This window comes from Nicotiana tabacum, chromosome 16, assembly GCF_000715075.1.
Source record: "Nicotiana tabacum cultivar K326 chromosome 16, ASM71507v2, whole genome shotgun sequence".
NCBI classification, from domain to species: domain Eukaryota; kingdom Viridiplantae; phylum Streptophyta; class Magnoliopsida; order Solanales; family Solanaceae; genus Nicotiana; species Nicotiana tabacum.
Genome location: NC_134095.1, coordinates 48588563 through 48660651, shown reverse-complemented (window position 1 = coordinate 48660651; position 72089 = coordinate 48588563).

Genomic DNA, 72089 nt, shown 5'->3' with positions numbered 1-72089 from the left:
GTTGTGGACACATTCGCGTGACATGATTACGGTTTCTAAAAGTAAATTGGGGTATGCGTTCGCGCAACTTTGAACAATTTCCTTTAACAATAGAAACAGTTGCTAATAGTCCACTAATAAATTTTAAGAGTTTTGAAGCTGCCATCTACAATTTAATTATTCATAGCCCTCATATTAATAACCTAGAGAAAAAAAATATATGACAAATGTTGGTAGTTCGCTCTAGGCACATTTAATAAACTATTGTGATCGCGTATACGTCCGCGTAACTTCGGCCAAACTTTTTGACAATAGAAAAGCGTTATTAATTGTGGACACGTTCGCGTGACATGATTTTTGATGCGCCAAACAAATGGGTACACGTACACGTGACCCATTTCAAGATAAATTTTTATTTAAAAGCGGTTAAGAGATGAAAGCACATAGGTTTCAAAATGAGTAGGTAAACAATTTAGTAATCCAAGTATAATTAAAAGCGACCGTACTAGAACCACGGAACTCGGGAGTGCCTAACACCTTCTCCCAGGTTAACAGAATTCCTTACCCGGATTTCTGTGTTCACAGGCTGTAGAACAGAGTCAACTTCCTCGATTCGGGATTTTAAACCGGTGACTTGGGACACCCTAAATTATCCCAAGTGGCGACTCTGATTTTTAATAAATAAACGATCCCGTTTCGATTGTCCTTTAATTGGAAAAACTCCCTTATATTTATGCCCTTTACGGGGTGTAAGTAAAAAAGGAGGTATGACAGCTCTGGCGACCCTGCTGGAGATCGAACCCAGAATCTCTGGTTCAGGGTTCAAGAATTTGAGCTTGTTAAACATGATTTTTACTGGGCTTTAATTATTGTTAATATTACTTTATTCTGTGAATCTTTTGTGCTAAATGATATCTATTTACCGCTTTAATATTATCTGAATTGTATATAATTGTCTTCTTACACCACCCATCTGAGTCTTCTGGAAATGGTGCATACGTTCGCGTAGCCCGCTTTTTCTGTAGAAATTATGCCAAATAGAACGAGGCTAGGCAAGCGACAAGGCTGGGTAGACTTCAGTGCTCTCGGTACGTCGCCCCCTCCTCGGCCCCAGTTATCCGCTCGGGTACCCCAAGTCTAGACCAAAACCCCAGGATTCAAACCTAAAAAAATACAGCCTCATGCCAGATCCCTAGTAGGAACGTTTATTTGCATCATGTGCATTTGACTTAGGGGACTCAACACAGGAGTTGGGTTCGTCTAGGACAGGTATGCCCGAAATAACAGACCATCCTGATGCATTCTACGTGTTATGTGAACATTTATTCTGGTTTGCATGCTGACCGGCCAGGGAAAATAAAGCAAACAAAGGGGAAAACCAAGAGTGATATAGGGAAGGAAATAAAACCCGGTTCTAAACATCCCGGTATTTGAAAAGTGTCTTGAAACTCTGCCCAAAATTTTTCAAAAGAGTTATTTCAAAAGAATCAAACATTGCGTTCTTTTATATGTGTCAAAACTGACCGAACTATGCAGGTCTGATTCTTACCGAATGTGGGATACATAGGCAACCAACATAAGGTTCGGCCTTATTTTTTGAAAAAAAAAGAAGAAGAAAGAAAAACAAGAAAAGAGAGTCGGTGGTCGAATGAATGCAATCTTGATTTTTGGTCAAAATAAGCCGATCCAGCGTCGACAATGTCTTAAACCGTTCATGTCAAGATGGCCTCAGAGTATTTTTCAGTTGTCGAAAGGCTATTTTCATAAAAGAATGGACAAGTTTGTGATGGGTCATAAAATAATTCCCCCCGGCCTCAAAATTCGCGTGAAATTGGGATGGGGCCGCATTTGCAAAAATAACCATTTGGCTAAGGTTGGCATATAGGGGAAGAAATTGTGGTTCTTTTCTTTTTTTTTCTTTTCTTTTTCATTTTTCTTTTCTTCTTCAAAAGCTGTTTACAAAAGGGTTAACTCGAGTCAACCCTAACCTTAATCTTCCACAGGAACAAATGAATACCATCCAAGAACCGCCATAAATGGTCAGAGAACAAGCTCGGTTACACTTGCATATGTGGTGGAATGATCTAGACGAAGATGGTCAGAAATGGGTGAAAAAGCACTTGGGTGCTCTTATAGACATCTTTGAGATCAAACCACGGGAAGATTTGATCAACGCTTTGGTAACGTTCTGGGATCTTATCCACAATGTCTTTCGTTTCTCGGATTTCGAGATCACCCCTACTTTGGAGGAGATAGCCGGGTACATTGAATTCGGACGGGATTTGAGGAAGCACCAACTTATATTTCCAAGGGCTCCATCGGTGCACAAGTTCTTTGACCTCCTGAATATTAGTAAACAGACAAATAAGGAACGTGTGAGCAACAGGTATTGTACTTTCCATTTCTTATACTTCAGGTTCGGGCATTCTGCTAGTTTTGAAACGCATGAAAAAGGTCTAAGCAATAAACAAAACAAGGTCCTTTGGCAAGTTCATCGCCGGTTCACATTTATTGTGGCATTCTTGGGGATCATGGTTTTTCCAAATGAGAAAGGGACGGTGGATATTCGTATGGCTGGAATCGCACAAATTCTCACTACCAAGGAAGATCATACACTTGCTTTGTTGGTACTAGCAAATATCTATAGAGCATTGACTTTATGCAAAGCAGGGGCTCAATTTTTTGAAGGTTGCAGCATCATTCTGCAAATGTGGTTGATCGAGCACCTTCGCCATCATCCCAGATTCATGAGTTACGGTTCGAGACCAAATAACTTCATCATTAGTTATGAGGAGAGGATAGAAGATTACAACACACCAGAAGGATTTGAAACATGGGTTTCTCATTTGAAAGTTCTTAACGCAGATCAGGTCGAGTGGACTATAGGATGGCTCCCAAGGACAGAAGCCATCTATATGACTGCTACCAAAGGCTACCTGAGGTTAATGGGCGTAAGGAGTATTCATCCATATGCACCGCAGAGGGTCTTGAGGCAATTGGGAAGGTATCAGATTGTGCCTGAAGATGAAGATCTAAGCACCCAGGTCATAGAGTTACATCCAGAAGCTGCACTGCCTGAGGCTGTAGTTCAGCAGGATTGGAATAGCTGTCGGTATCTAAAAAATGGCACCCAGGTACCAGACATCGCCAATGGGGAAGTAGATCCAAATTATATTGCTTGGTTTGAGAAAATGTCTTATGTAAACAACGAGCCAGAGCCCAAGAGGCCCGCCAAAAGGCCTCATGTTCAAGCCTTTGATGATAAAATTCAAGAAAGGTTAGCTTGGGGGGAGAAGGAAAAGTAATATAAGGCCATCATCCATGGTCTACGAGAAGAATTGAGAAATGTCACCTTCAACAATTATTTGTAGGCACAAGAGGCCAAAGGTGAAAGGAGAAGATTGGTGCGAGAAAATGAAGCCCTCAGAGCTCAGGTTCGACAGTTGAGAATTGAAGCCGAAAACCTAGGCCGAAGTAGGAAAGATGAAAGGCTCATTTACAACCTCACTCAAAAGGTACGTGACTATGAAGATGACTTGCAGAAAGCTGAGTCTGAGCTAGCAAAAGCATGGGCGAGGTTGTCTAAAAGTGTCGAAGGGCGTGCAACTTTCGTTCAACAGATGAAAGAAAGATATGAACAAAGGGTCATAGGTTGGGAAAAGGCAATTGGCAACCTCGAGGGTGAAATGGCTAAACAAGCCAAAAATTTTAAGGCTGAAAGAGAACATTGTTACGCCTTAATGGCACGGCTAGAAAGGGACTTGCAACAACTCCAAGAGCAGAACCAGGTAGCCGAAGAACCAAACAAATTGAGCGTTTGTTGCAAGAGAAGGGCATCATAAGAGAGCGAGTCAAAAGGGTCGCCAACTATATCGCAATGAAATGCAGTAGCTGTGAGGATATGACAAGATCTATGTTCTTCGCTACTGTGATGATTTTTGTTCGCTGAGTAATGGAAGATCTCTACCACCTTCAGGGGTATTTAGCGAGTCGGCCCGCAACAAGGCCGAATGACTCCACGCGAGTCCCGGGGACAATCGAGGCATTAATGTATTCGTGATTTCTTGAGTCTGTATTTTCTTTCCGTTAAAGTCTGCTAGTTGTTTTGAAGTCTGTATTTCTGTTATCAGAGTATGTGGGTTGTTTGTTTTTGAGTCTGTATCTCGTTCTTTCATTATAGTCTGTTAGTTTCTTTTGAGTCTGTTAGTTTCAATCCTTGTAATAGTGTTTTTTATATATGAAAACTGAAAATCCCAAAATGTTTTTACTTTATTTCACACTTATTCCCAAGAACTACGCTTGGTCTGATTCACGCGGGTTCATGATACATAGGCAATCTCCATTGGATTCGACCATAACCAAATAAAAGAGAGAAAGAAAGAGCGGAAAAATAAGAAAGAAAAGAGAGAAAATAAAAATCAAGAGAGAATAAAAACAAAGATAGAACGAAAGGAAGGAAAAGGAAAAGAAAGAAAAGGGGGAGGTTTGCAATCGAAAGTAAGAAAATGCCGGAATGACGCATGCAACCGATCAAATACATAATAGGGACGGTTAACTGTTTAGGTGCATTCATGCCCAATGTGCGGTTACCAATCTGTTAAAGCCGAATCGCTAACAAGGTTGTTGTTTGATGTATTAAGCCCAGGCAGGTGGTTAGTTGACTGGCATTCTGGTAACTCACTCCTACAACACCCGATCGAAAGACAGACTGAATATGGTCGACCAAGAATCGGAAACAAGTGATGTCGACCCATCGAAAGAGGTGGAAGAAGTGGACGTTAATGAGATGAGGGAAGAAATGTATAAGCTGAAGCAGCAGATGGCTGAAATGTACCAAGCCTGGGCGAAGGGGCATCCACCACCAGTTTATCCCGCCAACCCTACTTATATCCCACCATCAGCCCAACCTCTGGATCCTCCCACTGTGAACTCATCTCCAGCCTTTCCTCTCTACCAACAATGCCATGGCGCCACTTCTCATACTTCTCAAGCTCCACCACCCAAACAAGTCCCATACCCTCCCCCACCAATTACACATGTTTTTGTGGCACCTCCATTTACTACATTACACCGATCTTCCAGTGAACCCCTGTTCCAAACTCACGACAACCAATACTATCCCTCTGAACCCACCTTCAAAGTTCCAGAACCATATCCTTACACCCCTCATCTTGATATCCCGGCAGAGACCGAGAAACCACCCAAAAATCCCGAGCATGAAGAGATGATTAGAAAGGTCAAAAGCTTAGAGAAATCGTTCCGAGATATGAGGGGGCTGGGAGGTCAAGTGAGTGTGGCCTATAAAGATTTATGTCTGTTCCCAGATATTCAGTTGCCAGCAGGGTTCAAAATACCCATGTTTGATCTGTACGATGGGCATGGTGACCCGGTAGCACACTTAAGAGAATTCTGTAGCAAGATGAGAGGAGCAGGTGGAAGAGATGAATTGCTGATGGCATATTTCAGCCAAAGTTTGAGTGGATCGTCTTTAGAATGCTATACCAGACAAGATCACAACAGGTGGTACACATGGGACGATTTGTCCTAAGCCTTCGCTTGCCATTTTCAGTGCAACCTTGAAATTATCCCAGATCGTCTGTCGCTGGCAAAGCTGGAAAAGAAGCCAATGAGAGCTTCAGGGAATATGGATTCTGTTGGAGAGAGCAAGCAGCGAGGGTTGACCCTCCGATGAAAGAAAGCGAGATGGTTGATTATTTCTTGCAGGCTTTGGAACCCACTTATTTCGGTCACTAGGTGTCAGCAGTAGGTAAGTCCTTTAATGAAGTCGTGAAAATGGGAGGCATGGTTGAAGAGGGACTCAAGTCTAACAAGATCATGAGTTATTCAGCAATCAAGGCGACCACTCAGGCCATTCAAAATGGTACTGGGGGTGCGCTCGGGAAGAAGAAGAAGGAGGATGTTGCAACAATTATGTCGGGAGCTTGGGTTGGATCCAGGAACCTTCCCCGTTACTACAACCAGCCACGACCCTATCTCCAAACTTACCCCCACACTCCATATAACCTACCACAACACTATTACCTATCGCCATATCCCCATTTTTCTGTCCATCACGCACAAACCTATACCCAGCCTCCCGCGCCACTCAAAATGGCGTGCGCCAGCTCCATAAAATCTATACCAAGCTCCACAAAATAACTACCCACCCCCAAAAGCCCAAAGAAATCCTCCTAGAATGGGTTTTTGACCCAACCAAGCCTTTAAGAATGAGAGGTTGCAAAAGCAAAAGACTTTCACTCCATTGGGAGAATCATATGCTAGCATATTCCATAGACTAAGACAGTTGGGTATGTTGAATCCGATCGAGGCTAAATTGCCGAATCCCCCTCCCAGAAATCTTGACCACTCGGTGAGTTGTGAGTATTGTTCAGGGGCCCCGGGACATGACACAGAGAAATGCTGGAAATTGAAAACAGCCATTCAAGAACTCATTAACACCAATCGGATTGAGGTCCAAGCTCTGGAGGCGCCCAATATCAATCAGAATCCCTTGCCAGCCCATTATGAAACGAATATAATTAAGATAGTGCATAGGGGAGGGGAGCCTAAGAAGCCTTCGTAGACCGTCATGATGATTCGGGCTAGTGAAGCCAGGCCATTTGAGAAGTCAACCAGTGAGTAGTCTGTGATCAAGTTGAACAGGGCAAATAATGAACCATCTGTGGAGGTCAAGAGGGGTTCCTCAAGTGACGTTGCAGGAAAACATGAAAAAGCAAAAGTGGTTGTGCCAGGAGTGATGAACAAGCCCGTGGTAATTGTGAAGGGTGCCCCCACAGATCCTGTCGTTATCAAACCGGTAACTCAATTACCGATAGTTGACAGCAAGGCAGTCCCATGGAATTATGAATGAGTAACTGTGACTTACAAAGGGAAAGAGGTTAAAGAAGAAGTGTGTGAGACTCATGGTTTTACTCGACCGGGGAGATGCTTTTCCCCCGAAGAGTTGAGAAAAGCTAAGACCTCAAAAGATAATCCAGTGTTGGTGAAGAAAGCGGTGACTGAGGAAGAAGTAGAGGAGTTCTTGAGAAAAATAAAAGTGCAGGACTATTCCATTGTGGAGCAGTTGAGGAAAGCACAGGCTCAGATTTCATTATTGTCATTATTGATCCATTCCGACGAGCACCGTCGAGCTTTGATGAAGATCTTGAACGAGGCTCACGTTCCTGACAAAATCTCAGTAAACCACTTGGAAAAGATAGCTATCAAGATATTTGAGGTAAACAGAGTCACCTTTCCTGATGATGAGTTGCCCGTGGAGGGTACCGAGCACAATAGAGCCCTCTATCTGACGGTGAAATGCGAAGATTCTGTGGTTACTCGGGTACTGGTTGACAATGGGTCTAGCGCGAACATTTGTCCTCTCTACACATTGAGCAAGATGCAAGTGGAGGATGAGATAATTCACAAGAACAATATTTGCGTTCAGGGATTCGACGGTGGAGGGAAAGATTCAGTCGGGGACATAGTGCTTGAGCTCACAATTGGGCCAGTTGAATTTACTATGGAATTCCAGGTGCTCGATGTGGCTGTTTCGTACAATCTGTTGTTGGGACGACCCTGGATCCATGCTGCCAAAGTAGTCCCGTCTACTCTGCATCAAAAGGTCAAGTTTGAATGGAATCGGCAGGAAATTGTTGTACACGGCGAAGATAATTTGTGTGTGCCCAATGGCGCCATTGTTCCGTTCATAGAGGTTGATGATGGCAAGGGACCATGGGTTTATCAGGTTTTCGACAAAGTATCGGTAGAGAAAATTCTGGAAGGAAAGTGCGCTCCAACTCCAAAGATGGCTGCTGCATCAGTTATGGTAGCTGTTGAAATATTGAAAAATGGTTTCGTACCGGGCAAGGGTTTGGGTGCATCTCTGCAAGGTATTGTGCAGCCAGTTTCTCTTCCAAAGAATCTAGATACTTTTGGTCTGGGGTTCAAGCCTACCGCTGCAGACGTGAGAAGAGCTAGAAAAATGAAACAGAAAGCATGGGCATTGCCAAAGTCAATCCCACGTCTGTCTAGATCATTCGTCAGGCCGGGTATCAGAAAGCAACTGCTGTCAAAGGTTCCTGGACCATTGATTGGTGCTGATGGAGACTTGGAGAAGGGGTTCAAAAGGTTATTCGCCGAGGTTAACATGGTTCAGGCTGGGGAAGGGTCCAGCAAGGCAGATGTTCAATTCGTGGGACCACGTGCAAAAGTCAACAATTGGGAAGCTACTCCTCTTCCTACCCGGAGGGAGTCTTGGTAGTGGGTTTTGATTTTCTTTTTGTTGTCTGGATTATTCCAGGGTCTGTAATTCAGATATTATGTTCCGTCCAGTCGGATGTGTTAAAACCCTGTTATCTTTAAATTCAATGAAATGCAATTGTTCCTTTTCCTTCATTTCTTCAAATTTTAAATTTTTGTTTTCTTCTTTTTTACAGTTCTATTTATGCTGATATCAATAACATGACATGCATGAGGAATCTTCGGCCCAGTTTTAAAAGCCAATCTAACTCTGAAATAATAATACAAGAAATTGAGTGTGATGACGAGTTGGAATTTGATGATGATGAGGCCTATGAAGAAATTAGTAAGGAACTAAGTCATTTTGAGGAAAAGCCCAAACCTAATTTGAACTATACAGAAACAGTTAATCTAGGGGACCAAGAAATGTCCGTGAAACTATAATAAGTGTCCATCTGGAACCTCAACTCAGGGAGGAGATAATTAAAGCACTGTTCGAATACAAAGTTGTTTTTGCATGGTCCTATGACGACATGCCAGGTCTAAGCACTGATTTAGTGGTTCACAAGTTGCCCACTGACCCGGCATTCCCTCCTATCAAACAGAAGCTGAGAAAGTTCAAAACAGATATGAGTGTAAAGATCAAGGAAGAGGTCACCAAGCAGTTCGACGCCAAAGTCATTCAGGTCACCCGGTATCCCACCTGGTTAGCCAATGTTGTGCCTGTACCAAAGAAGGATGGCAAGACCAGGGTGTGTGTTGACTATCGGGATCTCAACAAGGCGAGTCCAAAAGACAATTTCCCATTGCTGAACATCCATATCTTGATCAATAATTGTGCCAAACATGAGATTGGTTCTTTTGTGGATTGTTACGCGGGTTATCATCAGATCTTAATGGACGAGGAAGATTCAGAAAAGATGGCATTTATAACGCCATGGGGAACGTACTGCTATCAGGTCATGACATTTGGCTTGAAGAATGCTGGGGCAACCTACATGAGGGCAATGACAACAATATTCCATGATATGATACACCAGGAAATCGAGGTGTACGTGGATGATGTGATCGTGAAGTCTAAAAAGCAGTCTGACCATGTCAGGGATCTGGAGAAGCTCTTCCGAAGGCTTCGCAGGTACAATCTCAAACTTAATCCTACGAAGTGTGCTTTTGGGGTGCCGTCTGGAAAGTTGTTGGGGTTCGTAGTCAGCCGCCGGGGCATTGAACTGGATCCATCGAAAGTCAAGGCCATCCAGGAATTGCCACCTCCGAGGAGCAAGACCGAGGTGATGAGTTTGTTGGGGAGATTGAATTATATCAGCAGGTTCATCGCTCAGCTCACGACAACTTGTGAGCCTATCTTCAAACTGTTAAAGAAAGACGCTGCGGTCAAATGGACAGAGGAATGTCAGGAGGCGTTTGATAAGATAAAGGTGTATGTGTCAAATCCACCTGTGCCGGTCCCGCCAGAACCAGGGCGACCTTTTATTCTATATTTGATGATTTTGGACAATTCATTCGGCTGTGTATTGGGTCAACATGACATCACCGGCAGGAAGGAGCAGGCCATATATTATCTCAGCAAGAAGTTCACATCTTACGAGGTTAAGTACACTCAGCTTGAGAGGACGTGTTGCGCCTTAACTTGGGTAGCCTAGAAGTTGAAACATTATTTGTCCTCTTATACTACTTACCTCATCTCTTGCTTGGATCCGTTGAAGTATATCTTTCAGAAGCCTATGCCCACAGGGAGGCTTGCCAAGTGGCAGATCCTGCTCATAGAGTTTGACATTGTCTACGTGACTCGAACTGCAATGAAAGCACTAATCTCAACAGTCATCTGATGACAGAGATATGTCAGCAGTTTAAGATTATACATCGCAATTCCACCCCATACTACCCTAAGGAAAATGGAGCAGTCAAGGCAGCCAACAAGAATATAAAGAACATACTTCGAAAAATGGTGGAAGGTTCTAAACAGTGGCATGAGAAGTTACCTTTCGCATTGTTGGGTTATTGCACTACTGTTCGTACTTCAGTAGGGCCCACTCCTTATTTGTTGGTGTATGGTACAGAGGCAGTAATACCCGCAGAAATTGAAATTCCATCCCTTCGGATTATCGTTGAGGCAGAAATTGATGACGTTGAATGGGTCAAAACCCGCTTGGAGCAATTAAGTCTGATTGATGAATATGTCACGGCCAATTGTACCAACAGAGAATGTCGAGAGCATATAACAAGAAGGTACGTCCACGGAAGTACGAAGTGGTCAGTTAGTGTTGAGACGTATCTTGCCTCATCAGGCTGAAGCAAAAGGAAAGTTCGCCCCAAATTGGCAGGGGCCATTTGTCGTAACTAGAGTGTTGTCCAATGGCGCGTTATATTTGACAGATGTAGAAGGGAAATATGTGGAAATGGCTATCAATTCCGATGCAGTCAAGAGATACTATGTATGATTTCTTTGTTTGATTGTACTTGTTTGTATTTGGCATATTTTGAAGATTGAAATGACGAAGGCGTTTTGTTCTGCTACCTAAACACTTTATCCCTCGTCACCACATTTGAGCCTTATTTATTTTCTCTCTTACCCCTCTTTCGAAATCAGTAATGAATATCAGAAACACAAGCGTGAAAGATAAGAAAAGGAAGAAAAGAGAAAGAGAAAGAAAGGAAAGAGAAAGAAAAGAAAAAAGAAGGAAAAGAAAGAGGAAAAGAGAAAAGAAGAAGAGAAACGATAAAAAGAAAAAGAAGAGAAAAGCAAAAGAGAAAAAAGAAAAGAAGAAGAAAGAGAAAAGAAAAATCACAACAAACAAAGTAAGTTCTATGACATGAACTACGTTCGACCAGATTCCTTTTAAGGATACGTAGGCAGCCTCATCGTTCGGTCTCATCAAAACAAAAATCCAAAAGTCCCCAAGCAAGAAAACTGGGGCAGAAGTCGTGGTCGTTGTGAGAAATCTGATTCCGCAAGTTGTAATTTTAACCCATTTGAATTGTTTTAAGCCTTTTGTGCCCTTTCTTTCTAACCATGTCAAAAAGCCCACATTACGGTCCAAAAAATGACCTTTTGATCAGTCTTTGAGAAATGTCAAGTCGAGCAGGTAAAGGTAATTCATGTCAGGGGCAACACTCTGGTTTAAGCAGGAAAAATAAAAATGAGAGAGTCTTATTGGTGAAAACCTTCACAGGCACCGTAAGGCGACGGGAGTTGAGAGAAATAAAATGAGAGAGTCTTATTGGAGAAAATCCTCACGGGCACCTTGAGGCGAAAGTGAGTTGAAAAGTTAACAAGCAAGAAAGGTCTGTTGGTGGAAAACTGTTTTAAGGCACCACAGGATGAACAAGGTCAAGGTTTGGGTAAAGTACTCAGGTTATGGAAATATTGAGGCGACGAAGTACGACTACTGAAAGTGGATCGGTTGGACAGATTGGGCCGATTAATCCGAAATGCATGCCATGATCATTGGTACCAGCTGTTCCACTCAGATAAGTTTCTTTTCTTTTTCTCTTTGTAGCAGTCATCCGGTTTTGGATTCTTCTTATCCTTAACCCGCAAAGTCATTGCATTTCATTTTCTTTTGGGTTTATTTGTCTAAGATGTTTTAATGTCAGTCTTGTCCCAAGTAAGTGGAAAAGAATTTCAAAACTCACTACCAACTTCGAAAATTGCAAATCACAACGTGGTCAGAGCATACTAAAGGCAGCATGATGTAAGGTGGGATACGGGGGATCACCAGAAGTTTCACCTGTGGAATGATTTGGTATATCATGGGAGATGCAAAGGTTCAGATAAAGGGGTCAAAGGTGTGAAACAACAACATGGGTATAGAACACTCGGTTCGTCAAAGGCCATGGGATTTGAAAGTCAGTCAGAAAGTCAAAGCGGTTCAGGGCCAGTTCGGGGAAGCCATTCAGAACAAAACAATGCAGCAGAAAGATCCCCAGCAAGAATGACATTAGCTAACCACCACTTTAAACTGACAAAATTTTCTTTGATTAAAACAGGGGCAGAAAATTCATTTGTTTCGGAGAAACTCTCTGCAGGAGAAAGAGCAAGCATCAAACAGGTTTGACCGTAAGCTTTCAGGACCCTCCTGGAAAATGGGACCTAGTTTGAAGTTCATAAATAGCACAATCTAGCATAAATGTATCCCAAAAGAATATAAGTTAGCTTAGAAGTTTGCATGTCCGAGATAGGATTCAATTAGGAGTTTCCAGGACGCTCCTGAATAATGGGACTTAGTTTTAAGATTTCAATTGGGTAACAACATTTAGCGTAAGTTCTGCTGTAGGGTAGTATATTTCAGCCGCAAAAGTTGTCACTCTAAAGATAGGACTTGATGTTTGATTTTCAGGACCCTCCTGGATAATGGGATGTAGTTTTAAGACCTTCTTAGACAACAAGATTCAGCGGGAGTCACACCTTCAGAAGATATAATTTAGATTTTTAAGCAACTATTTAACTAGAAGTTTTCAGGACCTTCCTGGATAATGGGATTTAGCTTTCAAATTCATAGAAATATTTGGTAACATGATTCAATTAACACTCACAGATGCGCCCAGCACCAAACTGGGGCAGAAGTTTTCTTTATTTTTGTCTATTTTGTGGAAATCAGGCGCCCACCTGGAGAGCAGGGAATACATTTCAAGTTAAAGTCAGGAGCCCGTCTGGAGAGCAGGGAATACTTTCAAGCGTAGCAATCAGGAGCCCGCCTGGAGAACAAGAGAGTACAATTTAAATTTTAGCTGTCGAATTCTTTGTTGAAGTCAGGAGCCCGCCTGGAGAGCAGGGAGTACTTTCAAATTAGCAGTCAGGAGCCCGCCTGGAGAGCAGGCAATACTTTTAAATGCATGCAGTCAGGAGCCCGCCTAGAGAGCAGGGAATACATTTCAAGTTGAAGTCAGGAGCCCACCTGGAGAGCAGGGAATACTTTCAAGCGTAGCAATCAGGAGCCCTCCTGGAGAACAAGGGAGTACAATTTAAATTTTAGCTGTCGAATTCTCTGTTGAAGTCAGGAGCCCGCCTGGAGAGCAGGGGTACTTTCAAATTAGCAGTTAGGAGCCCTCCTCGAAAGCAGGGAATACTTTCAAGCATAGCAATCAGGAGCCAGCCTGGATAGCATGGGAATACATTCACGTTTTGAAGTCAGGAGCCCGCCTGGATAGCATGGAAATACATATCAAGTTCAGCAGTCAGGCATCCGCCTGGAGAAAGGGAAGCATCTCAGTTTATAATTCAAGACGGCAACAAAGGAATTTTACCAAGAGAATACAAGACAATAAGGCAACAAGAAACACAATATCAAGTTTGAAGATCAAGATAGGATTTTGTAAAGCATAGATCATAGTCTAGTCTAGCTTCTTTTATTTTTGACACGGTGTAATAAGGGGTTCAGTGAGCAGCAACAACAGTGAAATTCACAACTCCATGGTAGTCCCAGCTACCAAACATTCCTGAACTACACTGACCTGATTCCTTTTTAGCCAAGGATATGTAGGCAAACTCAGAAGCAGGGTGCTGTCAAATCTTTCAAAAATGCTTCCCACGGAGTATTCAAACAGACAAAAATCGCTCGTATCCGCTCACTTATCTTTGCACGAAAACTCTTCGTGTTTCCGGGCAAAGAGGGGCAGCTGTGAGCACGTGATTTTTGCCCTATATGAATTACTCCAACAAATTCAAAACAAAATAATTTCTTTCAGTGTTTGCAATTTTGTTGGATTTCGTGGCATTTTTTGTTAATTATTTGTATTTGTCTGTGCACACTTATTTTATTTAATTCATGAAAAATACAAAACATATGTTGCATTTGCATTTAGGATTTAATTTTATATTTTAGATTAATTAGTAAATTAGTTTGTTTATAAAAAATGAAAATCACAAATAAAATATAATTCATTTTATATTTTTACTTTTTAATTTTGAATTGTATAATTTTTCTTTAAATTTAGGATCTAATTAATTATTGTACATACCATGATGAGTGATTAATCTAATTGGGTAGGTTAATTTAGTTTAAATATTATTATTAATTAATTTAGGTTTTATTTTAATTTTGAAAAGAAAAGAATTTTGAAATTGAAAAAAAAAAGAAAAAGAAAGAAATGAAAGAAATCCAAATTTGGGCTGAAACCATCCAAATTTCCCCAGCCCCAACGAAAAGTACCCGAAACCCGGCCAAAACCCACATCTCGACCCGGTCTGGTCCCCTCCCCAATAAACCAAACGGCGCCATTTCATGGGCAACAGATCAGGACCGTCGAGGTTTCCTAATCGGACGGTCCTGAAACTCGGGTCATGTGATATTTAAGTGTCCAAACGTGCCCCCTACCCCCCTCTCGTCTCTTTCACCCCTCTCATCATCCCCGTCAGAACCGTCGGCCGGAAATCATCTCCGCCGGCGGCGGTGCTCCGATCGGCCCCAAACTTATACCAAATACCCTCATCCATCTCCACATCCCAGATCTGCACTCCTTTTCCCTCAAATCAAACCTCAACTGTTCGAATCTCAATTCGAAACCTCAAACCCTAACCGTCGCCCTAGAATTCCCAACCCCTGCCCGGCAACGCCGACTCCTTTTCCCACCAAATCAACTCTAAATAATCACCATAACCTCCTCATCCCAAATACCCAACCCACTACCCTCGAATCTCCCCGGAGCTGTTCGAATCTCAAATCAGAAAAAACCCCTAAGTTCCACAAATCCAAATCCAACAAGGTTTCTAACGGTTCTAGGATATAATGGCCTTTAATCATGTGTTTTCACATGAAGATACTCGATTAAAGACTGTTCTTGTCAAGAAAGTTGATGGAGGCTTCAAATTATTTCAAATCTATCCGTGCTTTTAGGTATTTCCTTGGTTTTCATTACGTTTCTTTTGCTTCTTTTCCTCTTTTATTGTCATCTGCTTCTTCCTCTTCTTCTGGACTTCTTAGTGTTTTAAAGTCGTCCTTTTGTCCATGCATGGGTGCTTAACAATCCACCTAGTTCATTTGGCTATTGTTTGAAATTAATTAAGTCACTGTTTTTCTTTTGGGTTTTGGGTTTTGTCTGGTGGGTTCCGGATTTTGCCTATGGCTCCTTAAATTGGAATGTTGAATTAGGGCTCAATTTGAGCCTGAAATCTACAAAGCCGGAAGTGGCTTTGGCCCAATGACCCATGCTGGACTAGTTTAATATTGGGTCAAGTTGACCCATGATTCATGGGAATTTTACTAGGGTAAATAACCATGGCTCGAGGGGTAGTTTGGGAAATTGGGGAAGGGAATCTATGAGTAACAGATTTGGGAAGCTTCTATGAAGCTGGGGAGGGGGACTGCCTAACAAATTGAAATTTGAACCAGGGGTAGCTAAACAAAAAGGAAGATTGGACAAGGGCACCTAAGCTAAAAGGATAATTTGAAAAGGACTAAAATAAAAAAAGTTGAACCCTTAAGGCTGCCTTGTTTCTTGCCTATAAAGGCATCATTTCTTGCCTTTTAAGGCAGACCCAAAAAGAGCTGAAAAGAAGAAAAGCTGAGAAAAATCACAAACAGTTAAATTTTTTGAAAAACACACTGTTCCATTGAACTTCCTGCTTTGAGGCTTTCAATTCCTGAGGCAATTTTGCTTTATTTAGGGTTGAAATGGATTGAGTTCGAGTCTTAAAGTTTGGGTTTGATTTCTCCTGGGTTGTTGTTCGACTGAAATTGGTTTTGGTGACTTTTGCACCTCATTTTGGGTTTGAAAGCTGGGTTTGAGTTTGTTCGTGTGGAGTACTATATAATTTGGGTTTCAGCTTGAATTCCCTGGGTTTAATTGGCTGACTCTATCACTGTTCCATTGCTTCTCTGCTGTTGCTGGCTACTGACTTCTTCTCTTTTGTTGTTTCTTTTTATTCCCAGGTATGTATCGACTCTCGATTAACATATGAAGTGCAAATGTGAGCCATGTGACCAAATTGAAAAGAAATGGCAAAAGCTAGCTTTCTACTGTCGAGTAATTGTTCGAATGTGTTGTATTTTATGTGTTAAGCTTTACTCTATATATTTCGCTCATGTGTTAGTATGGTATTTCGTTACAAGGCCTGTGGTTTTCTTTTGAATGATGTTTGGACTCAAGAATGTTCTTAGGCTTAGGATGATATGTATGAGTTGATGACTATGACTCATTTGGCCTGATTTAGCTGAAGTTTGTTAAACTTTGAAGATGTTTTCTTTAGTAGTGTTTAAGCATCCCTCAAAATAGTTCTTTTATTTGTTTTTCCTCAGCAAATCTGGTTGGTATTCTGTTGACCATCCATTAGCTTTTTGCATGAGCTCAGTACTTCAGTTTGTTACCTAGCCTTACTTCACTCATGAATGAATTCATAGAGGCTTTCAAATAGATATAGGGTCTAATTTAAACTTGATGATTCTCAGATTAGTTTAGTTCTTTGCGTCTTGTTGTTTTATCTTGTGAAAATGATTAAAGGCATATGATTCTGACCAACGCATTGGCTTGAGCCCGAGTTGGCATTAGGCTATGGCATTTGGCTCTCCTCTATCTATGGGCTTAGTCTGGAGCCCAGATCTCTCCACCAGTGTTGTGTCATTGACACATATAGCACAGTGCAACCCACTTGAGCCTGGACTCATAGCCCATTTCTGAGTGGGTGCGTGCAGTCCATTCCTTAGACCGGTTTGAGCTTAGTTCTCATTTGACCGCTACTGCCAATCTCGTTCGCAATAGGAACGGTCCAAAGGCCTGAAAGCCAATGAAAATGATACCCGCACAGGCAATAGGCACGGTCCTCACTCCATTAACTTGAATCCTTAGTAACCAGGCATGCCATTTAGCTGAATTCGTATGGCCTTCACAAAGTTGAATATTCGTAGAGGAACCTTTAGGGCCATTTAAAAATACTATTGTGGTTGTGGACACGTTCGCGTGACATGATTACGGTTTCTAAAAGTAAATTGGGGTATGCATTCGCAACTTCGAACAATTTCCTTTAATAATAGAAACAGTTGCTAATAGGCCACTAATCAATTTTAAGAGTTTTGAAGTTGCCATCTACAATTTAATTATTCATGGCCCTCATGTTAATAACCTAGATAAAAAAATATATGACAAATGTTAGTAGTTCGCTCTAGGCACATTTAATACACTATTGTGATCGCGTATACGTCCGCGTAACTTCAGCCAAACTTTTTGACAATAATAAAGCGTTATTAATTGTGGACATGTTCGCGTGATATGATTTTTGACGCGCCAAACAAATGGGTACACGTACGCGTGACCCGTTTCAAGATAATTTTTAATTTAAAAGCGGTTAAGAGATGAAAGCACATAGGTTTCAAAATGAGCAGGTAAACAATTTAGTAAGCCAGGTATAATCAAAAGCGACCGTGCTAGAACCACGGAACTCGGGAATGCCTAACACCTTCTCCCCGGTTAACAGAATTCCTTACCCGGATTTCTGTGTTCGCAGGCTGTAGAACAGAGTCAACTTCCTTGATTCGGGATTTTAAACCGGTGACTTGGGACACCCTAAATTATCCCAAGTGGAAACTCTGATTTTTAATAAATAAACGATCTCGTTTCGATTGTCCTTTAATTGGAAAAATTCCCTTATATTTATGCCCTTTACAGGGTGTAAGTAAAAAAGGAGGTGTGACAATTGGAATTTAGACCTCAAATTGAGGTTGAATTTCGAAACAAATTGCATAATCAGGCTCGAGGGTGATGGGTAATCGGGTTTTGGTCCGAATTTCGGGTTTGGACCAAGCGGGCCCAGAGTTGACTTTTGTTGACTTTTTCAATAATAACTTAAATTGAACCTTTTTCATTCATGGGTAGTTCCTAAGGCTTATTTTGAATAGTTTGGTTGATAATTTGCTAGATTTGGTTCGCTCGGAGGATTGTTCGAAAGGCGAATCCATGGTTGAGCTTTGAGTTGATTTTTGGAGCGAGGTAAGTGTCATGGTTAACCTTAACTTGAGGGATTAAGACTTATTTGACTATTTGCTATATGTTTAAATATTGGGTACAATGTATATGTGAGGTGATGAGTACTTATGCATTGTTGTTGGGTTAAAGCATGCGGGTGAGACTTGTTTGTTGTGATTTATTTCCTTCTTTGATTATGATATCCATGATTAGACTAGTTTATTACTTAATTGATTGTTTTTTCCGCATTTATGAACTAATTGTGATAATTGAGCATCATTGGAAGTTGAGGTTTGGCATTGTGGAACCGTTGTTGACATAAGGTTTATTCTTGCTTATTCTTTCTCCAAAATGTTATATATATTCATTGCTACATGGTAAGGGAGAGTGTAGAAGCACGAAGGTTGATGCCGTACCATTATTACTGTTTCAGGGTAAGGTTGAGAGTAAAAGCACGAAGGGTGATGTTGTGTAGTTTTTATCCATTATGTTTATCTGTTTCATTGACTAAAGGTTTATTGACTGTTACATATTATCATTTCCTATTGTAGTTACCATATTTTGTATCCCCCTTTCGCATGTCCCCTCCTAATAGTGCATATTTAATCTTTATTCGATGTTATGTTGTACGTATATTTTTGTCTATACAGGTTTAATTACGTGAGTATCCTATCATAGCCTCGTCACTACCTCGTCGAGGTTAGGCTTGACACTTATGGAGTACATTGGGTCAGTTGTACTCATACTATACTCTGCACTTCTTGTGCAGGTTTTGGTATTGGTCCTAGCTTTCTGTGAGGCGCACCAGCTCAGATTAGCTTATTTGGAGGCTCAAGGTAGATCTGCTGGAGTCCGCAGACCTTGAATTCCCTTTCATCTTTCTCTATTTATTGTTTATTTCACTCAAGACAGTTGTACTTATTTCAAACCCTATTTGTAAAAACTCCAGAAGCTCGTGTACTTGTGACTCAAGATCCGGTTTGTACTAGATATTGGATTATTATGTTATTTCATACTTCATTTTAGCTTCATTTATGTCTGATTGGTTAAATTTTTCCAAGTGTTTAAAATTTGTAAAAGAATTACTCTAACGTTGGCTTGCCTAGCAAGTGAAATATTATGCGATATCACGCTTCCGAAGATGGGAATTCCATATTGTGATAAGTTGGTATCCGAGCACTAGGTTGTCTAGGTCTCATGACTCACGAGTAGGCTTAGTAGAGTTTGGAGGATCAAGATGGAGACATCTGTACTTATCTTCCAGAGGCTATGGAGTTTAAGAACAATTTCACGTTTATTCTTCTCTGTCGTACGATTTTATTCTATCATTGATGATTGAACTCTGCTATTCTTGTTCTCTCACAGATGGCGAGAACATGTACTGCATCTTCAGCTAGACAGCAGTCAAAGCCCCTAGTGGCAGCTCCTACTAGGGGTAGAGACGAGGCCGAGGCAGAGCTTAGCCTAGAGCTCGAGCAACAACACCAACAGTGGAGCCTCAGGTGGATTTTGATGAGGAGGTTCTAGCTCAGACTATACCTGTTGGACTAGCTCAAGTCCCTGAGGGGTTCATCGCTACCTCAGTACTTCAGGACACTCTAGTCCGTTTGGTGGGCTTTATGGAGAGTGTGGCCCAGACTGGTATATTTCCTGTGGCAACAGCCAGGGAAGGAGCCCAGACTCCCGCCACTCACACACCAGAGCAGATGGCTCCCCAGTATCAAACACCAATAGCCTCGCCAGCTGGGGTAGTTCAGCCGTTTATTGCGGTACAGACTGGTGATAAGCCCGACATGTCTTATAAGGGCTTATTGAGATTGGACAAGTTTACAAAGCTCTTCCCAGTTCACTTTAATGGTGCACCTTCTGAGGACCCACAGGATTATCTTGACCACTACCATGAGGTGTTGCGGAACGTAGGGATAGTTGAGACCAATAGGGTCGATTTTGTTGTGTTTTAGATGATGGGTTCCGCCAAGAGGTAGTGGAAGGATTATGTATTGACTAGACTGCTTGGGTCGCATGCTCTTACTTGGGACCAGTTCTCTCAACTATTTCTAGAGAAGTTCCTCCCTATCATACTGAGAGAGGATTACCGCAGGCAGTTTGAGCGTCTCCAGCAGGGCAGTATGACTATTACTCAGTATGAGTCCCATTTTGTGGATCTAGCACGTCATGCTCTTCTTTTGCTTCCTACTGATAGAGAGAGGGGGTGAGGAGGTTTATTGATGGACTTACTCACCCTATCAGGCTATAGGTGGCCAAGAAGACCGGAGGTGAGATTTCCTTTCAGGCGGCTGATAATGTCACCAGGCAAATCGAGATGGTTCTTGCACAGGAGAGAGGGAAGGGTCTGATAAGAGGCCTCGTCATTTCGATGGGTTTAATTATGCCTAGTTTGGAGGATGGATACTTTTGGTAGAGGCCATCCTCCTAGGCCGTTTCACTCAGCGCTCCAGGCCTACAGTGCTTCAGGTGGTCACGACCCTCATATGTCTCATTCCGGCCAGTTAGCCTGTAGTGCATCACCATCTCCTATTAGTGCACCTCTGATCCAGAGTTTTCAAAGTGGTTACTCAAGTTGACAGGTTCAGTAGTCACAGTAGTCGAGGTCCTGTTATACTTATTGTGATCCGAGGCATATTGCTAGATTTTGCCCTTGGGCGCTGGGCAACTCACAATAGCAGGGTTCTCATGCCATGATCCTGGTACCGGTTACTTCACCGCCCGCTCAGCCAGCTAGAGGTAAGGGTTAGATAGCTAGAGGTGTAGGTCAGGCCATTAAAGGTAGAGGTCAGGCCGTTAGAGGTGGACGTCAGCTAGCTAGGGCCTATTCAAGGGACGTAGTTCAAAGTGGTGGTGCCCCACCCCGATTTTATGCTTTTCCATCGATTCATGAGGTCGAGTCATATGATGTTGTCATCACAGGTATTATTCAAGTTTGCCATAGAGATGCTTCAGTTCTATTTGATATGGGCTCTATTTATTCCTACGTGTCATCCTATTTTGCTTCATATATGGTTATTCGTGATTCGTTGAGTGTTTCTATGTATGTGTCCACACATGTGGGAGATTCTATTGTTGTAGATCGTGTCTATTATTCATGTGTGGTTACTATTAGGAGTCTCGAGACTAGTGTAGATCTCCTACTTCTCAATATGGTAGATTTTGATATCATCTTGGGTATGGATTGGTGGAGGGGGACTCCTGGACATTCTACCAGCAGGGTTATCTCTTATGTGAAGGCTCGGCATATGGTCCAAAAGGGGTGTCTAGCTTATTTGGCTTATGTTTGAAATTCTAGTGCGTAGGTTCCTTCCATGGATTCGATACCAGTTGTTTGTGAGTTTCCAGAGGTGTTTCCTGCAGATCTACCGGGGATGCCACCCGACAGAGATATTAACTTCTGTATTGATTCAGCTCCAGGCACTCAGCCTATTTCTATTCCGCCATACCGTATGGCCCCGCCAGAGTTGAAAGAATTGAAGGAGTAGTTACACGATTTACTTGATAAGGGCTTCATTAGATCTAGTGTCTTGCTTTGGGGTGCGCCTGTGTTGTTCGTGAAAAAGAAAGATGTATCGATGAGGATGTGCATAGATTACCGGCAGTTGAACAAAGTAACCATCAAGAACAAGTATCCCTTGCCGATGATTGATGACTTATTTGATTAGTTTCAGGGTGCCAAGGTATTTTTGAAGATTGATTTGAGGTTTGGCTACCATCAGTTGAATATTAAGGCATCTGATGTCCCTAAGACAATTTTTCGGACTCGTGTGGGCATTATGAGTTTTAGTGATGTCATTTGGGCTGATAAATGCCCCAGTAGCATTTATGGATTTGATGAATCGAGTGTTCAAGCCCTACTTGGATTCGTCTATGATTGTATTTATTGATGATATCTTGATCTACTCCCGCAGTCAAGAGGAGCACGAGCAGCATATTCGAGTCGTACTCTAGACTCTGAGAGACAGCCATGTTATATGCCAAGTTTTCAAAGTATGAGTTTTGGTTGGACTCGGTCACTTTTTGGGGGCACACCGTATCGGTAGAGGGCATACAGGTGGATCCTAAGAAGATTGAGTCAATTCACAATTGTCCTAGACCCACTTCAGCTACGGATATCCGGAGTTTCTTAGGTTTGACGGGTTATTACCGCCGGTTCATGGAGGGGTTTTCATCTATAGCAGCCCTATTGACCAGGTTGACCCATAAAGGTGCCCCGTTTAGATGGTCAGACGAGTTTGAGGTGAGCTTTGAGAAGCACAAGACTACCTTGACTACGATGCCAGTGTTGGTGTTACCCACAGGTTCGGGATCTTACACGGTGTATTGTGATGCATCTCATATTGGGCTCAATGCAGTATTGATGTAGGATGGCAGGGTGATTGCATATACGTCGCAGTAGTTAAAGGTTCATGAGAAGAATTATCCTATTCATGACTTAGAGTTGGCAGTCATTGTTCATGCGCTGGATATTTGGAGGCACTATCTTTACGACATGTCGTGCAAGGTATTCACGGATCATCGGAGTCTACAGTATTTGTTCAAACAAAAGAATCTCAATTTTACGCAGAGGAGGTGGTTGGAGCTATTGAAAGACTGTGATATCACCATCTTATATCATCCCAGGAATGCCAATGTTGTGGCCGATGCATTGAGTAGAAAGGCAGTGAGTATGGGTAACCTTGCGTACATTCCAGTTGGCGAGAGACCGCTTGCATCAGATGTTCAGGTTTGGACAATAAGTTTGTAAGATTAGATGTTTTAGAGCCCAGTCATGTTCTAGCTTGTACAGTCGCTCGATCTTCCTTGTATGAGTGTAGCAGAGAGCGACAATATGATGACCCTCATTTGCTTGTCCTTAGGGAAACAGTGCGGCACAGTGGTGCCAAGCAGGTTACTGTTGTATATGATGAATTTTTTAGGATGCAAGGTCATATTTGTATGCCTAATATAGATGGACTTCGTGAGTTGATTCTTGAGGAGGCCCACAATTCCTGGTATTCCATTCATCCGAGTGCCGCCAAGATGTATCAGGACTTGCGGCAGCACTATTGGTGGAGAAGGATGAAGAAGGATATAGTTGCATATGTATCTCGGTGTCTAAATTGTCAACAAGTAAAGTATGAGCATTAGAGACCTGGTGGCTTGATTCAGAAGTTAGAGATTCTTGAGTGGAAGTAGAAGCGTATCACGATGGATTTTGCTGTAGGACTCCTACGGACTTAGAGGAAGTTCGACATGGTATGGGTCATTGTGGACGGGCTGACCAAGTCAGCACATTTTATTCCTGTGGTGGTTACCTATTCTTCAGAGCAGTTGGCTGAGATCTACATTTGTGAGATCGTCCGTTTTCACGGTATGCCCGTGTCTATCATTTTTTATCAAGGTACGCAGTTCACCTTGCACTTTTAGGGGTTAGTACAACATGAGTTGGGCATGCAGGTTGAGTTGAGCACAATATTTCATCCTCAAACAGACGTAAGGATATGCTTCGTGCACTATTTAGATATTGGAGGATATGCTTCGCACTTGTGTTATAGATTTCGGGAGTCCTTGGGATCAGTTCTTGCCACTTACGGAGTTTGCCTACAACAACAGCTACCAATCGAGCATTCAGATGGCTCCCTATGAGGCATTATATGGGAGGTGGTGCCGATCGCCAGTTGGATAGTTCGAGCCGGAGGAGGCTCAGTTGTTGGGTACAGATTTTGTACAGGATGACTTGGATAAGGTCAAGATTATTCATGATCGACTTCACTCAGTTCAGGCAGAAGAGTTATGCCGACCGTAGAGTTTGTGATGTTACATTTATGGTCGGAGAGAGGGTGTTGCTTCGGGTTTCACCCATGAAGGGTGTGATAAGGTTCGGAAAGAAGGACAAGTTGAGCCTTAGGTATATCAGATCCTTTGAGATTCTTGAGAGTGGGTGAGGTGGCTTACAGGCTCGCATTGCCACCTAATTTATCAGCAGTCCATCCGGTGTTTCATTTGTCTATGCTCCGGAAGTATCACGGTGATCCGTCTCATGTGTTAGATTTCAGTTCAGTCCAGTTGAACAAGGATTTGACTTATGAGGAGGAGTCAGTAGCTATTTTAGCCCGGCATGTTCGACAGTTGAGGTCAAAGAGTTATCCTTCAGTTCGAGCGTAGAAGAGAGGTCAGCCGATCGAGGTAGCTACTTAGGAGTCCGAGTCAGACAGCCAGAGTATATATCCACACCTTTTCTCCAATCCAGGAATTTTTCTATGTCCGTTCGAGGACGAACGGTTGTTTTAAAGGTGAAGAATGTGATGACTTGATAGGTCAATTAGAGTTTTAAACCTTAATTATGTATTTTGAAAGCTCAAATACCTCATTTTAGCCTTTCTCGATTTGCGTACACAGTTCGTATCTTTTTCCGGAAGGTTTTGATGTTAAAAATTGATAAAATGTGAACTTATGCCTTAAAACCCATTTTAGTTGACTTCGATCAACGTTTTGAGAAAACGGACCTGAATCCATATTTTGATAGTCTCGGTGGGTCCGTATCGTGATTTAGGACCTGGGCGTATGCCCGAAATCGAATTCGAAAATCCTTAACTCGAGTTATCGCATATTGTCAGAAATTTGAAGTTGAAAGGTTTAATGAATTTAAAATTTTGGCCAAGGTTTGACTATAGTGCTACTGGGTTCGGATTTTGGTTTCGGAGCTTGGTATATCTTCATTACTATATTTATGACTTGTCTACTAAATTTGGTAAAAAAAACGGAGTTAGTTTGACGTGACTCAGACATCCGGTTGTTAAAATAGAAATTCACAAGTTTCATTAAAAATTTCATTTGATTTGGTGTCTGATTCGTAGTTCTAGGTGTTATTTTGGTATTTTGATCGTCCGAGCAAGTTCGTATAATATTTTTTGACTTGTGTGTATGTTTAGTTTGGAGCCCTGAGGGCTTGGGTGAGTTTCGGATAGCCTACGGACCCTTTGATCTTTGAAAAATCTGGTTTTTGAGCTTCAACTGTCATTTTGTGTGTTGTGCTTCGCGATCGCTAAGCCATTCTCATGATCATAAATGGGATCTGGTACTGGGCAGCATTTTGTTCTACGCTAACACGGAGCAGGGGGGGAGGAGTTTACTCTTCACGAATGCGACCAGTCAAACACAAACACATAGTGTTAGATAGGCTGGGCTGGGGAGTTGAGGTAACTCTACGCAAACACAAGCCCAGTCTCGCGAACACGGAGGTGAGGCGGGCTAGACCTTTGCAAATGTGTGGAGTTAATCGCGATCGCGTAAGCCAGTTAGTCCATGCTTTTTGCGAACACATCAGGTTTCACCCGAATGGATGAACAGCTGACGCCACTGATTTAAAACAGTCCTAAAACGGGATTCTCCCATTTTTTATAGACCTCCCATTAGAGCTCGGCCTAGAGGCGATTTTGAAGAGAAAACTCAACACCAATGCATAGGTTTGTACACTTTAACTCATTTTCTTCCATTTCTAACATCACCCATTAATTTCTAGCTCTAATCTTTGTTCTTCCATGGTAGAAATTGGGGATTTGGGTAGAATTAGAAATTTATGTAAAGTTATAATTTAGACCTCAAATTGAGGTCGGATTTCGAAATAAATTGCATAACCGGGCTCATGGGTAAATGGGCAATCGAGTTTTGGTCTGACTTTCGAGTTTGGGCCAAGCAAGCCCGAGAGTTTACTTTTTCAATAATGACCTAAATTGAACCTTTTCATACGTGGATAGTTCCTAAGGCTTATTTTGAATCATTTGGTTGATAATTTGCTAGATTGGTTGGCTCGGAGGCTTGTTCGAAAGGCAAAGTCGTGGTTGAGCTTTGAGTTAATTTTTAAAGTGAGGTAAGTGTTGTAGTTAACCTTGACTTGAGGTATTAGGACTTGTTTGCCTATTTGCTACATGTTTAAATGTTGGGTACAACGTATATGTGAGGTGATGAGTACTTATGTGTTGTTGTTGGGTTAAAGCATGCGGGTGAGACTTGTTTCTTGTGATTTATTTCCTTATTTAATTATGACATCCGTGCTTAGACTAGTTTATTACTTAATTGATTGTTCTTTCTGCATTTATGAACTAATTGTGATAGTTGAGCATCATTGGAAATTGAGGATTGGCATTGTGGGACCGTTGTTGACGTAAGGTTTATTCTTGCTTATTCTTTCTCCCAAATGTTATATATATTCATTGCTACATGGTAAGGGAGAGTGTAAAAGTACAAAGGGTGATGTTGTGCTATTATTACTGTTTCAGGGTGAGGTTGAGAGTAAAAGCACGAAGGGTGATGTCGTACAGTTTTTATCCATTATGTTTATCTTTTTCATTGGTTGAAGGTTTATTGACTGTTCATATTGACATTTCCTGTTGTAGTTATCGTATCTTGTACCCCACTTCGCATGTCCCCTTCCAATAGTGAATTTTTAATCTTTATTTGTTGTTATGTTGTATGTATATTTTTGTTTGTACAAGTTTAATTACGTGGGTGTCCTGTCATAGCCTCGTCACTACTTCGTCGAGGTTAGGTTCAATACTTACGGAGTACATTGAATTGATTGTACTCATACTACACTCTACACTTCTTGTTCAGATTTTGGTACTGGTCCTAGCTATCTGTGAGGCGCATCAACTCGGATTAGCCTTTTTGGAGACTCGAGGTAGATTTGTTGGCGTCCGCAGACCTTGAAGTCCCCTTTCCTCTTTCCCTATTTATTGTTTACTAGTTTCTCGAAACGTGCAACGCGTGTACGCTGAGTTGCATAGTACATGTTTTATAAAATAATATTAATATTATTAAAATAAATTTTTGAGTAAATAATTATACATGAAATAATAAAGTGCAAGTTTTAGAGAATGATCAATGTGGATCGTCTGTGATTTATTTATTTATTTTAAGATGATAGGATATCATCTAAACTTACAAAGATGAACTATTATAGTTTAATTAGAAACTTTTAATTTTTTTTTCATTTTATGAGGTACAAATATGTAATGAAGTGTATCTAATCTAATGGTGTATATTCCTTTTATCAATTATATTTACTCAATCATGATGTCTTGTTGTGGATATTGGCTCCCTCTAGAAAGAGCAACATAAAGTTGGCCATATGATAAAACAAGTTGTGGTAGATACAGTTCAATATTAAGGATTATTTGACCATGTGATTTATCTATCATCATGCAAAAACATAATGTACTTTTGGCCGAATTTGAAAGGATATGCTTCATTTCAGATGAAGAAATTATATGTTGATATTATTATCAAATCCTTTACAGACCGTTACATATGCCATTTGTACACCCATATATATATATATATATATATATATATATATATAAAGATACACTTTGGTTTTCTAAGACTATTACTATAGAGAGAATCTAATTGCGAATAGTCTTATAAGCCAGAGAAGCAATATCATGCATGCTTATACATGTGTTGCCAAGTTTCCCAATGCAGGAGTAGGACTTTTCTGTCCGAAACTTAAGAACACAAGTATTTTGTTACAATGTTATCTGTCCTGAAGCATCAAATCACCAAATTTAATAATGGAGTAGTATATATATGAAAAGAAAAATAAAGACAATGATGCAGTAAGTGGTGCACGAAAGCACCAAATGCTCCCGTGAGTTAAAGATGGAAAGAGGCAATTGTCTTCTCCCGCAAGGCAACAACGTAACTATGACCGATTATCATAACAATAAACAATGCAATGCAATGCAAATCAGGTATTTCAAACGTATATATTATTGTCGTTAACCTTTTAGCATGTTATCTCATTCATCTAACTAAATATCAAATCACAGATAAATCTTTCCTCAAATGGATCTTATTATAAGAACCATAACCTTATCATAAATGAATGAATCATGTAAATATGTAAATTTTATATTCATTGATACCTGTAATACTTTATTAAGAAAGCATGTCAATAAATATAAAACTAATAATTAATATTTAAGAATAGAAGATATATCACCATTATCAAATTTTACATGCTACTATTTTGGAGATTGAATAAATTCATAGAATGATATTCTTCTCTATATTTTATTTGACCAATTAATTTCTTTCTTCTCATTTCTGGGATGCATAATTAATCCTTGAAGCTATTTCTTCACTAAATGGCTTATGAGTCCTCATCTAGATTCAAGAAAATAAATATTTTAATTAGTAAGTACCTCTTCTCCACTTCCGTCAACCAAGAAAATTATTGCTAGAGAACCGCAAAATTAAGTATCTAGGTTCTTCTTCTTTCTAACTTATCTTTGACTCCTCGTAGACTCAATAGGAGATTTTATATTCTTTTATTGAAAGAATAACTACGATTTATACTACATATTGTCCAGAGTTATTATACTCTTGTTCAATTAATGTATTAAAATATGTCTACATTTAACATATTTTAATCTTGAATTATTATATTATTAATTCTCAATGTAGGATTATTTTAGATTACTTTTATTTTCTGTTCAAAATTTCCTTTTCTTTATGCATCTTTTATCCTTCGTCGAAAAGTATTCAACTCCTCTATTACTTTGTAGGATTTGATAATTTTCTTTTCCAATAAATTTTCAACTAATCCTTTGTAATCTGAAACATATTAAAATTCAATTGCTTATTCTGATTAAACGAATGACCGTACATTTTTATTGACTTAGAATAATATACATACTTAATATATCATTTTCATGATCTCAAATAATAGTGTAAATTTGTAACTCGTGTCTTACAACTTTGAAAATCACTTTCACACATTTGATACATGCAACCAAATTGTATACCAACAAACAATGTCATTTGGTAAAATGTTTGGCGAAACAAACCTTAAACATATATTACTCCCAATCACCACATGATGTAATTTTGTTTTTGATATCAACACATAATTAGTATCTACTTTAATTTTTGTAAAAACTGAATTATATAAATCACATAGGATAGAAATTAAATTTAAAATGAGTAAAGTAATAAAAGAATATAAAACCAGAATTTGTCGTCATTTCTGTCTTTATTCATCCCATTGGCATAGTTTCCCGTATAGAAAATAATTTTTGAGTCATAAATCATGCTCTAAATGATATGTGATTGGTCAATATATTCCTAAGTCCCTCATTTCAAGATGCAATTAGGTTTCTTAAATTCCGCGTAAGAATAGAAATAATGAATAGCATGTCCTTTGTTGATGATTAAACTTCCAATAAACCAACAGTAATTTTTAAACTCTTTGTTCCAACACTCGTGTAGTATATGTGCTGCCAAGGTACGCGTCTATGCAATGACAGTCAAATGTGCTCAACCGTGTCAATTCTTCTAGTTGAGAATAAGCTAATCGGTGTTGTATTTTATAAATAAAAAAAAATTAGTTAAGGAATATATATATATAAGAGCATTTTTGTAATTTAACTTTTAACTTAAGATCTTCCCACTTTTAATATAATATAGATTTCATTCGAGACGATTGTACTTATATCAAACCCTATTTGTAGAAACTTTAAAAGCTCGTGTACTTGTAACTCCAGATCCGGGTTGTAATATAATTGGATTATTATGCTATTTCATACTTCATTTTAGCTTCATTTCTGTCTGATTGGTTAAATTGTTCCAATTGTTTAAAATTTGTAAAAGAATTACTCTAACGTGATCTTGCCTAGCAAGTGAAATGTTAAGCGTCATCACAGTCTCGAAGGTGGAAATTTCGGGTCATGACAGTTACCCCTAAATTACGTACTAGTTAATTTTATTTTTTTAAAAAAAGTGGGTACAAATTTGATGAGTGGTGCAAAATTGGATGCCACATGAAAATTTTACGAAGACTTGGGGCATGGAATGATAAAAATAGGATAATTCGGTATTATTATTATTATTATTATTGTGACCCCGATAAGAAAAGTTTTGGGAAAATAGCCTTTCTTGGAATTATGGGAAGCGCTCCTGACTATTACAATTTTTTTATATATATAATTATCAGAATTTGCCATAAAAACATATCAATCACTAGAATATTCATATGGTGATCACCAAATTTGTCATAAACCATGACAATCACCAAAATATTTTATATGGCGATCATCAGGATTTGTAACAAAAGATGCAATCGTCAGAGTTTTCCATATAGGAAAATTTTGGTAGCATTTCAAAGTTCTGGCAGCAACTTCAAAATTTTAATAGCAAAGCTATTTTATCAAAAGTTTCTTAACAGAATCAAAATATAAACGATGGTTCTGAAAAGGCCAAACCGGCCTAATTTTTAGCAATAGGCACAAAAGAAGACCCACGGGCTCAGCATCATTCACAGCGACATGGCTTAAATGGGTTAGACCCGACATCCATCTTGGAAAAATATAAGAGGAGATGAATTACTGCACGATCCAGCCATATGGAGTTTTAACTTTTGCCACACAATGAGTACCCTCTCTATAAAGTAATATGGGAGCAAGTGAACACCATCTGAACCCTCAGCACTTGATTTCTTCGTAAGGGAAATGAGACTAAGGGTGCATTTGGTACGAAGGAAAATATTTTTCGAAAAATATATTTTAATTTTTTCATGTATGATTGGCTTAAATATTTTGAAAAATATTTTTTTTCCATGAACTCATTTTCCTTCAATTGGAAGAAAATATTTTCCCTACCAAGAAAAGAAAAAATATCTTCCAAAACTCTTTTTCATCCTTTCCCACTCTTTACCCCATCCCCACCAGTGCCGGCTCAAGCCTAAAGCAAGTCAAGCACTTGCTTTACGCTCCCAATACTTTAAGGCCTCAAAATTAGTACTACTATATCAAAAAATAAATTTTGTAAAACTAAATTTTTATTATTTGTAGATGTAGTAATTCAGTCATATATATCTAATAATTAAAACTATTCGAGTTTATTTATTTTTCTTCACATAAATCACATGTTTTAGGCTCTCGTGTTTTAATTGGGAGGCAGTGAGCAAGTGACTAAAAAGTATTTTTTTTTTTTCCTTTCTTCAATGTTCAGCTAAATCAGTTCTTGTTCTTTATAAAATTAAATTCTCTTTTTTCTCTCCTCATACTAGCTCATCTATCTATTCTGCCAAATAACAAGGGTATTGAATAATTTGAGTAGCAGAATTTTTTTTTTCTTCTTCATGTTTTTCTCAAACTCTCAGTTCCGATAAAAATATATACGTAATTTTTTTTATTGAATATTTCTTAGGCCTCTTATTAAAGTTTTGTTTTAGGCCACCGTATTGATTGAGCCGCCTCTGATCCCCACCAACCCACCCCACACACTTCACTCCTACCCCATCCTAAATAAAAATATTATTAATATGACTTTCTTTTCATGTTATTGATAGATTTTTTTTTCATTTCAACAAATGAGTATTTTTTGTTCATAATATAAAAAGTATTTTTTTATTTTAACAAAAAAAGTACTTTCTTTTCATGATGTAGAAAAAGTATTTTCTTTCATTTCAACAAAAAAAATATTTTCTTTTCATGATGTACAAAAATTATTTTTTTCATTTCAATAAAATTAGTATTTTTTTTCGTGATGTAGAAAAGGTATTTTCTTTTATTTCAATAAAATAATTACTTTATTTTCATGTTGTAGAAAGAGTACTTTCTTTTTCAACCAAAAAAGAGTATTTCTTTATATTTATTGAGTATTTGTGTGAAATTTTAGAAGAATAATTAAATTGTTGAAAAAAATAAAGTCCTGAAAACTTTGGGGAGGGGGAGGGGGAGGGGGAGCAAAGAAACATGAGGACTTGGGGAAAGGGGGTGAGGAGAGTAGCATATAAAAATATATTTTTTACTCTCTAATTAAATACTAGAAAATATTTTCCGAAAAAAATTTTCCACTCACCAACCAAACAAGGGAGAATAAGTGATAAAACAACTCATTTTCCATGAAAAACATTTTTCTTCGTACCAAGCACACCCTAAATGAAAGAATGTGACCGTATACTTGATGTTGAAGTTGTAAGTCTTGTCATCTACTACTAATACATGTCTTTATAATTCTTCTAATCCAAAATAGAAGAGTTGTATAATTTTTTGCTATCAATAAATTATGCATCGTACAAAAACAGAATCAAATATATGTCAAGTTTAAGTATTTACTAAAAAAATATTCTGTCTTAGCAACTTCTAAGCTATAATCAAATCATCGAAAGAATTATCCGTAAAAGATAAATTTAACTTGAGTTATAGACCCCTTGTGACTATACTTCGACCTTCCTTTTGGCTCGGGTCAGGACACTACTAGAAATATGCAAAAAATCGATCAAAATTTTCCAACCAACGTTGGTCGGTCAAAAAAAGCGACCAAAAACCATTCATCTTGGACGAAAACTGAAAAAAAAATATTTTACATTTATTTTTAAAATAATACCGACCAAAGTTGGTCGGTAAATTGGTCAACAAGTTGACCGAGCTGGTCGTCAGACTTACTTAGTCAAAGAAACTTTCACATTACCGACCAACTTTGATCGGTAATGTGGACCCAATTTTTAAAATTTTAATAGTTATATTTTTATTTAAAATGTCTATAAAATTTAAAGAATTTATATTTAAAATTACTGATTAACGTTGGTCGGTTAATGCAGGGGAAGCATTTACCGACCAACTTTGGTCGGTATATTTTATTTTCTGGAAAATAACCGACCAAAGTTGGTCGGTTATTAGGTCAACATTGGTCAAAATTATGAATCACTTTTATATTTACTATCTAAATAATATAAATGTAATCCGTTAACACTTTTGTAATACAAATAATAAATACACTAACATATACTATAACATGCTATATATAGTTAAAGTAGTACAACGAAGCGTGTTATATATATATATATATATATATATATATATATATATATATATATATATATATATATATATATATATATATATATATATATATATATATATATATATGCATCTAAGTAAGTTATAAGTCGATGAATCAATTTACAAATAGATATATTTGATGATAAAATATATATACTAATTAGGATCTTCACAAGTCTATCCCTAAAAGAACTCGACCCTGTCCATAGAGATGCCTATGTCTTATCCTCCACCACACGGCTATACTGAGCTGCCACAGCATCACGAGCCCTACACCTTCATCCAGATACCAGGTCTTTCATCACAGGGTCATAGGACTATACGTCCGACATATAGTCCAGCTGCCTCACGGCCACGTGGATCGCAACCATCTATATCACATCCCTACATATCACAGCCACATGGATCGAATCCATCCATGTCACAGCCACTCAGTCACAGCCACTCAGGTCACAGCCATCAGTATCACAGCCACTTGGGTCGCATCCAGCTATGTCGCAGTTAGGGATTGCAGCCATTTTCATCAACGACTCCATTTATTTTAGGCCTTTGCCTGCGAAGCAGTAGCTCTGACCCCCCCCCCCCCACACACACACACACACGCCATCCACACATGCCTCTGATGCACATGCTTTGGAAGATGATGACGAGGAAGTGCATTATGATCAATATGGTAGGATCATCATAGTCCCTGAGGGTGATGGGTAAGAGTTATTTGTTATTTTTGCGTTTATTATTTTGTAGCATTTTTACTAAGATACTAATGTGTTTTTATTTTTAAATTGTTGGTTCAAACCGAGTAATAAGACTACGAGAATAATCACTAATGCCATCAGAAAGCTTTATGATGGCCCTTATGCGACTTGGACTGATTTCTCATTCTTGCTGAAGGAGCAAATTTTCAATCAATTTAAGGTATAAATGTTCTTTTAAGCAGTTAATAATTTATATTTATGATGTTTCCATATAATATTTAACTTTTAAAATACAGAGCAAGTGTGTATGGGAAGACCTCTATAGCGCAGAAGTGGCTGCAAATCTTCATCATAAAGCTCGCAAGAGATTGGCAGATGCTTTCTCCAATGCTAGAAAGAAGAACAAGAGACCTGGCTAGTTACTTCAGAATTTATGGGATGATTTGCAAACGCAATGGCTTACCGTAGACTTCTTAGAGAGTTGCGAAAAAGGAAAGAAAGCTCGCGCATCCGAGAAAGGAGGCTCCTTGCACATTGGAGGTGCGATCAGCTTAGGGACAATAAAAGAAGATTGGTACATAATTGCTTAAATTATTTTGCTTTTTAAAGTATATATATTCTGTTTATTAACTAAATTAATTTATTTTCAGGAAAAGAAGTTGGGGCGTCCAATGAGCCATGTGAGCTATTCAAGAAGACGCATATTGTAAAGAAGAAGAAAGAGAAGGAACAAGAAAGGTGCGTCAAGGACCGGGCCTCGACTGCATATATAAGCTTTCACTTTTCTTTAAGTATTATATTTACCTTTATAAGAATTTTGAAATACTGATCCAATTTCAAATAATATAGAGTCACTACCAAAGCAACATGGAGGAATTCATTCGCAGTCATCCAGCTGCTGAATCGGGCGAGCCAACCCAACCTTCTGACGAGGATGCTGAAAGAATATAGTTGGAGTCTGTTGGCGGTCCAAAATGGGGGAAGGTATACAGGCTTTCTACTAAAAAGTTTAATCGCTATAAGTGTAGAATACAAGGAATAGGGATTTTCTCGCAGGGCGAGCAACTTAATGGGGAGAGCCTCTCCGTTATGCGGGCGACTGTGACAAAGCTCACATCCGAGCTAGAAGCGGCCAAGGAAAGAGAAAGGGTTAGAGATGGTCAATTCTTTGGCATGCAAGCTCAGACAAGAACTCTCCTATCTACTGGAGTTTTTTTGTTGCCCCGGTCTCGTGAGTCATCGCCAGAGGTTCGACCTCCACATGATCGTTCCTCCCATCCTGTTCGTGATCGTTCCTCCTGTCCTGCTCGTGATCGTTCCTCCCGTCCTCCCTGTGATCGTTCTTCCCGTCCTCCACAAGACTCTTCTCTATACCGTCTTGTAGATGAAAGTTCATCAGAGGGTGATAATGATGTTGTACAAAACATCCCTTGACTTTTATATACTTTGAACTAGACAAATAGAACCAGTTTTGAACTTGTTGTAATAATTGAACAAGTATGGTCGTCCCCTGTTGGGATGTACTATTAAACCTAAATTGGGGTATCTGCTAAAAACTACGGTAGAGCTGTTTATGAATGTCTTCGCGGTGGACTTGATTTTACCAAAGATGATGAGAACGTGAACTCACAACCATTTATGCGTTGGAGAGATCGTTTCTTATTTTGTGCCGAAGCACTTTATAAAGCACAGGCTGGATTTATTGGTGCTGCACTTTTTTTCTTGGCGGGAACGACTTATGATAGAATCCGCCTTGTTTATCTTGACGAAATGGGCGGAATAGCTATTCCAATGCCAAAACTTGGTTTGGGATTGTTATGTTCAATTGAACTTTAATTTGTTAGTTTTAAAGTATTTATTGAATGTTTGGTTATTGTTATTTTTGTTGTTGTTGTGTTGTTATTATGTTGTTGTTGTATTGGTATGCTGGCATGTGGTGTAGCTACCAAAATAGACATTTTATGCTAAAATTAAACTCAAAAAAACCGACCAAAATTGGTCGATTTTTAATTTAAAAAAATAACTGCAAATTACCGACCAAAGTTGGTCGGTTAATGAACAAGGAATTCCTAGAATTCAACATTACTGACCAACTTTGGTCAGTAATATTAAATTTTAATTATTTTTAAAAAATATATAGTTTCAGTTACCGACCAACTTTGGTCGATTATTTTTTAATTTTAATAATTAATAAAATAATATATATTAAATACACCAACCAACTTTGGTCGGTAAAATTAAATTTATAAAATATGTTTCAGACCAAAGTTGGTCGGTAAATCATTTAAAATTCTTCAGATGGTTGTTTTAATATACCGACCAACGTTGGTCGGTAGTTTCGACGTTGGTCGGTATATTAAAACGACCATCAAAATACCGTCTTCAGATTGTTATTTGGCCGTGTTTTGGTCAGTAATTCGCCATAACCTACCAAAGTTAGTTGGTTTTTTTGGTCGGAATTTAACGGATTTCTAGTAGTGGGAGGTGGAGGGAAACACTTTCCCTTTCTAGTTTGGAGTTATCTTTTTTTGTCCGACGAAAGTCAAATAAAAGGTTTAAATGAGGCAAACATAAAAGGAGAATAGATCACTTAAAAAATAAAATTGCTAAAAGATTTGCCTTTTGAATAATTTGAAAGTTATCTAATTTGAACTATAACAACATTAAAGGTGTCACGACCCAAACCGAGGGGCTGCGACGGGTGCCCGAGTCCTACCTGTCAAACACCCCTAAGCATGCATCTAAGCTATAAACCTGATTAACATCTGCTGAATTACGAGAATAACATACATGAAGGAAATCTGCCCAAAAAAAAGCATATGTACATATACGTGCAACATACGTAGGGCGAGTCGACAAGGCTGCTATAGACAACTATGTACCTCAAAACTGGAAGCCGGCAAGGCCACATACTATCCAACTAGACATAGTGTCTATGTCACGACCCAAATTTCCCCACCATCGAGAGTCGTGATGGCGCCTACTGACAGAGCTAGGCCAGCCAAACTTTAAACATTCTCTGATAATTTCTCAACAATAACCATATACGAAAGCAATTAAATAAATAAAAAAAACGGAACTCTTTGAGTTTATAAAACTGAAATTCAAATGCGGAAGTTTAAGACAAATCTCTACCCAAAATCTGGTGTCACTAACTCACAGACTACTAAAAAGTGCTACAAACAAGTCTGAATGGAAATACAAAATATCTGTCTCGGTACAATGAAGACAAACTAAACATGGAGAAGGACTTCGGCCTGCGAACGTCAGCTAGGCTACCTTGAAGTCTCTGGACTGAAGTCAGCTCCCGATCAATACGTTACTGCTACGGTCCTAAAGCTACTCTGGTACCGTAATCTGTGCAAAAAGTAAAGAAGTGCAGCATCAGCACAACCGACCTCATGTGCTGGAAAGTGCCTGGCCTAACCCCGACGAGGTAGTGACGAGGCTAGGACCAGACTCCAGATAAACCTGTGCAGATATATAATATATTGCGGAAAATAAACAGGAATAAGCAGTTTAAAATGGAAGGGGTACATGCTTCGGGGAAACATGTCAAGACCAACAAAAGAAACTTATTAAAATATGAAAGGACAGCTTAATATCTACAACGATACAATAACAATACTATTGCGGCGCGCAACCCGATCCCTTATCATTTAACCTCTGTTGCGGCGTGCAACTCGATCCACATATATATAGCTATTGTGGCGCGCAACCCGATCCAATATAATATCTGTTGCGGCGTGCAACCTGATCTAATATATATAGCAGTTGCGGCGTGCAACCCGATCCAATTCATTATCTTGTGGTAGGCGTACCACCCGCTCCCATTTCATCATATCATGTGGTAGGCGTACCACCCGCTCCCATTTCATTATCTTGTGGTAGGCGTACCACCCGCTCCCATTTCATTATCTTGTGGTAGGCGTACCACCCGCTCCCATTTTAGTTCATCAATATCGTCAATGAAAACAATCACGAACAAATCCAAATAGGGAACATAAGGAATATACTAACTTCTCGGCAAAGGAGAAACAACTATAACCAAACTTGTTACCACCTAACTACCTCAGCTACATCTAGACTTGTTACAACACCTAACTACCTCAGCTATATCTAAACTTACTACAACACCTAACACAAAGAATCATCAACCTAAGCATCCGTAATATCAAATAAGAACACAATGCAAGGGAACCACAACTCAACAATAGCCCGGCAAGGGTGCAACGTGATAATCTCTTCCCTTTCTCACTTTTACTTCTCAACTCCCTTCACCACTCGAGCCAATACTCTAGAGTTTCAATTATCACTTATACTTTCACAATTCGTTACACAACTGGAGTCAACGCTCCTCAATGTTCATAGGTCACAATTCTTTCCACAACTTTACACAACAAAATTAGAAATCTTCATCACGGCATGAATAAAACAACAAAATCATGGAAATCACAATATAAGACTCACGGTCATGCTTGACACCAACGTATAGATACTCGTCACCTTGCCTATACATCGTACTCAACAAGAAGCAAGTAGCAAGTATGACTCAACTCCTAATCCCTCAAGCTAAGGTTAGACCGAATACTTACCTCGAATGCTCCCACTCAAGTCTCGATTATAGCTTTACCTCTCGAATTCACCACCCAACCGCTCGAATCTAGTCACAAATTTCTTGAATGCATTAATAATTACTATTGGAACTAACCCCAATGCATAAAAATAGTTTTTTTACAAGGTTTCTCCCAAAAAGGTCAAAAATACCCCCGGACCCACGTGGTCAAAACTCGAGGTTCGGACCAAAATCCGGTTACCCATTCTCCCACGAATCCAAATATATGCTTTGTTTTGAAATCGGACCCCAAATTGAGGTCCAACTTCTCAATTTGTAGAAAACCTAGGTTCTACCCAAAACACCCAATTTCCCCATGAAAATCTTTGATTTGAAGTTGAAATCATGTTAAAAGATGTTAAGAAGTGAAGAAATTAAGTTAGAAATCACTTACCAATGGTTTTGGAGAAGAAAAATTGTTTGGAAAATCGCCTCTTAGGTTTTGGGTTTTTGAAAAGTGGAAAAATAACTGAAAGTCCCGAATATATATACTTTTGCTGGGGGCTGGCGCGGACCGCGCAGAAATGTACCGCGGTCGCACCGAGGGAGGGAAGAAGTGGGCTTTCTCTGAACCCACCCAGCGCGGACCGCTCTAATTTGGTGCGCGGCCGCGCTGGTTGACCCTCTGAACCCCACCACGCGGACCGCACAGAAAAGCACCGCGGCCGCATGGCTACCAGCGCGGACTGCGCGGAAATGACCACGGCCGCACTGGGGCCTGCAACATCTGAACCTGTATTTTTAAGTCTAAGACCGGTCGGGCCCCACTCAAAACTCACCCGAGCCCTCGGAGCTCCAAACCAAACATTCATATGATCTCGAAAACACTTTACAGACTTACTCGTGCGATCAAATCGCCAAAATAACATCATATACACAGGATCAAGCCTCAAAACTCATGATTTTCTTTCAACTTTCATAAAACTTAAATTCCCCATTTTAAGTCCGAAACACGTCATATGACGTCCGTTTTTAGCCAAACTTTACATATAGTGCTTAAAACATATTTAAGACTCGTACCGGCGTCGGAACCAAAATACGAGCCCGATACCAGAGTTTTCTGATCAATTTTCTTCTTCATTTTCCTTAATAAATTTCAGGAAACAATTTCACACAAAAATTCATTTCTCAGGCTTGGGACCTCGGAATTTGATTCCGGGTACACGCCCAAGTCCCATATTTTTCTACGGACCCTCTGGGATCGTCGAATCACAGGTCCGGGTCCGTTTACCCAAAATATTGACCGAAGTCAATATTATGTATATTAATATCAAAATTCATCAAATTTGTCACATAATTCGCATATTTCAACATAAAAGCTTTCCGGCTACGCGCCCGGACTGCGCACGCAAATCAAGGCAACTAAAAGCGAGGTTTTCAAGGCCTCGGAAGCACGGAACAAGGAAGAATTACGGTGATGACCCTTTGGGTCGTCACATTCTCCACCTCTAAAACAATCGTTCGTCCTCGAACGGACAAAAGAAAGAAGTACCTGAGTCGGGAAATAAATGAGGATAATGGATCCGCATATCGGACTCGGACTCCCAGGTCGATGCCTCAGGAGGCTGACCTCTCCACTGAACACGCACCGAAGGAAAACTCTTCGACCTCAATTGTCGAACCTACCGGTCTAGAATAGCCACCGGCTCCTCCTCATATGACAAATCCTTGTCCAATTGGACAGTGCTGAAATCTAACATGTACGATGGATCGCCGTGATACTTCTGGAGCATAGATACATGAAACACTGGATGCACAACTGCCAAGCTAGGCGGTAAAGCAAGTCTATAGGCCACCTCTCCCACACGCTCAAGGATCTCAAATAGGACAATGAACCTAAGGCTAAGCTTGACCTTCTTCCCAAATCGCATCACGCCCTTCATAGGTGACACATGGAGCAACACTCGTTCACCAACCATGAAAGCAATATCTCGGACCTTGCGGTCTGCATAACTCTTCTGCCTAGACTGAGCTGTCTGAAGTCTATCCTGAATGATCTTGACCTTATCCAAGGCCTCCTGAACTAGGTCTATACCCAATAACCGAGCCTCTCCCGTCTCAAACCATCCGACTGGGGACCGACACCGCCTACCATACAACGCCTCATACGGAGCCATCTGAATGCTGGATTGGTAGCTGTTGTTGTAGGCAAACTCTGCTAAAGGTAAGAACTGGTCCCACGAGCCTCCGAAATCAATGACACAGGCTCTGAGCATATCCTCTAATATCTGAATAGTCCTCTCGGACTGACCGTCCGGCTGGGGATGAAATGATGTACTCAACTAAACCTGGGTGCCCAACTCTTGCTGAACCGCTCTCTCGAAATGCGAGGTAAACTGCGGACCTCGGTCCGAGATGATAGACATAGGCACCCCATGAAGGCGAACGATCTCCCTGATATAAATCTCAGCTAATCTCTCGGACGAATAGGTGGTGGCAACCAGAACAAAATGTGCTGACTTGGTCAGCCTATCTACAATAACCCAAACCGCATCAAACTTCTTCTGAGTCATCGGAAGTCCAGTAACAAAATCCATAGTAATCCTTTCCCACTTCCACTCGGGAAGCTCAATCCTCTGAAATAAACCGTCGGGCCTCTGATGCTCGTACTTAACCTGCTGACAGTTCAAACAACGAGCCATATATACAACAATGTCTTTCTTCATTCTGCGCCACCAATAGTGCTGCCTCAAATCCTGATACATCTTCGCGGCGCCCGGATGAATAGAATACCGAGTACTGTGGGCCTCCGCTAAGATCAACTCTCGAATCCCATCAACATTGGGCACACAAACTCGCCCCTACAATCTCAATACACCATCGTCATCTAAGGTTACTTTCTTGGCACCTCCACACTGCACCGTATCTCTCAAGACACACAAATGGGGATCTTCAAACTGCCAATCGCGGATACGCTCCAATAACGAAGAACGAGCGACCGTGCAAGCTAATACTCGACTAGGCTCAGAAATGTCCAACTCACAAACTGATTGGCCAAAGCCTGAACGTCCAAAGCAAGCGGTCTCTCATCGACCGGAATATAAGCAAGACTGCCCATGCTGACTGACTTCCTACTCAAGGTATCGGCCACCACATTGGCCTTTCCCGGGTGATATAAGATAGTGACGTCGTAATCTTTCAACAATTCCAACCACCTCTTCTACCTCAAATTCAACTCCTTTTGCTTGAACAAATACTGAAGACTCTTATGATCCGTGAACATCTCACACGTCACGCCATATAAATAATGCCTCCAAATCTTCAAAGCATGAACGATAGCTGCCTACTCCAAATCATGCACTGGATAGTTCTTCTCATGAACCTTCAACTACCTCGAAGCATAGGCAATGACCTTGCCATCCTGCATCAACACTGCACCAAGTCCAGTACGAGATGCATCACAATAAACTGTATAGGGCCCTGAACCTGTGGGCAAAACCAACATCGGTGTCGTAGTCAGAGCTGTCTTGAGCCTCTGAAAGCTCGCCTCACACTCGTCTGACCATCTGAACTGGCACCTTTCTGGGTCAACCTGGTCATCGGGGCTACAATAGATGAGAACCCCTCCACGAACCGACGATAGTAACCTGCCAATCCCAAGAAACTCCAAATCTATGTGGCTGATGCTGGTCTAGGCCAGTTCTTGACTGCCTCAATCTTTTTCGGATCAACCTGAATACCCTCTGCTGAAACAACGTGACCCAGGAATGCAACAGAACTCAACCAGAACTCGCACTTCGAAAACTTAGCGTATAACTGACTGTCCTTCAAAGTCTGAAGAACCACTCTGAGGTGTTTCTCATGCTCCTCCTGACTGCGGGAGTATATCAGAATATCATCAATAAAGACTATTACGAATGAGTCCAAGTAAGGCCTGACACTCGGTTCATCAAATCCATAAAGGCTGCTGGGGCATTGGTCAACCCAAATGACATAACCAAGAACTCCTAATGCTCGTACCGAGTGCGGAATGCTGTCTTAGGGACATCGAATGCCCTAATCCTCAACTGATGGTAGCCAGATCTCAAGTCAATCTTTAAGAATACCTTGGCACCCTGAAGCTGATCGAACAAATCATCAGTCCTCGGCAGTGGATACTTATTCTTAATTGTAACCTTGTTTAGTTGCCGGTAATCAATGCACATTCTCATCGAACTATCCTTTTTCTTAACAAACAACACTAGCGCACCCCAAGGCGAAACACTGGGTCTAATGAAACCTTTCTCAAGCAAACCTTGCAACTGTTCCTTTAACTCTTTCAACTCTGGCGAGGCCATACGATATGGCGGAATAGAAATGGGCTGAGTGCCCGGAGCCAAATCAATACAAAAGTCGATATCCTTGTCGGGCGGCATACCTGGCAGGTCTGAAGGGAAAACCTCAGGAAACTCCCGAACAACGGGAACAGAATCAATAGAAGGGACCTCCGCGCTAGAATCACGAACGTACGCCAAACAGGCCAAACATCCCTTCTCGACCATACGCCGAGCCTTCACATACGAGATAACACTGCGGGTACAATGACCAGAAATCCCTCTTTACTCTAAATGGGGTAAATCCGGTAAGGCTAAGGTCACGGTCTTGGCATGTCAATCCAAGATAGTATGGTACGGGGGAAACCAATCCATCCCCAATATAACATCGAAGTCCACCATATCTAAGAGCAATAAGTCAACACGGGTCTCAAGACCCTCAAATACTACTACAGAGGAACGATGCACTCGGTCGACCACTATAGAATCACCCACCGGTGTAGATACATATACAGGAACACCCAAGGCATCGCTAGGCATAACCACGTAGGGTGCAAAATAGGATGACACATACGAATACGTAGATCCAGGGTCAAATAGCACTGAAGCACCTCTATCACAAACCAGAATAGTACCTGTGATGACAGCATCGGAAGACTCAGCCTCTGGCCTGGCTGGCAAAGCATAACATCGGGGCTGAGCCCCACCACCCTGAACTGCCTCTCTAGGACAACCTGCTGCTGGTTGGCCTCCACCTCTAGGACCTCTACCTCCACCTCTAGCACCTCTGCCCCCGCCTCTAGTTGGCTGGGCGGCCTGCGGAGCCTCTGGTGCATGAATCATAGCTCGAGGACCCTGCTGCTGCGGCTGTGCACCTCTCAATCTCGGGAAGCTCTCCTGATGTGACCATACTCACCACACTCATAGCACCCACCTGACTGCTGCAGCCGAGAGGGCTGAGGCTAACCCTGTCGACCTGAATGACCTCCTCGAAAGCTCTGAAGCGGTGGTGCACTAACAGGCTGCTGATCCGAATAGCGTTGCTGAGAACCACTACCGCCCGAAGTACCATTTGAGACGTAGAGTGCTGACTGAAAGGGTCTAGGGGGATGACCTCTACCATATGAATCTCTACCTCCAGACGAGGTACCACTGAATCTGCCTGAATGACGGGGCCTCTTATCCGACCCATGACCACCTCCCTGTGACAGAACCATCTCAACTCTGCGGGCCACATTGGCCGCCTCCTGAAATGTGATCTAGCTCCCTGCCTCCTTGGCCATCTAAAGACGAATCGGCTGAATAAGACCATCAATAAACCTCCTCACCCTCTCTCTCTCAGTGGGAAGTATGATGAGAGCATGGCGAGCTAGATCGATGAACCTGGTCTCATACTGGGTAACAGTCATGGAACCCTAGTAGAGGCACTCAAACTACCTCTGATAGGCCTCTCTCTAGGTAACGAGGAGAAACGTCTCTAGAAAAAACACCGTAAACTGCTCCCAAGTCAAAGATGTCGATTCGGCTAGTCTCGCTAAGCAATAATCCCTCCACCAAGTCTTGGCAGATCCAGACAAATGAAATGTAGCGAAATCAACCCCATTGGTCTCAACAATACCCATGTTCCTGAGAACCTCGTGGCAGCTGTCTAGATAATCCTGGGGATCCTTAGTAGATGCTCCGCTAAAAATAGAAGTGAATATCTTGGTGAATTTGTCCAGTCTCCACAAAGCATCGGCGGATATAGCCGCTCTATTGCCGGTCTGAGCTATGACACCCGGCTGAACTACTCCAACTGGCTGAACCACTGGAGTTTGAGTTTGGGGAGCTACCTGCTCTAGAGTGCGTGTAGCAGGAGTTTGAGCCCCTCCTCCAGCCTGAGAAGTGGCTGGTGCTACTGGAAGCCCGCTCGGTGACACTCTCCATGAGGCCTACCAATCGGACCAGAGCGTCCTGAAGAACTGGAGTGGTAATGAAGCCCTCTGGGACCTGAGCTGGGCCCACTGGAGCTGGAACCCCCACATCATAGTCAACATGAGGCTCCACCTCTGGGACTGCTGCTCGGGGCTGGGCTCTGCCTCGGCCTCGGCCTCTGGCACGGCCTCAGCCTCGCCCTCTGCCCCTAATAGGAGCTGCTGCTGGGGGCTCGGGCTGCTGCGCGGTAGAAGAGGAAGCACGTGTTCTCGCCATCTGCGAAAGAAAAGAGTAGAATGGCAATCAGTATTGCGAAACAAAATCGCACGAGAAGAAAGAACAAGGTGAAATTTTTCCTAACTCTGTAGCCTCTGGGGATAAATACTGACGTCTTCGTACCGATCCCTCAGACTCCACCGAGTTTGTCCGCGAGTTGTGAGACCTACGCAATCTAGAGCTCTGATACCAACTTGTCACGACCCAGATTTTCCCACCATCGGGAGTCGTGATGGCGCCTACTAACGGAGCTAGGCCAGCCAAACTTTAAACATTCTCTGATAACTTCTCAACAATAACCATATACAAAATCAATTAAATAAATAAAAAAAAACGGAAGACTTTGAGTTTATAAAACTGAAATTCAAATGCGAAAGTTTAAGATATCTCTACCCAAATTCTGGTGTCACTAACTCACGAACTACTAAAGACTGCTACAAACAAGTCTGAATGGAAATACAAAATATCTGTCTCGGTACAATGAAGACAAACTAAACATGGAGAAGGACTTCGGCCTGCGAACGTCAGCTAGGCTACCTTGAAGTCTCTGGACTGAAGTCAGCTCCCGATCAATACGCTACTGCTGCGGTTCTAAAGCTGCTCCGGTACCGTAATCTGTGCAAAAAGCACAAAAGTGCAGCATCAGCACAACCGACCCCATGTGCTGGAAAGTGTCTGGTCTAACCCCGGCGAGGTAGTGACGAGGCTAGAACCAGACTTCAGATAAACCTGTGCAGATATATAATATATTGCGGAAAATAAACAGGAATAAGCAATTTAAAATGGAAGGGGTACATGCTTCGGGGAAACATGTCAAGACCAACAAAAGAAACTTATTAAAATATGAAAGGACAGCTCAATATCTACAACGATACAATAACAATACTGTTGCGGTGCGCAACCCGATCCCTTATCATTTAACCTCTGTTGCGGCGTGCAACTCGATCCACATATATATAGCTGTTGCGGCGCCCAATAATATCTGTTGCAGCGTGCAATCCGATCCAATATATATATAGCAGTTGCGGCGTGCAACCCGATCCAATTCATTATCTTGTGGTAGGCGTACCACCCGCTCCCATTTCATCATATCTTGTGGCAGGCGTACCACCCGCTCCCATTTCATAATATCTTGTTGTAGGCGTACCACCCGCTCCCATTTCATTATCTTGTGGTAGGCGTACTAGCCGCTCCCAATTTAGTTCATCAATATCGTCAATGAAAACAATCACGAACAAATCCAAATAGGGAACATAAGGAATATACTAACTTCCTGGCAAGGGAGAAACAACTATAACTAAACTTGTTACCACCTAACTACCTCATCTACATCTAGATTTGTTACAACACCTAACTACCTCAGCTATATATAAACTTATTACAACACCTAACACAAAGAATCATCAACCTAATCATCGGTAATATCAAATAAGAACACAATGCAAGGGAACCACAACTCAACAATAGCCCGGCAAGGGTGCAACGTGATTATCTCTTCCCTTTCTCACTTTTACTTCTCAACTCCCTTCACCACTCGAGCCAATACTCTATAGTTTCAATTATCACTTATACTTTCACAATTCGTTACACAACTGGAGTCAACGCTCCTCAATGTTCATAGGTCACAATTCTTTCCACAACTTTACACAACAAAAATAGAAATCTTCATCAAGGCATGAATAATACAACAAAATCATGGAAATCACAATATAAGACTCACGGTCATGCTTGACACCAACTTATAGATACTCGTCACCTTGCCTATACGTCGTACTCAACAAGAAGCAAGTAGCAAATATGACTCAACTCCTAATCCCTCAAGCTAAGGTTAGACCGAACACTTACCTCGAATGCTCCAACTCAAGTCTCGATTATAGCTTTACCTCTCGAATTCACCACCCAACCGCTCGAATCTAGTCACAAATTTCTTGAATGCATTAATAATTACTGTTGGAACTAACCCCAATGCATAAAAATAGTTTTTTTACAAGGTTTCTCCCAAAAAGGTCAAAAATACCCCCGAACCCACGTGGTCGAAACTCGAGGTTCGGACCAAAATCCGGTTACCCATTCTCCCACGAATCCAAATATATGTTTTGTTTTGAAATCGGACCCCAAATTGAGGTCCAACTTCTCAATTTGTAGAAAACATAGGTTCTACCCAAAACACCCAATTTCCCCATGAAAATCTTTGATTTGAAGTTGAAATCATGTTAAAAGATGTTAATAAGTGAAGAAATTAAGTTAGAAATCACTTACCAATGGTTTTGGAGAAGAAAAGTTGTTTGGAAAATCGCCTCTTAGGTTTTGGGTTTTTGAAAAGTGGAAAAATGACTGAAAGTCCCGAATATATATACTTTTGCTAGGGGCTGGCGCGGACCGCACAGAAATGTACCGCGGTCGCGCCGAGGGAGGGAAGAAGTGGGATTTCTCTGAATCCACCCAGCGCGGACCGCATTGATTTGGTGCGGGGCCGCGCTGGTCGACCCTCTGAACCCCACCACGCGGACCGCACAGAAAAGCACCGCGGCCGCATGGCTACCAGCGCGGACCGCGCGGAAATGACCACGGCCGCACTGGGGCCTGCAACATCTGAACCTGCATTTTTAAGTCTAAGACCTCCCGGGCCCCCTCAAAACTCACCCGAGCCCTCGGGGCTCCAAACCAAACATTCATATGATCTCGAAAACACTTTACAGACTTACTCGTGCGATCAAATCGCCAAAATAACATCATATACATAGGATCAAGCCTCAAAACTCATGATTTTCTTTCAACTTTCATAAAACTCAAATTCCCCATTTTAAGTCCGAAATACGTCATATGACGTCCATTTTTAGCCAAACTTTACATATAGTTCTTAAAACATATTTAAGACTCGTACCGGCGTCGGAACCAAAATACGAGCCCGATACCACAGTTTTCTGATCAATTTTCTTCTTCATTTTCCTTAATAAATTTCAGGAAAAAATTTCACACAAAAATTCATTTCTCGGGCTTGGGACCTCGTAATTTGATTCCGGGCACACGCCCAAGTCCCATATTTTTCTACGGACCCTCCGAGATCGTCGAATCACAGGTCCGGGTCCGTTTACCCAAAATTTTGACCGAAGTCAATATTATGCATATTAATATCAAAATTCATCAAAATTCTCACATAATTCACATATTTCAACATAAAAGCTTTCCGGCTACGCGTCCGGATTGCGCACGCAAATCGAAACAACTAAAAGCGAGGTTTTCAAGGCCTCGGAAGCACGGAACAAGGAAGAATTACGGTGATGACCCTTTGGGTCGTCACAGTCTACAGATCTCTAATAGAAATATAGTTGTACAAAGACGGGATTGAGCCACATCGTATCCATATATATACAAACATATCGTACCAAAATGAAAAGCAGCTCCGGATCAAGTAGAGCACGCCAACTCTCGCTGATCAAGGATCTTAAGAAGGGGGACCATCAGCTTGCCTACCTGCACCTTCGGGCATGAAACGCAGGCCCCGTGAAATAGGGCGTCAGTACGAAAAATGTACTGAGTATGTAAGGCATGAAAAGTTGTACGTAAAAGGCATAGATGAAACATGGAATAAAGAAATCCATCTGTAAATCTGAATAACTTTGTAAATCCAGAAACATTTATAATATTATGCACGTGCATATAAATGTCGTGTCATGCATAGGTATAAGTGTACATAATATCATCAAGCCTCTGAGGGCATCTCGTCATATCGTCTGGCCACTGTGGGCAACATCATCAACATATACCAACTGATCAGGTGGTGGTGCGTATATAACGTTGTAACCTTTTTTCCATATCTCATATATATATATATATATATATATATATATACATATAAATACGCGCATATAACGCCATCTGGTCATGGGTCAATGCACATGTATAAATTAATGAAATGCATGAAAAATATGTAACAATCTCAATATTCCTTCCGGATAAACTTTTTTAACTGCGTATTATTTTGAGACCCATGAACAGAGGATATAATAATATGTTATATGGGGAATCAAGAACTTAGAGACCCCTAGTATTTCTATGAATAGAGTCGTTTAAGAAAACTGTGTCTATTACACTGTTAATTTTTTGTCTGAACTTGATCTGTCATTGAAGCATGTTGCTACATTCTGCATATTTAATCTTATCTTGAAATAATGTGAAAATATTGTGCAAAATGAATGTGAAATTGATATGTTGTATAAGTTACTCAACCTGGAATGGCTCTAAAAGCTGCAATTTATGTAGAGAAATTAGTTGTATGAACTCTTATTCACCATTTAGATTGAAAATTACCTTTTATTCACAAATGAATCTGAATTTCCTTTTATATATAAGGAGTATAGGAAGTTGTTTCCAAACTGCATATATGTGAATAACAGAACAAGTGAGTTCCGTCGGGCAATAACCCGATTGTAGAATTTTGTTTCTTATGTATAACTTGGATCATGCCAAAAGAAAGAGAGGATAGTTTTAACATATCTGGAGTAGGAAAAATCCATATGATATTCCTGGAAAAGATTGCACCGTACTCCTTTATAACCGCAAAATTTTCACATTGTTAGGCTTCTAAAAGTAATTCTCGTTGTTAAGTGTTGAGAATCATAATTTGTTGAAACTTTTGGTAATGGCAACGTTCTGTTTCTTGGTTAATCTTCCTATTATCAATTCATTTCTAAGCCCTAATGGCAGGAGATAGACTAAGATTATGATTTGGGGTGTTATTGATTTTAGTAATGTGTATACAAGACATATCTAATAAGCTACCAATTTGTGTTTTGTTGTAGTATCTTGCTACCTAATTAAAGGTGACTTAAGAGTCATCTTTTTGGAAGATGGCTTGCTGCCACGTGAGGTAGGGAGGGGAAATTTTAGTTTTTTATCCATTTATTAGGTAATTAGGCAATGTCTTGTTACTCGGTAATTAACCAATTATCCGTATAATTAAAAATTATCTCAAATTACTTAAAATTTTACTTATTTTTAATATATTCTATACATCATACTACCGCGGTCATATAGTACCTTGCATGGTAATAGTCCATAATTATCGGATATTATCGTTCGACCCGTATTTTATCCCAAATTGGCCACTTTTTTCAACGAAACTCGTTTTTTTTAATTAATGTACCCTTTATCCTCATGACACTTACTTATTGCTTGTTATAAATAACATAAATATGTTAACCTTAAGATAATCTTATCCCCGAGTCTATGTTAATTAATTGAAGGCAAAAATTTTAATGTACGAAAACGCGAGATGTAACATCCTCCCCCCCTTAGAAATATCCGTCCTCGAATATTTAACTCTCCTCAATCTATATAACCTTGGCAGAGTCGCCTTTGTAACAACGCTACTACCAACTCTTCCTGTAGAAACCCAATAATTTAACGCCACATAGAACCACAATCATCAATAACGACAATGGCCTCACACGACCAATGACAATAGCTAACACAAGAATCCGTACACGTACCTTGAGGTTATGGCGTCTCAGTCGAACCTTTTTCTGGAGGAGGAAATAAGTAGGGATTTCTAGAATTCATGTCTCCCTCGGCCTCTCAAGTCATTTCTTCCACATTGTTGTTTCTCCAAAGTATTTTCACGGAGGCTACCTCCTTATTCCGTAGCTTACGGATTTGTCGGTCTAGAATGGAAACCGGAATTTTCTCGTATAATAAGTCCTCTGTTTGGGGATGAAATATTGTACTAAGACTTACTTGAGTCCCCAATCCTTTTTGGAAGGACCTCCAGAAGTTAGCTGTAAATGGAGCTCCTCTATCCGAGATAATAGATACAGGGACACCATGCAGTCGTATTATCTTCTTAATATAAAGCCTTGCATAATCATTTGAGGAATATATATTCCTAATGAGCAGAAAATGGGCTGACTTTGTAAGCCTATCAACAAACAGCCATATCAATCGAACTTACGCTGGGTACGAGGCAAGCCTACGATAAAATCCCTATTGATTACTTCCCATTTCCAAGCCTGGATCTCCATAGCCTGCAATAACCCATCGAGTTTCTGATGCACAACCTTAACTTGCTGACAGTTAGGACTCTGAGCAACAAACTCCGCTATATCCCTTTTCATTCCGTCCCACCAATATACTTCCCTAATATCATGAAACATCTTTGTCGCTCCTGGATGGATAGAATAACGAGAATAGTGAGTTCCGTCAGGCAATAACCCGGTTGTATAAATTTTGTTTCTTCTGTATAACTTGGATCATGCCAAAAGAAAGAGGGGATAGTCTTAACATACATGGAGTAGGAAAAATCCGTATGATATTCTTGAAAAAGATTGCACCGTACTCCTTTATAACCACAAAATTTTCACGTTGTTAGGCTTCTAAAAGAAATTCTCGTTGTTATGTGTTGAGAATCATATTTTGTACTAACTTTTGATAATGTCACCGTTCTGTTGTTTCTTGGTTAATCTTCCTATTATCAATTCATTTCTAAGCCCTAATGGTAGGAGATAGACTAAGATTATGATTTGGGGTGTTATTGATTCTAGTAATGTGTATAGAAGACATATCTCATAAACTACCAATTTATGTTTTGTTGTAGTATCTTGCCACCTAATTAAAGGTGACTTAAGAGTCATCTTTTTGGAAGATGGCTTGCTGCCACGTGAGGTAGGGAGGGGAGATTTTAGTTTTTTATTCATTTATTAGGTAATTAGGTAATGTCCCATTACCCGGTAATTAATCAAGTACCCGCATAATTAAAAATTATCTCAGATTACTTAAAATTTTACTTATTTTTAATATACTTTATACATCATACTATCGTGGTCATATAGTACCTTGCATGGTACTAGTCCATAATTATCGGGTATTATCGCTCGACTCGTATTTTATCCCAAATTGGCCACTTTCAACAAAACTCGTTTTTTTTAATTCGTGTACCCTTTATCCTTCATGACACTTACTTATCGCCTGTTATAAATAGCATAAATACGTTAACCTTAAGATAATCTCATCTTCGAGTCTATATTAATTAATTGAAGGCGAAATTTTTAATGTACGAAAATGCGAGATGTAACAAAAGATTTGTTTTTTTCTTCATTTTCAAGAACAAGCATCACCCAAACAACAATTTGTATGACAATTCCATGTTGATGTCGAATGTAATGGAATTACAGGGTCCATGCAATTTTTGACCAGTTAAACAACATCACAACATTAATCATTATTATTTGCTCATTGGATCCTTGGTGGGCATGGGAGACACTTTATTAACATCTCCATGATTGGACCTTTATTCAATATTCCACAATCAATAAAAGTTATTATTAAAGTGAAAAAAGTCCATTATAAAGTCTCGAGAGAAAATGATTTAATAAGTGTATATAATATCCAAAAGTGCACCTACGTAAACCCTAGCAGCAGCATGGGTCAAACTCAAAAGCACTTTTTATGATTTTATCGCTATATAACACGGGCAACATAACATGGGAAGACATATGTGAGCAGCACCCAATGAAGCAATTCAGTGTTCAATTATTATTCAATGGAATAATTGAGTAGTTGAGATGTAAAAATAATCATGTCGGAATCAAGTTTCAAACTCAAGTGATTCAACTTATTAGAAATTTATTTTTCTCCAATTTTCATGGCATATTTACTTTATATCAGTGAAAGTTAAAAGCGCAATGTTGCGCATTCAAAGGTGTAACCAGGGGTCAATGAAATTAGTACAAAACTATAGAATTTCAAATTCAAATGTTATATGAGACAAAAAGCATTAGTTATTTTTTTGTCATTTCAATAAGTCTAAAAAAGTTCAAGAAGAGGCAACTAAATTAAGCGGGGCACAAATGTAACAATCTGACCGGTTGCTTTGAGCTTGCATTTCGCCCGCCAGTTCTCGGGCATGACTTGCCCCGTGTAGTATATTATGACTTATGTAAATCGTTGGTGTTGAATTTCAGGTTAATCAGAATGAATTTGGAAGAACAGTCTCAATTGAAAGATTAAAATTTGAAAGGTTTGACCAAAATTTGACTTATGTGTATTTGATCTCGGATGAGAATTTTTATGATTTGGTTAGCTACATTAGGTGATTTGGGATTTAGGAGCGCGATCAGAATGCATTTTGGAAGTCCGTGAAAGGTTTAGGCTTGGATTGGCGAAATTGAGATTTCGGCGCTTTCCGGTCGATAGGTGAGATTTTGATATAAGGGTCGGAATGGAATTCCGAGAGTTCCAATAGTTTCGTTGTGTCATTTGGGATATGCGTGCAAAATTTCAGGTCATTCAGATGAGATTTGATAGACATTTTGATCGAAAGCATAATTTAAGAGTTCTTGGAGTTCTTAAGCTTGAATCCGAAGTTGATTATGTGTTTTGATGTTGTTCGGAGTGATTTGAAAACTCGACTAGGTGTTAATGATATTATGGGAGGTGTTGGTATGTTTGGGTTGAGGTCTGATGGCTCCGGGTGTGTTTCGGGTGATTTTTGAGCGAGTACGGACATTTCGGAACTTAGAAAATGGATGGGGGCAGAATTTTTAGCACTGGGCGCGCTGGCTTAGTGTTGGGTGCATAAAAGTGACCGCGGCCGCGGTCATGAAGATCTTCAAATCGTCGGTCCAACTTCGGAAGCTCATATCTTTTAATCCATAAGGAATTTTGAGATGATTCAAAAACTAAAGTTGTAGCCCTTCGTGTCTAGTTTCAAGAAAGATAAAGATATCGCAATTTAGACATCTATAGCAACATTTATGGCCAAAATACTAAAGCCTGTCACTGCAGAGGAAGGCCTGTGCGGCCGCGGTTATGTTTGCGTGGACCGTACTGGCTTGCGCGGACCGCGGTCGATTTGGTGCGGCCCACGGAGGCTGAAACCTGAGGGGTACCCTATAAATATGAGGTTTTGGGTTTTATATAATATTTTGACCTAGAGAGCTCGGAGTTTGGCGATTCTTCGAAGGTTTTTTCAAGAAATTCATCGTGGTAAGTGATTTTAACTCAGATTTGGCTAGAATACATGAATCTATCACTGAATTCATCATTTAATTCATGATTTGGGATGGAATTTGGGAAGAAAATTGTGAAACCTTTCAAAAATGTAAAATGATGATTTGAAGGACCAAATGGAATCGAAATTGGATAATTTTGATATGGTTAGACTCGTGAGGGTATGAGGATTCTGGAAATGTAAATTTTACCCGATTCCGAGACGTGGGCCCGGGGCTCAGGTTTTGCTAATTTCGGGATTTTTGATATTTTTCGAATGTTTCGCTTGGGATTTGTTCCCTTAGCATATTGTGACGTATTCGTTCTGATTTTGGATAGATTCGACGCGGCTGGAGGCCAATTCGAGAGGCAAAGGCATCGCGAGCTAGAGAATTAGCTAGTTCGAGGTGAGTAATGGTTGTAAATGATGTCCTGAGGGTTTGAAACCCCGGATTTGCACATCGTAGTGCTATATTGAGGCAAGATACGCGCTGGATGATGAGCGTGGGGTCTTTCACTACTAGGGATTGTGACTTGGTCCATCCCGATTGATGATTTTACCGAATATTTGACTGAAATTCATTTATTATCATCATGATTTGGGCTGATTGTCATATTTGGCCTTCGTGCCAACTATTTGAACCCTTCAGGGATTTTTATCATTGTTTCTTCACTGCTTGACTTATTATTTGAACTCAGTCCTGTTGATATCTACTGTTTTACAAGCTCGACCACTTTTACTCAGATTTGAAATTAAAATGATATTTCTACATCATGTTTTGGGTTGAGAACTACTGTTTTACTAATGCCCAAGGGGCTTATGATGATTTTCGGACTGAGTGAGGCCGAGGGCCATATGTGAGGATATGCTGAGTGATATGAGGCCGAGGGACTGAGTTACTATTTATGCCACGCGATGGCTTGAGTGATGTGAGGCCGAGTGATATGAGGTCGAGGGCTTGAGATACTTTATTTGCCATGCGGTGGCTTGAGTGATGTGAGCATATGCTGAGTGATGATGCCACGAGGTGGCTTGATATAGCACTTGGGCCGTAAGGGGCCCTTCTGGAGTCTGCACACCCACAGTGAGCGCGGGTACCCATTGTTCTGAGTGATTGATGCTATGCCCGAGGGGCTGATATGAGTGATTGTGAGGTAGCCCGAGGGGCTAATACTATTCTGAGAGTGAGCCCGAGGGGCTGATACTGTTCTGAGTGATTTATACTAAGCCCGATGGGCTGATACTGTACTGAGAGTGAGCCCGAGGGGCTGATACTATGCTGAGCGATTGATACTGTGCCCGAGGGGCAGATTTCTACTTGTTATTTACCTGTTAAATTACCGGTTTTACTTGTTTTAAAAGGAATATCATTTGATTTCTTCACTGATTTACTACTTTAAGTGATTTTTACTACTTGATATGGAATTGCTTTGTGCCTTTACATGTTTTCATACTTTCAGCCATTATTTATAATTATTACTCACTAAGTCGGAGTACTCAGATTACTCCCTGCACCGTGTGTACAGATTCAGGCATAGCAGAGTCCGCACCTGAGCGCTGATTCCGTCTAGGCTAGGCAGTGATTAGGAGTTACGAGGTAGTTGTTGATGTCCGCAGCCCCTTATCTCTCTTATCCTCTATCATTTATGTTTTCTTCAGACTATTGTATCGGATTCCGTACTTTGTAGACCTATAGCAGATTCTGTAGTAGCTCATGACTTGTGACACCCTGGTTTGGGCTATGTCGGGATGGTTCTTGCGGTTATTATCGTTAAATTCCGCAATTTATGAGTATTATATTATATGTTATTACCGTTTATGATGATTAACTGTTTAAAATAGGTGTTCTGTTTTGGTTTGGCTGGCCTTGTCTTCACGAGAGGCGCCATCACGACCGGGTTCGGGGATTGGGCCGTGACAAGTTGGTATAAGAGCCTAGGTTGCATAGGCCTTATGAGTCATGAGCAGATTTAGTAGAGTCTCGCGGATCGGTACGGAGACGTCTGTATTTATCCTCGAGAGGATGCAGAACCTTTAGGAAAACTTTGCATTCTTGAATTCTTATCGTGCGTCCTTGATTCAGCTTGAAAAGTTACTCTTGAAATTCCTTCCACGCGTTCGTATGTGTGCATGAGCGCTCAGTATCAGATATGCCTTGATGGCTTGTGATTCCCTGATCGAGGGGCGAGATATGATCTCTGTGAGTTTGATTTTGGGCCAGTCTAGAGGACTTGAGGCCGGATCTTTGCCTATGGCTTGAGCACCGAGGTGCTGATTGTGTGAGCAAGTGTTTTGAACTTATATGTGCAGTTTTGTCCCTATTAGTAGAGGTGATGGCTGACAACTATGTGATGAGTATGTTGGTACTGCGAGAGGTATCGATATGACTTGGAAGTGATGAGGAAGGTCTGATGGATGATAGATGAACTATTAAGTGTTTGATTGCCATTATGGTTGGATGTGTAGCCCCGAGTTATGGGCGCGTGAAGAATCTTTTCATGTCTTCTAGTTGGAGTGAAGTAAATTTCATGTTGCGATATGAGTTCAGACTCAAGAAAATTAAGTGACTATGTAATGTGTATGACAGTGGAAGGTATACAGAAATGTTATATTGAGGCAAAGCAGACAAGTTGTCTCCTGCGGTGTTCTGAGATTGTGTGATCCTTATGCTGTCTGTTAGAAGATCTCATTCACAAGTGAAACATATGTGTTGAAATTTAAATTTGGGTCACTTGATAGAGTGGGCTTAACTGTTACGAGAGTGAATGCGAGATTTGTATAGAGTTAAAGTACCCCGATGGTCGGTATTTCAAGAGCTTATGAAGGACTGAGTCTAATCTCACTATGGTATTATGGAAGTAATAAAGTATACACGTTATAAGTTATGGTGTGTGTTTTGATCTATGGCTTTGAGCCAAGTGGGGGAGTCCACTATTGAATAGTTGATTGCATGGTTATGTGCTCTAATGGTTCCAGTTTGAGGTGTATTTGTGAAGCAATTATGGCTCGAGTAAAGGAAATTTCAATAAAGGTTATGTTATGCCTTATGGGTGTACGGGAATCGAGAATGACTTGAGTTGTGGTTGGTAAAGAATGCTCGGTGCATAGGGCAGGAAGTTTCTTGGTTATATCAAAATGAGGTCACATTCTGCAGTGTTGGAGCGCAAATGAAGAACGAGTTGTTTGGTTCGATCAATCAATCTAACTGCGGTTTGAGTAGAGTGGATGCCTCTAGAGAATGGTCCTATTGTGTTCAAAATTTTACATGTAACAATTGGATATTTTCAAGTTGTATGTGTGGTTAGGAACTGAGTTTTCCTTGGAAGACGTCAAGACTTGTGGTGTTTTCTATATTAATTGTGGGATTCTATGTATTAATATTAGGAGGTAACGAATTTAGATCCACAGGAAGTCCTTCAGAGCGAAGTATTTCGAATGTAGGGCTTTTGGAAATATTTAAGAGAGAATATCAAGATGAAAATGAATCAGAAGGAAATTTAGATAGATGGCGTAGCTTGATAGTAGGCTGGATCAGTATGGCAAGGATATGATTAGTTCTTTGGGTGTGTACGGGGTAATGAGTTCCTACAGGTATTTCGCGGCAATGCTCTTAGGTTTTGATGGCTTGCGTAGCTTGGTCGAGTTAGAAGATTCAGTCCTGGCAGGTCTGGTTTGTGCAAGGAGAACTCGGAGAGTCCTTGATGGTTTCTACCTTAGTTGGAGATGTATATTTTCTATGAGCATAAAGAGCATGGGATGTATAGTGGTTCTTTGCTAGATGGGATCAATGGAAAGTTCTTGGCTAGTGGAATGCATAGTGGTTTGCGGTTCGGAAGGGATATGAAGTTTTCATGGTTATCCTAGAATGGTATGGGTTATGCAGTATATTATAAATGATTGGGAATTGTGTGCGTGAGGTTGCGGTTCAGTTTAGAACGGAAAGTCATATAATTCTTAGGCAACACGGGTAGTTTCAGATAATTAGAGGAACGAGTTTCAGATAATTAGAGGAACGAGCTTCAGATAATTAGAGGAAGGGTCTTTGGATGATTAAGGAAATGGTATTGCTAATTTGGGGTGATTTGACGAGGGCATATGTTTCAGAAAGGGCAATGTGATTAAGTTGGTGATACTTTGGTAGTATTGTGGCATTTTCTGGTTAGAACGACTGCCGATACTCGTGTTTGCTTGGTGGCACAGAAGAATTCTAGATTATCTCTCATGGAATGATTGAGTATTCGAGGTGTGGTATGCATTCAGATGGCGGAATTGGAACCAGATATGTGGATTCATGGGCCATATGGAGTTGGAGATGGGAAGTTCTTATATTCAGGCTATGTGGAGGTTATGAGTCGTGTGTATCGGCACTGTTTAGTGACTATCGGGATTTGGAGACCCGAGCGGATATTTTGTTGCTTGGTATGTTAGATTTTGGATGTGATATTGGGTTCAGACTGGTTGTCTCCGTATTGTGTCATTCTGGACTATTGCACTAAGTTGACATTGTTGGCTATGCCGGAAATGCCACGGATTGAGTGGAGAGGTCCATAGGATTATGCCCTAGTGGAGTGGTTTTATATTTCGAAGGCCCAGTGGACGGCTGGGAAGGATTGTCTTCCTTATTTGGGCTTTCGTGATAGATGTTAGTGTAGAGGCTCCTACCATTGATTTAGTTCCGGTGGTGAGGGACTTTTCGGATATATTTCTTGTGACCAGGCATGTCGTCGGGCAAGGTTGTTGATTTCGGTATTGATTTGATGCCAGGCACTGTATCGTATGGCACCGGCAAAGTTTGAAGAGCAACTCCAGGATTTTGTGATAGGGAGCTCATTGCAGGTTAATGTGGATGCGTGATCTAATTTGAGCTGGCTTGGTTGGCTCTGAATTGTATTGTTGAGGGGTGTATTGATTCGATTGTTATTGAGCTTATTAGTAATCTGGGGAGATCCATGAGTTACATTTCTGTATTGCGAGATGTTATGATTTGTTGGTTATAGGTACATGTGGTGCGGTTCTATTGGGGTCTCGTAGTGGAAGTCGAGCGGGAAGAGTAATTGGGTGTTGCTCGGTGAATGACGTATCGGTTATGTCCTTTCGGGTTTGCATGGTGTATGTTATTTACTTCACCATGAGTATAATGGATTGTTTTGGTTCCAGATATCAAATTGTGCGTGGTTGTCGATTTCGAGCTAGTGACTTAAGGTGGTTCATGTGGGGTAGTATTGGATAGGGTCGCACATCGTAGCGAAGTTATGTGGAGGTATGACCTTGCAGGTTAGACTCGTGTGTTTTGTTCCTATGATGTGAGACGGGTTCTCAGCCATGTGTTGTGGTGGTACCGATGAGCTTGGGGTACAACTCTTTCATTTGAGTCATTTACATGATTTGAGTATGTTCGGACTATTGCGTATTGATGTGTGTATTGTGCAAGTTGTGGCTTAGGCCTGTATGGATGTGTCATGTCATCAGAGTAATGTGTTGGATTAGAGGAGATCGTTGGGGATCATTAATAAATACGAATGGATGTGATTTCAGCATGTTGGAAGGATAGTATCGAGCTTCGGTTCGGAAATTTGTTGTGGTATTTGCCAAGGAAGAAGTGGCCTCATGAATGGTTGATCTGGAAAATGGTTATGGCTTACCGCGTGTCTTAGTGATCATTGGAAGTATATGAAAGTGTTCGTATGAGACTTTAGTTGATAAGAGATTTTCTATTGGTATGCGGATGTTGTGTGCAACTGATGTGGTTTGAAGTTATCACTACAAGTGTTGAGTTATGTGGTATATCATATGATTGCACCGGAGATAGCATATATGGTTTGTTACCGCTTTTTTGGACTTATTCACAGTATAAATGTGAAATTCTGATCGTGTCGATGATTTTAGAAGAGGAAATGTGGTTCCATAGTTCATAGACTAGGATTGATAGTAAAATTTCCGTTATATTGTGTTATCGAACCTATGTGAGATAGGGTAACGTGGGATGGTGAAGTTATTCAGCAATTGGTTGGATTTTGGAACAACTCTTGGCACGTTCGAGGACGAACGTATGTTTAAGTGGGGGAAGATGTAACGACCCGACCGGTCGCTTTGAGCTTTTGCATTTCGCCCGCCAGTTCTTGGGCATGACTTGCCCCGTGAGGTGTATTATAACTTATGTAAATCGTTGGTGTTGGGTTTTAGGTTAATCAGAATGAATTTGGAAGAACAATCTCAGTTGAAAGCTTAAAATTTGAAAGGTTTGACCAAAATTTGACTTATGTGTATTTGATCTTGGATGGGAATTTTTATGATTTGGTTAGCTCCGTTAGGTGATTTGGGACTTAGGAGCAATGATCGGAATGCCTTTTGGAAGTCTATGAAAGGTTTAGGCTTGGATTGGCGAAATTGAGATTTGGCGCTTTCCGATCAATAGGTGAGATTTTGATATAGGGGTCGGAATGGAATTCCGAGAGTTCCAATAGTTTCATTGTGTCATTTGGGATGTGCATGCAAAATTTCAGGTCATTCGGACGAGATTTGATAGACATTTTGATCAAAAGCATAATTTAAGAGTTCTTGGAGTTCTTAGGCTTGAATCCGAAGTTGATTTTGTGTTTTGATGTTATTCGGAGTGATTCGAAAACTCGACTAGGTGTTAATGATGTTATGGGAGGTGTTGGTATGTTTGGGTTGAGGTCTGATGGCTTCGGGTGTGTTTCGGGTGAGTTTTGAGCGAGTACGGACATTTCGGAACTTAGAAAATGGATGGGGGCAGAATTTTTAGTGCTGGGCGCACTGGCTCAGTGTTGGGTGCGTAAAAGTGACCGCAGTCGCGGTCTTGAAGATCTGCAGATCGTCGGTCAACTTCGGAAGCTCATATATTTTGATCCACAAGGAATTTTGAGAAGATTCAAAAACGAAAGTTGTATCCCTTCGTGTCTAGTTTCTAGAAAGGTAAAAATATCGCAATTTGGACATCTGTAACAAATGTTATAGCCAAAATACTAAAACCTGTCACTGCAGAGGAAGGCCTGTGCAGCCGCGGTTGTGTTTGCATGGACCGCACTGGCTTGCGCAGACCGCGGTCGATTTGGTGCGGCCCGTGGAGGCTGAAACCTGAGGGGTACCCTATAAATATGAGGTTTTGGGTTTTATTTAATATTTTGACCTACAGAGCTCGGATTTTGGCAATTTTTCGAAGGTTTTTCAAGAAATTCATCGGGGTAAGTGATTTTAACTCAGATTTGGCTAGAATACATGAATCTATCACTGAATTCATCATTTAATTCGTGATTTGGGATGGAATTTGGGAAGAAAATTGTGAAACCTTTCAAAAATGTAAAATGATGATTTAAAGGACCAAATGGTATCAGAATTGGATAATTTTGGTATGGTTAGACTCGTGAGCGTATGAGGATTCTGAAAATGTAAATTTTACCCGATTTTGAGACGTGGGCCCGGGGCTCGGGTTTTGCTAATTTCGGGATTTTTGATATTTTTCGAACGTTTTCACTTGGGCTTTGTTCCCTTAGCATATTGTGACGTATTTGTTCTGATTTTGGATAGATTCGGCGCGTGTGGAGGCCAATTCAAGGGGCAAAGGCGTCGCGAGCTAGAGAATTAGCCAGTTCGAGGTGAGTAATAGTTGTAAATGATGTCATGAGGGTTTGAAACCCCGGATTTGCACATCGTAGTGCCATATTGAGGCAAGATACGCGCTGCATGATGAGCGTGGGGTCTTTCACTACTGGGGATTGTGACTTGGTCCATCCCGATTGATGACTTTACTGAATATTTGACTGAAATTCATTTATTATCATCATGATTTGGGCTGATTGCCATATTTGGGCTTCGTGCCAACTATTTGAACCCTTCAGGGATTTTTATCACTGTTTCCTTACTGCTTGACTTATTATTGTTGATATCTACTGTTTTACAAGCTCAGCCACTTTTACTCAGATTTGAAACTAAAATGATATTTCTACATCATGTTTTGGGCTGAGAACTACTATTTTACTAATGCCCAAGGGGCTTATGATGATTTCCGGACTGAGTGAGGCCGAGGGCCATATGTGAGGATATGCTGAGTGATATGAGGCCGAGGGCCTGAGTTACTATTTATGCCACGCGGTGGCTTGAGTGATGTGAGGCCGAGTGATATGAGGCCGAGGGCCTGAGATACTTTATATGCCACGCGGTGGCTTGAGTGATGTGAGGATATGCTGAGTGATGATGCCACGAGGTGGCTTGATATAGCGCTTGGGCCGTAAGGGGCCCCTCCGGAGTCTGCACACCCACAATGAGCGCGGTTACCCATTGTTCTGAGTGATTGATGCTATGCCCGAGGGGCTGATATGAGTGATTGTGAGGTAGCCCGAGGGGCTGATACTATTCTGAGAGTGAGCTCGAGGGGCTGATACTGTTCTGAGTGATTGATACTGAGCCCGATGGGCTGATACTTGTACTGAGAGTGAGCCCGAGGGGCTGATACTATGCTGAGCGATTGATACTGTGCCCGAGAGGCAGATTTCTACTTGTTATTTACCTGTTAAATTATCGGTTTTACTTGTTTTAAAAGGAATATCATTTGATATCTTCACTGATTTACTGTTTTAAGTGATTTTACTGCTTGATATGGAATTGCTTTGTGCCTTTATGTGTTTTCATACTTTCAGCCATTATTTATAATTATTACTCACTAAGTCGGAGTACTCACATTACTCCCTGCACCGTGTGTGCAGATTCAGGCATAGCAGAGTGTGCACCTGAGCACTGATTCCGTCCAGGATAGGCAGTGATTTGGAGTTACGAGGTAGCTGTTGACGTTCGCAGCCCCTTGTCTCTCTTATCCTTTTTCATTTATGTTTTCTTCAAACTGTTGTATCGGATTCCGTACTTTGTAGACCTATAGCAGATTCTGTAGTAGCTCATGACTTGTGACACCCCGGTTTGGGCTGTGTCGGGATGGTTTCTGCTGTTATTATCGTTAAATTCCGCAATTTATGAGTATCATATTATATGTTATTACCATTTATGATGATTAACTGTTTAAAAGAGGCGTTCCATTTTGGTTTGGCTGGCATTGTCTTCACGACAGGTGCCATCATGACCGGGTTCGGGGATTGGGTCGTGACACAAATTAACACTTGTTTTTTGTGTGAAGAAGGGATAGTAGAAACACATCAACACTTATTTGTGGAATGTGCTTGGATAACTGAAGTAAGAAATTGTCTGGAATACAATTGTGGCCAAGGGAGTGACACAGAGTTTACACTGGCTGAAGGGGAGGAAATGGAGACAGAGTATATGGTCTGGATGAAGAAGGAAGTGGTGGCAAATATATGGGGAGCAATAATTTATCATACATGGCAGGCAAGGAACGGGAGAATATTCAGAGGCACAAATATGATTACTAATTTTACAATTGCACAAATAAAGAAAAAAGGTCAAAGTTAGAATAGAATAGAAGCTTTATAAATATATAGGAAAACACAAAGATGTAAGCATTTGTTTCAGCAGAAGAGGTCAAAGTTAGATTAGAAATTTTACAAACAGATAGGAAAGCACAAAGACGTAGGCATTTTTTTCAGCAGATATGTAGTGGGAGTGTTCTGTTTTTATAGTGAACATGCATATAGTTAATAGGGAGATAAATATATAGTTAGATTGAATTTGTTGTTTTCTGGTAATAGGAGGCCTGGCTGCAGTACCTTGGAAGGGGGTGTAGTTATAGGTACTCATGAGATGTATTGTTTAACTCAAAAGATATTAAAACTTTTTTGGACAAATCAATCAAAGATGAATGGGTAAATCTAAGTCAACCATAATTAATTCCAAATCGAAAAGCTAACAGTAAGGATCGCACATGGGAGGAAAGAAATATGAATGATCTTATTAAGATTCAATGTTGTATCTCCCATCAATCGATGAGGAAGTAGGTTTACATATTTTTCTAGAGGTTATTTCTTCTGTCTCCAGCATATATGAAGAGAGCTTTTCATTTTTTAGAGAGAGATCAGAGGAGCAGCCCCCCTGTTGAAAGCTTTCCTTGGCTATATATAATCAAGGCACCTTTGCCCTTTGGTTGACTCGACATCCTTTTGCCACCAATGTGTCTTGGTCATGATTTTAGGCGTCACTCTTGCCGACTCGTCGGATGTCAGAAAGGAGAAATGGAGTGAGCTCTATTAACTTTTACTGCCCGGTTAATTAGGCAGCACGTCGGTTAACTCGGTCGTGACGGTCAGATTTTGACCAATACAGTTAGTCCCTTTATCTGTTGGGGTCGTCCTATGTCGGGCTCGGCAGACGGATCATGATCGTTACGAATTCGAGAGAAATTTGACTTATGAATCTCCATTCCTTAGTCACATTTTGTGGGTTTTTAACGGAGTGGCAGCGTTCTGTCGATCCCCCTGGACCGTTGAAGCGGTTCGAAACCGAAACGTCATTTGGTATTGAAGCGTTGTTTCGTGGTTATCGCCATTATGACACACGTTTTTGGGAGACTGAAACGTTTTATGCCCTATCAGATTCGATTGGCGACTCTTGAGTTTCGTGTTTGGGGGATTTATGTCTCTTATAAATAGAGGAAAATTTTCATCCGATTGACACACTTCTTTATCTTTCACTTGTGAGAATCCTGCTGATAAACTTTCTTTCTGATACCTCGAATTTCTGTGTGTCCCCTCGTTCACTGGAAACTTTCATCTCTTCTTTCCTTTGTTTCTTTGGTGTATTTTCTGACAAGAATGGCTGGTGATTCTTCTCGTGACAATCTTCCTGCTGCTAATTCGGTACTGGAAAATGCTGCCGAGATCACCGGAGGGGCAGATGCGGTGGAGGATGAGGAGGTCCCATCAGTGATTGAGATCTTGCCCCGCCCTGGGAGAGAGCCGACTAACTTCAATACTCCCGATGGGATCGAACCGGAACCTGTTCACTCTGTTGTGAGGGAGAGGGATATTGCAAAGTTGAAAGAAAGGTGGGGGATCCCCGATTATATTGATATGCGGCCGGCAGTGGGAAAGGACATAGTTCATTTTGACTGCCCTAGGTACTGTATGTTCTACGCCTACCCCTCGGGGGTCGAGGGGTATGGTGGTGAAGATGGATGACAGGACCAACCGTTGTTTCTATGAGAATTACTTTTATGTGCAAACTGAGCATATTGTGGCGGACCCAACGAGATTCCCTGAGAAATGGAACTTTGCACGTAAGTTTGTATTTTTAGTCATTGAAATGCTCGACCATTTTCTGTGGTTACTAAACTTTATCATGTCTTTGCAGCTGAGAGACTGCCCCCTCCGCCTGTCGAAGGTATCCGTGAATGGGTGGAGGCCATACTTCCCCATACAGTGGGGATTGGCACATGGTCGACCTTTCATGAGAGGTTCGGACGCAGACCCCTTACAGGTGAGACGACGCCTTTGTCTACTTTTCTTCCTCTTTTTGTTTAGCCTCTTATGCGTCGTTTGTCATTTTCAAGGAGAGTGCGGAGAGCAAGGGCCTCTCCGTTAGCTTTTCCCTAGTCGGCCGCATTTTCTCACCCTATCGCAGTACCCATTACCCGACCTTCATCGAGGGCTGCTTCAGTTGAGTCTGCGGCCTTGGTTACTCCTGCGAGGGTTGTTTCTCAGGATGAGGTTCTGACCGATGTCGTTCACCCAACGGGTAAGTCACTACTACTGGAGAAGAGGAAGGGCCGTCAAAGAGACGGAGGATGGAGTTTGAGACGGTGCCCCAATAGTAATTCATCTAGACGACTCTCCCCCGACGGGCTCTGGAGAGGGTGTTGTTGCGGCTCCCCCTATAGGGACGGAGCAGAATATCAGAATTGTTGGTGTCCGTGCTCGACAATCAGAGACTCCTATCGCTGCCCCGGCTCAATCAGGAATCCCTGCCGTTGTTGGTGACCAACATCCTGTCGTTATGGAGAATCAGACTTCTGGGGTTGCCGTCGTGATTTCAGACGTGCCCTCATCTTCTGCAGTGGGTCGTGCTTCCTCTTCAGCAGTAGAAAGAAGAAAAGGCATGGTGGTTGAAGACTATGAATCTGAGTCAGACCTGGACCCCGATGATGTCAGGATGTTTGAAGAGGACCTTACTCATTCGGTGGTTCGTGCGGGGGGCTCGGCCCATATTCTTCAGATCCCTTCTGGCGTCAAAATCTTGGTGGAAGGGGAAGATTTGGTGCCGCAATTCAGTCTGCTATGCTCCAAAGCCGAGAATGAGTCCCTTCGGTCCGTTCCCAATACTTATTTGATGGACGAGGTGGCCGCTATGGGCTTAAGGGTACGTTGCATTTTACTTTCGCTTTATTCCTTCGCCTTTCTCGAAAGTACTAGTCTAACCTCGTCTTTGTGTTTTCCAGACATATATGGTAGAAGTGGAAAACATTCGCAGGGCCAACATCTGGGCCAAAATTTTCTTGAAGATACTGGAGAAGTATCGTCGCTACCGCGACAGGTGTCGCGAGATGAATGAGCGGCTGAGGACAGACCCTCGCAATCGGGCTCTAGGTGAGGAGTTGGAGAAGAGGGACCAGGAATTAATGCAAACTATCCGCAGCAAGAGCGCACTCGAGGAGCAACTTCGAATTAAGGACGAGGAGCTCGAGTTGGGTAAGGGGGTCACAGCAGAATGTGAGTATCTACAGGGTAGGTTGAGGTCAATGCAGTCGGAGATAGATCAGAACTTGGTCAAGGTCGAGGCGATGAGCGTGGAGTGGATGAGAAAATTGACTGCGCTGGAGAGCAAAGTCGCTGGGTTGGAGAGCATTGAGAGTTCCTGGTCCGAGGCTTCAGCGAGGGCTACGGCCTAGGAGAACACTATCCACGTCCTCCAATCCGAACAAGAGTCGGAGAGAGTGACAGCTACCTTCAGGGAGGCGAGGCTCGAGGAGCGCATCGACGTGATTGATCAAGAGGCATCGGTTCTGGGAGATTGGGTCGCGACTCTGGAGGCAGAGAATGAGCAATTATTGGCTCAGGTTGAGGTATCCTCCGTGGTCGTTCCCCGCCAAATGCATGAGCTCTAGGTTTTATGCCGAAGCCCAGCAGAATATATATAAGAGTTTGTGGGAGGCGGGTACCGTGGCTGAGGCTGCTTATGAAGAAGCGCGAGCGAAAGCACGAGAGGCTCGCATCAATTATAGGTATGACGCGGCGACACCCGAAGCTAATGAGGATCAGAAAATGGTAATGGAGAGCCTGTTGGAGACGGGGATGATGGTGACGGTGATGGTGCTGGTGATGGCGGTGATGATGCCGAATGAAGAACATTGTCCTTGTCTGTTTTTATTTTCAATTATTTGTCCATTGTCGTTCGTTTGGTTTTTTTTTGGGTTGGTTTGGGCCATATGTAAGCGGCGATAGCCCCCACTGTGAATTTGTATAAAGGAGAGTTCTTTTCTTTGTTATTTGTCTTGTACTTCACCTTTATTTCAACTGTTTATGGCTTTGGCGCAAGATAGACGCCTGTATGGTGAGTCCCGATTTTTCTTTCCTTCTGATGGTTTTTAGCCTTAGGAGTATTTCGATCGAGGTCGACATCCTCTCCTTTTGGCGGAGGCCCTTGGCCTTAAAGGGTGTTATTTTGAACTTATCGAAATAGCAGACCGTCGTCGTTCGATCGAGGTCGAACTCTTCCTTTTTTTGGCGAAGGCCCTTGACCTTAAAGGGTGTTATTTCGAACTTATCGAAATAACAGTCCCTCGTCGTTCGATCGAGGTCGAACTCTTCTCTTTTTGGCGAAGGCCCTTAGCCTTAAAGTGTGTTATTTCAAACTTATCGAAATAACAGCCCATCGTCGTTCGATCGAGGTCGAACCCTTCTCTTTTTTGGCGAAGGCCCTTGGCCTTAAAGGGTGTTATTTCAAACTTATCGAAATTACGTCCCGTCATCGTTTGATCGAGGTCGAACTCTTCTCCTTTTTTGTGGCGAAGGCCCTTGGCCTTAAAGGGCGTTGTTTCGAACTTATCGAAATAATAGCCTATCGTCGTTCAATCGTGGTCGAACTCTTCTCTTTTTTGGCGAAGGCCCTTGGCCTTAAAGGGTGTTGTTTTGAACTTATCGAAATGATAGCCCATCGTCGTTCGATCGAGGTCGAACTCTTCTCTTTTTTGGTGAAGTCCCTTGGCCTTAAAGGGTGTTGTTTCGAAGTTATCAAAATAACAGCCCGTCGTCGTTCGATCGAGGTCGAACTCTTCTCTCTTTTGGCGAAGGCCCTTTGGCCTTAAATGGTGTTATTTTGAACTTATCGAAATAAAAGCCCGTCGTCGTTTGATCGAGGTCGAGCTCTTATCTTCTTTGGCGAAGGCCCTTGGCCTTAAAGGGTGTTGTTTTGAACTTAATGAAATAACAGCCCGTCGTCATTCGATCGAGGTCGAACTCTTCCCTTTGTTGGCGAAGGTCCTTGGCCTTAAAGGGTGTTATTTCGAACTTATCGAAATAACAACCCATTATCGTTCAATCGAGGTCGAACTCTTCCCTTTTTTGGCGAAGACCCTTGGCCTTAAAGGGTGTTATTTTGAACTTATCGAAATAACAGCCCGTCGTCATATGATCGAGGTCGAACTCTTCCCTTTGTTGGCAAAGGCCCTTGGCCTTAAAGGGTGTTATTTTGAACTTATCGAAATAACAGCCCGTCGTCATTCGATCGAGGTCGAACTCTTCCCTTTGTTGGCGAAGGTCCTTGGCCTTAAAGGGTGTTATTTCGAACTTATCGAAATAACAACCCATTATCGTTCAATCGAGGTCGAACTCTTCCCTTTTTTGGCGAAGACCCTTGGCCTTAAAGGGTGTTATTTTGAACTTATCGAAATAACAGCCCGTCGTCATATGATCGAGGTCGAACTCTTCCCTTTGTTGGCAAAGGCCCTTGGCCTTAAAGGGTGTTATTTTGAACTTATCGAAATAACAGCCCGTCGTCATTCGATCGAGGTCGAACTCTTCTCTTTTTTGGCGAAGGCCCTTTTGGCCTTAAAGGGTGTTATTTTGAACTTATCGAAATAACAGCCCATCGCCGTTCTATCGAGGTCGAACTCTTCCCTTTGTTGGCGAAGGCCCTTGGCCTTAAAGGGTGTTATTTTGAACTTATAGAAATAGCAGCCCGTCGTCGTTCGATCGAGGTCGAACTCTTCCCGTTTTTGGCGAAGGCCCTTGGCCTTAAAGGGTGTTATTTCGAACTTATCAAGATAACAACCCGTCGTCATTCGATCGAGGTCGAACTATTCCCTTTGTTGGCGAAGGCCCTTGACCTTAAAGTGTGTTATTTCGAACTTATCGAAATACAACCCATCGTCGTTCGATTGAGGTCGAACTCTTCTCTATTTTGGTGAAGGCCCTTTGCCTTAAAGGGTGTTATTTCGAACTTATCAAAATAACAGCCCGTCGTTGTTCGATCGAGGTCGAACACTTCTCTTTTTTGGCGAAGGCCCTTGGCCTTAAAGGGTGTAATTTCGAACTTATCGAAATTACAGCCCGTCGTCGTTCGATCGAGGTCGAACTCTTCTCTTTTTTGGCGAAGTCCCTTGGCCTTAAAGGGTGTTATTTTGAACTTATTGAAATAACAGCCCATCGTCGTTCGATCGAGGTCGAACTCTTCCCTTTTTTGGCAAAGGCCCTTGGCCTTAAAGGGTGTTATTTTGAACTTATCGAAATAATAGCCCGTTGTCAGTCCCAGTTTCTGGAGAGTTGAACATCTTCCGTAGGAGTCCCAGTCCGTTTGATATTGCTTGCATCAGAAGGTGCAACACCGGTGAATACGGGATGTTGACGTTTCGCTTAGGTTCGTGTTGTGTACGTATTATAGTTTTCTTGTCTGACTCTTGCCGTCCGGCTTGAAGACGTTGCCGACAGGAGGTATTTCAGCTGTGCTGAAGCAATTTGTGTCCTTCAATCGAGTTGTTCCTTTATGCGTTCGCCCGCGCGGGTCTTATGTGCTTGCTTGGACAAAGAGTGGAATGTGAGAATGATATTTTCCTCGCTCCCGCCTCGTGTTCCGGTGGGGGAGAACAGGTTGGTAAAACTGTTTGCCTTGTTTGGTATATCGACGGTTGATGTGGCGAGGATTTCTAAGATTGGTAATCCTACTTGGCTCTCCTTCCTTTATTGCGCTGCTCCCGTGTCTCGCGTGGGTTGGATTCTCCCTTCGTGCTTCTTTTGGTGGGTGATTGTGTTTCTTGGCTTTGATATAGGAGAAACTAGGAAATTTCACTAAGAAATCCCCACCGATGGCGCCAGATTGTTTGACTCAAAAGATATTAAAACCTTTTTGGACAAATCAATCAAAGATGAAGGGGTAAATCTTAGTCAAACATAATTAATTCCAGATCGAAAAACTAACAGTAAGGATCACACATGGGAGGAAAGAAATATGAATGATCTTATTAAGATTCAATGTTGTATCTCCCATCAATCGATGAGGAAGTAGGTTTACATATTTTTCTAGAGGCCATTTCTTTTGTCTCCAGAATATACAAAGAGAGTTTTTCATTTTTTAGAGAGAGATCAGAGGAGCAGTCCCCCTGTTGAAAGCTTTCCTTGGCTATATATAAGCAAGACACCTTTACCCTTTGCTTGACTCGACGTCCTCTTGCCACCAATGTGTCTTGGTCATGATTTTAGGCGTCACTCTTACCGACTCGTCGGATGTCAGAGAGGAGAAATGGAGTGGGCTCTATTAACTTTCACTGCCCGGTTAATTAGGCAAGGCGTCGGTCAACTCGGTCATGACGGTCAGATTTTGACCAATACATGTATAAAATTAATAATAATATTTTACATTTATTACTAATTTTTTTATCTATTTATAAAAGTTGCAAAGAAAACCCAATCATATAATTCTATCAGTTCGAATTCTGATAGCCATGTGTTTACTGCTGTTCATTTTGTATTTTTGCTGTCATGGTAATTATAAGGAAAAATAAAAAGAAAAAAGAAAAAACCTATGCGGCTGGCGGCATTGGCTTAACGGTCAATTAGGAAAACCCCAAAGCATAAAACCAATTGATTAGGATAATGTGTTTTGGAATATGCTTTTAATAACGCGTAATGCGCTCTCCGCATGACACGCGACCAAAGCCACATTAGTTTAAGAGCAAGTAAAAGGAAAACGTAAAAGACACCCGATTAAGAAAATAATAGTACTAACATTCAGCCAATTGAAGAACGAAAACGAATATGCTTAACGGTGAGGTCATCAATTTGAGTTAGAAACATTTTTCCTTTTGTAACAAATACAAAATGGGATAAAAGTTTATACTCCTTTTTACTTAAAAAGTGTACAACATTATGTGAAAATAATAAATACTTATCATTGCAACGTAATTTTGACTTGTTTGGTGGGATAACATGCATATATTTGTTTATTGAGAAAACTAAATAACTCTAATAATATACTATAAAACTTTCAAAATTGTTAGATATAAACTTCATGTCCTTTAAAAACAACATGAAATATTTCAAAGCTAAATTGATCATCTAATCATCTTACATAATGCTCCTCGGATGCAAGCATAAAATAACATAAACGAAACAATATAAAACTATTTGTGAATAAAATTTAAACAAAATGAATAGAAAATCAGCTCTTTCGATGCTGATGAAGACGCAAATACTAGATTCTTCCATTTATGTACTTTAAAAAGACGGCGATGCAATCACATAATCGCTCTAAAAGATCATAAGGATAACTGGATTACAGATTGTGAAGAACTAAAAAATCTAATAGTGGACTATTACCGAGAATTATACACTACGTCTCATACTATGTCTAAATATAAGCACCCAATATCTACTTTTAGTACTATTCCCCAGGAAAAAGCTACCTCTCTAGTAACACCAGTAACTGACAAAAAAATCATAGAGGCATTTACTCCTTCCAAGCATTAAAATCGCTAGACCCAGACAGATTTCACCCCCTATTATTCTAAAAATACTAGCCTCGAATTAAACACTCCGTACTCCAATTTTGCAAAGACATTTTTCAGAGTGGACACATTCCTCAAACATTAAATAAAACATATATTTGCTTAATCCCTAAGATTAAAAGTCATCCACAACTGCCCATTTTAGACTGATTAGTTTATGTAATACCCTATAGAAGATCATTACAAAAATTATAGTTAATCGTATTAAACCCTTACTCGATAACATTATTCACCCAACTCAATCTGCTTTCCAGAAAAATTGTAGAGTTGCAGATAATGCAATCATAGTGCAAGAATTGCTTCACTATACACTACGTCTCATACTATGTCTAAATATAAGCACCTAATACCTACTTTTAATACCATTCCCCAGGAGAAAGCTACATCTAGTAACACCAGTAACTGGCAAAGAAATCATAGAGGTAATTTATTCCTTCCAAGTATTAAAATCTCTAGGCCCAGATGGA